General features: G+C 46.7%; 4 protein-coding genes and 1 pseudogene across 4 annotated transcripts; all 5 read left to right on the top strand.

The window, feature by feature from the left end:
* Positions 1-1,732: 1,732 nt before the first annotated feature.
* LOC147098434 (histone H2A type 2-C-like) lies at positions 1,733-2,154 on the top strand (annotated as a pseudogene).
* A 20,881-nt stretch (positions 2,155-23,035) lies between these two features.
* On the top strand, positions 23,036-30,364 carry LOC147098432 (histone H4). The gene is made up of 2 exons (XM_085970113.1): positions 23,036-23,160; positions 29,816-30,364. Exon 2 carries the CDS (start codon positions 29,895-29,897, stop codon positions 30,204-30,206), a length of 312 nt encoding a protein of 103 aa, XP_085826239.1. The 5' UTR covers positions 23,036-23,160; positions 29,816-29,894; the 3' UTR covers positions 30,207-30,364.
* LOC147098433 (histone H2B-like) lies at positions 27,097-29,896 on the top strand. The gene has a single exon (XM_085970112.1). It carries the CDS (start codon positions 28,520-28,522, stop codon positions 28,892-28,894), a length of 375 nt encoding a protein of 124 aa, XP_085826238.1. The 5' UTR covers positions 27,097-28,519; the 3' UTR covers positions 28,895-29,896.
* A 39,064-nt stretch (positions 30,365-69,428) lies between the features above and the next one.
* Positions 69,429-70,444, top strand: LOC147098431 (histone H2B-like). Its single transcript, XM_085970064.1, has one exon. The coding sequence runs from the start codon at positions 69,441-69,443 to the stop codon at positions 69,813-69,815; it is 375 nt and encodes a 124-aa protein (XP_085826190.1). The 5' UTR covers positions 69,429-69,440; the 3' UTR covers positions 69,816-70,444.
* Positions 70,445-70,817: 373 nt separating this feature from the next.
* Positions 70,818-71,224, top strand: LOC147098430 (histone H4). Its single transcript, XM_085970063.1, has one exon. The coding sequence runs from the start codon at positions 70,854-70,856 to the stop codon at positions 71,163-71,165; it is 312 nt and encodes a 103-aa protein (XP_085826189.1). The 5' UTR covers positions 70,818-70,853; the 3' UTR covers positions 71,166-71,224.
* The last annotated feature ends 865 nt before the right edge of the window (positions 71,225-72,089 follow it).

The following is a 72,089-nucleotide window of genomic DNA, read 5'->3' as shown; positions in this document are numbered from 1 at the left end:
AAAGGCTCTTTTAAGAGCCACCCACCACCTCACAGAGAGGAGTGACCTGGGAGCGGAGATAGATTGTGGATTTACATTGTGATCGCTGTAGATCTATGTAACAAATCAAATTTAGCTGTGGAGGTGATTTAAATCAGCATATAAGCTCGATGGGCCTAATGCCCTTTACTCATAGAATCGTAGACATTTACGGCACAGAAGGAGGCGATTCGTCTCTGCCGGCCGTAGACTTGTCGGTGGCGGCACTTCTGCACCTGTCAGTTTCTGGCCTGGGATTTATGTGGGTGTTGATTTTACTCGTTATCTGTCACTTTCTGGGATGTGACAGATATTGCGTATTTCTTAGGGTTTGGTATGTGAGTGTGTACTCTAGCTCTCTGTCTCTACGATGTATAGTATAGAAAGTTACGGCACAGAAGGAGGCCATTCGGCCCATCGTGTCTGTGTCGGCCATAAACAATCTATCCAGCCAAATCCCACTTTACAGCTCTTGGTCCGTAGCCTTGCAGTTTACGGCACTTATGGTCATATCCAAGTACTTTTTAAAATGCGATGAGGGTTTCTGCCTCTCCCACCCTTTCAGGCAAAACAGTTCCAGACCCCCACCACCCTGTGGGTGAAAATAAAATCTCAACTGACGGAATGTGTGAACCTGTTCAGGAACTCCCACTCCAGTGTCCGGGTCACACACTCGGTTTATCAGTAATTCGGATGATAATTAACAGCGTCTCCATGTGGCCCATTTAATGAACGATAAAAGCGATTTGTGAAACAATCAGATTTTTGCTGATTTAAGTGTTATAAGAAAAGTCTGAGCATGCGCTAAAATTCAAGCTACGCCTCCCCCTCCCCCAGACTTTTGAAACGGACGGGAAGGGCCCCTGCGAGCACCGCTCCCCCAGCTCGGCCAGCGGAGGCCGTTTCCTCTGTGCTCGGCTGATAAGAACTACAAACACGGTCCCTGATCGCTCTTTCCCTTTGATCTTAGACCCGTTCACTTGCAGCGTCTTCCGACGAATTAAAAGCTTGTTTTCGAGATGAGACTCGGATTTCAGTCACCTCAATCTCTGCAAACACATTTTCATTTTTTTCAATGCCATTTGTGGTCAATCCTTGTATTAACCCGAGAATTACTGCATTGCAAAAACCCAGAATGGGGTTTCTTAGAGACCAGAACGGTGGACAGTTTAAACCCTCTGTCCCTCTTCCCTTCTTACAGCAGGACTCCCAGATCTGGTTTCACTCCCGCCGCAGTGCCTGTGCAAATGATCGATCGATAATCTGTGAAACCTCACTTTTACAAAGATTGAGCTGGAATGTGTCCCGTTTCAAAGTCAATGGAAATTGATTCCCGCCCGTTGCAGTTTCAAATTGAACGCGGAATTAATCCTGATTGTAACAGCCTGGAATTTGCAAGGGAGAGATGGAATAAGACAAAAGGAAGAAAAAAAATTTTCGGAATTATTTGGCTAATGGTGAATTTATTAACTTAATTCGCTCGTTAGGAAAATATTGGCGGGCTTTTTGAAATTAAAAAATCGTTGGCGGTTGAGAACAGTTATTTCCACTCACTTTTCATTGGCGGGAAAAGCAGACTGTGAATGGTCACCGGAAAGCATCAATGAAATTCACCACAGAGCGAGCAATCAGAAGTTCGCTATCTGCATTCCTCCAGAAGGTATAAGAAGGGCAGATGTGGGAGGAGATTTTCATTCTTTCTCTGACCGTATTGATTGTGGAAATGTCTGGAAGAGGAAAAACCAGCGGTAAAGCTCGGGCCAAAGCCAAGTCTCGCTCATCCCGGGCCGGACTGCAGTTCCCTGTGGGCCGTGTTCACAGGCACCTGCGAAAGGGCAACTACGCTCAGCGTGTGGGTGCCGGAGCCCCGGTGTACATGGCTGCTGTGCTCGAGTATCTGACCGCTGAAATCCTGGAGCTGGCCGGCAACGCTGCCCGCGACAACAAGAAGACCCGCATCATCCCCAGACACCTGCAGCTGGCCATCCGCAACGACGAGGAGTTAAAAACAAGTTGCTGGGAAAGGTGACCATCGCTCAGGGCGGGGTGCTGCCTAATATCCAGGCGGTGCTGCTGCCCAAAAAAACCAGCACTGCCAGCTCCAAGAGCAAGTAAAGCGAAAAAGATTCAATCTAATAACCCAGAGGCTCTTTTCAGAGCCACCCACATTATCTTTGAAAGGGCTGGTTACTGTTCTGTTCTATGGGTCAGAATTATACCAGATCTGATTTAACATGTTAAATCTTAAAATCTGCTTTGAATATCATTTGCCACAGTTTTGCCCATTAAGTTATCTTTCCCCCACTCACCTGACAATCAAACGCTGCGACACAGATACAGAGTGACAGATACAATTGCTGTCCTGTATAAACGAATATTCCCTCACTTGTGAGTGAGTGGTAGTGCATTTCCTATACTCACCTGTCAATCCCACAGTGAGACAGTACCAGAGAGTGACATAAAGTATCTAGTTTAGCCTCACCAGACAATTTAAAAAGTCATATTGTACTAGAGAGTGTCAGATACAGTATCTGTCGTTTTTCAACAGCCAATTTGCCATTGACAATGCAGAGAGTGACAGATGCGTTGTCTATCATATGCACATTTGTCAATCCCGCACGAACACACTGTGCAAGAGAGTGACAGATACAGTATCTGTCCCATATTCAGCAGTGAATCTCACCTTGCCACATAGTACCAGAGTGACAGAGGAAGTGTCTATCCCACACTCAATGATCAACCACAATGTTCACACTAAAATCGGGTGAGTGCGGGCATCTGCTTTTAATGGTTGTTTGGAGTTTTCAGCTTGACCAATAAACTACTTGGCAATGGTTTTAAGCGGAACATAAACACAGTGCTGAGGTATCTGTCGAAATCAAAATGGTTTCTGCTGAATCATTGCTCGCTTTCAGCCAGTAGATGACAAAGACGTCTAATAGTTTGGAGAGTGCGGATTGTGTCCACACATCCAGACCGCCGTGAGTCAGGTGCTGCCCGGGGAGGCTGGGAGGAGACAGAATCAGAGTGACAGGCAGAGCAGAGACAGCGTCCTCTGAGCTTCAACTCCGCCTCCAGCTTTCAGGCTTCAGCATTGAAATATTTGCCTGCTGCTCCCCCTCTCCCCGCACAGTGTTTAAAGCGACAGGAAGGGCCCATGCGAGCTCCCCTCCCCCAGCTCTGCCAGCGGGGGCCGTTTCCCCTGTGCTCGGCTGATGATCGCTGAACACATCAGGGAGCGGAGATATCACGGGCCCGAGTAAGGGAGCAAACAGCAGCCTCCTCACAGCAACACATCGCATTGGGACTGTGTCCACAGATGGGCTTTGAGTCGGGGCAAGTTCATCGGAAGCCGGGGATTGTCTGTAAGAGACAGATTGGAACAGGAACTAGTTCCGGAACATGGAGTGAGTGGGGGAAGGGAGAGGCCATTCTCGGGCTGTGTGTGTGTACAGTGTAAGGTAACATAGAAATTAAATCACCTCGCACTTTCAAATCATTGCTGCTTTCTCCAAATCAGCAGTGAATGTTCCTGATTCAGTTCCAATCTCACCGTGTCTGTTGTTATTGTTCAGTGAACAAGGAAACACAGCCTGACAGTGAGGATGTGCGGAGATTCACAACGTCCATCGATTGCAGGCAGCAGGTGAGAAGTGTGAAAGAACACATTTCAAAAATCGGTTATTTGCTTTTGAGTTCTCCAGAACCGTGTTGCTGGTGATCGAGAGATACATTGTGGCTCCCTCAGATACATCAGCATCCAGGCTCTGAGACACTCTGTTAACTATTCAGGCCCTCAACTCGTTTTCAATATACTGGAAAAAATAGATGTGCAGCCCAGCTACCTATGGAATTATTCCAGGAAGCGATCCGCCATTGTACACCTGCTCCCGTGGGAGTGAGAGATATAAAGCTGGAGTGTGCCAATCGGATGTCCCATTCATGGTCCAGTGCTGGGTTTGGGTTGTGTCTGGATGCTGATAAGATCATAAGATAAGAAATAGGAGCAGGAGTAGGCCAATTGGCCCCTCGAGCCTGCTCCGCCATTCAATAAGATCATGGCTGATCTGATCCTAACAGCCAATCCACTATCACAGAACCATCTCCTGAATCTAACAGAATTAGACACACGAAATAGGAGCAGGATCAGGCTACACGGCCCCTGGGCCCGCTCCGCTACCCACAGGGCCATGACCGATCCGAACCTAGACTCATGTCCAAATTCCTGCCCGCTCCCCGTAACCCTTAATTCCCTTTACTTCTGGGAAACTGTCTATTTCTGTTTTAAATTTATGTAATGATGTAGCTTCTACAGCTTTTTGGGGCAGCATATTCCATGGACCTACCACCCTCTGAGTGAAGTAGTCCCTCCTCATCTCAGTTTTGAAAGAGCAGCCCCTTATTCTAAGACTATGCCCCCTAGTTCTAGTTTCACCCATCATCGGGAACATCTTCCCCGCATCCACCCGATCCAACCCCTTCACAATCTTATATGTTTCAATAAGATCGCCTCTCATTCTTCTGAACTCCAATGAGTAGAGTCCCAATCTACTCAACCTCTCCTCATATGTCCATCCCCTCATCCCCGGGATTAACCGAGTGAACCTTCTTTGTACTGACTCGAGAGCAAGTATGTCCTTTCTTAAATATGGACACCAAAACTGTACGCAGTATTCCAGGTGCGGTCTCACCAATACCTTGTACAACTGAAGCAATACCTCCCTATTTTTATATTCTATCCCCCTAGCAACGAAAGCCAACATTCCATTGGCCTTCTTAATCACTTGCTGCACCTGCATACTAACCTTTTGAGTTTCGTGCACCAGGACCCCCAGATCCCTTTGTACTTCAGTACTTTCCAGTTTCTTGCCATTAAGATAATAACTTGCTCTACGATTTTTCCTGCCGAAGTGCATAACCTCACACTTTCCAGTATTGTATTCCATCTGCCAAATCTCTGCCCACTTACTTAGCCTGTCGATGTCCCCTTGCAGGTTTTTTATGTCCTCCTCACTCACTACTTTCCCTCCCATCTTAGTATCATCTGCGGAAAAAGGAAGACATGTCGGAAGCACTGGTGTGGAAGGTGGCATCGTCGGAGCAGATACGGCAGAGATGGAGAAACTGGGAGAATGGAATGGAGTCCTTACAGGAGGCGGGGTGGGAGGAAGTGTAGCCCAGGTAGCTGTGGGAGTCAGTGGGCTTGTAGTGAATATTGGTCGATAACCTATCCCCAGAGATGGAGACGGAGAAGTCGAGGAAGGGAAGGGAAGAGTCAGAAATGGACCATGTGAAGGTGAGGAAGGGTGGAAATTGGAGGCAAAGTGAATGAATTGTCTAGTTTGGGGCGAGAGCAGAAAACGGCACCGATACAGTCATCAATGTATCGGAAAAAGAGCTAAGGGAGGGGAGCTGAGTCGGACTGGAACAAAGATTGTTTGACATATCCCACGAAAAGGCAGGCATAGCTAGGACCCATGCGGGTACCCATGGCAACACCTTTGATTTGGAGGAAATGTGTGGAGTTAAAGGAGAAGTTGTTCAATGTGAGAACAAGTTCAGCCAGGCGGAGGAGGGTGGTGGTGGATGGGGACTGGAGGGGCCTCTGTTCAAGGAAGAAGTGGAGCGCCATCCGGCCATCCTGGTGGGGAATGGAGGTGTAGAGGGATTGTACGTCCATGGTGAAAAGGAAGCGGTTGGGGCCAGGAAACTGGAAACTGTTAAAGTGGCAGAGGGCGTCCGAAGAGTCGTGAATGTAGGTGGGAAGAGACTGGACAAGGGGAGAAAAGATAGAGTCGAGATAGGAAGAGATAAGTTCCGTGGGGCAAGAACAGGCTGAAATGATGTGTCTACCAGGGCAGTCCTGTTTGTGGATCTTGGGAAGGAGGTAGAAGCGGGCTGTGCGGGGTTGGGGAACTATGAGGTTGGTGGCAGCGGGGGGAAGATCTCCAGAGGAGATGAGGTCAGTGACAGTGGTTTGATGTTCGGCAGTAGGGTCATGGTCCAGGTGGAGGTAGGAGGAGGTGTCGGAGAGTTGGAAGCCGGGGATTGTCTGTAAGAGACAGATTGGAACAGGAACTAGTTCCTTAACATGGAGTGAGTGGGGGAAGGGAGAGGCCATTCTCAGGCTGTGTGTGTACAGTGTAAGGTAACATAGAAAGTAAATCACCTCGCACTTTCAAATCATTGCTGCTTTCTCCAAATCAGCAGTGAATGTTCCTGATTCAGTTCGAATTTCACCGTGTCTGTTGTTATTGAACAGTGGATCGGAGCCTGAGAGTGAGGATGTGAGGAGTTTCACAAAGTGCATCTATTGCAGGCAGCAGGTGAGAAGTGTGAAAGAACACATTTCAAAAATCAGTTATTTTGTTTCGGTGCATTGAGTTCTCCAGAACCCTGTTGCTGGTGATTGGCAGATACATAGTCGCTACATCAGGTACATCAGGATCCGTGCTCTGAGACATTCTGTTAATTACACAGGCCCTCAACTCGGTTTGAATGGAATGATAGAGCCATAATCATAGAGTCATAACAGCACAGAAGGAAGCCATTCGGCCCATTGAGTCTGTGCCATCTCTCTGCAGAGCAATCCAGTCAGTCCCATTCCCCTGCTCTATCCCCGTAGCCCTGCAAGTTTATTTCCCTCAAGTGCCTATCCAGTCTCCCCTTGAAAACATTGAGTGTGTCCGCTTCCACCACTTCCATCGGCAGCGAGTTCCAGGTCCTCAACACTCGCTGCGTAAAAATGTTTTTCCTCACACCACCGCCCCCGCCCCATCTCTTGCCCAAAACCTCAAATCTGTGTCCCCTAGTCCTGGTACCATCAACTAGTGGGAACAGCCTTTCCCCGTCTAGCCGATCCAAACCTGTCATAATCCTGTACACCTCTATCAAATCACCCCTCAACCTCCTTTGCTCTAATGAAAGAAATCCAGCATCTCCAACCTTTGCTTGTAGCTAAGATCCCCAATCCGCAGAACTTTTTGATAAATCTCCTCTGCACCCTCTCAAAGGCCTTCACATCCTTCCTAAAGTGTGGTGACCAGAACTGGATGCAATTCTCCAGTTGTGGCCTAACCAGCGCTTTATAATGATTCAGCATAACTTCTCTACATTTGTACTCAATACCTCTATTTATGAAACCCAAGATCCCATATCCTTTGCTAACCACTATCTCAATATGTCCTGCCACCTTCAGGGACCTATGCCCATTAACTCCCAGGTCCCTCTGTCCCTGCACATTCTATACAATTGTGCCAATACGTGTATATTGCCTCTCCCTGTTTCCTCTGCCAAAATGCATCACCTCACTCTTCTCTGTTTAAATTCCATCTGCCACTTGTCTGTCAATTCTGCCAATCTTTCTATGTCCTGTTGCAGTCGATTGGTATCATCCTCACTCTATTGCACACCCCCACATAAGGTGTGAATTGCAAATTTAGATATTCTACTTTGTATTCCAATTTCCAGGTCATTTATAAATATAATAAAGAATGCAGTGGCCCCAGCACTGACAGTTGGTGAACACTACTGTCTACCATCCTTCTCTCTGAATAACAGCCATTTACCACAACTCGCTGTTTTCTGTCCATAGACTGAAAACAATTGCTTGTACAGACCAGGTACCTGTGGTTATATTCCAGGAAGCCTTGCGGAATTTGATAGGTAATCCAATGGGACTGGGAGATATAAACCTGGACTGTGGCAATAGGGTCGTCCCATTCATGGTCAAATGCTGGGGTTGGTTTGTGTCTGGATGCTGATAACTTACTATAGAACCATTCTACACACCTGCTGCGGAGAATCGGAGTCCCACTGTATTGCAGTGAGATCAGACCACGACACAATTTGTATCGCAGTTTCCTCTCCCCAGATACTTTACTTTGTTGTCATAAACAAACACACTAATTATTAATTTATTTTTATATTCTACCCACAACTGTCCATATTGTATAACTAATCCTGTTCTCATATTATAATTCTCGGAGCAAAATACTTCACTGAGCCAGAATAAATGTGATCTTTCCTCCACATGGAAGAGGAGGATCAGTGCAGGCAGCTCCTTCTCACACACAGTAAGTACATTATCACTCACAGAAAGACAGATTGAGATTGAATCACAATCACTTACTGCAACTGAGATTGACTGACAGATACAGATGAAGACCCACACTTAACTACCAGAGATAGACAGTTACTGAGTAAAATCCACACTCCCATACTAGACACAGACAGATAGACAGAAACTGAAGCTCACATAGCAGATACAGACAGGTGCAGACAGAAACTGACAGGTACAGATAACACCCAATGAGAAGCTGATGGGTACAGGACAAAATTCCACTCACATACCAGAAACTGACAGACACAGGACAAAACCTCACTCACATACCAGAAACTGACTGGTGCAGGACAAAATCCCCCTCACATAACAAAAACTGACAGGTACAGGACAAAATCCCCCTCACATAACAAAAACTGACAGGTACAGTGGAAAATTCACTCACATACCAGAAACTGACAGGTACAGGACAAAATCCCCCTCACATACCAGAAACTGACAGGTACAGTGGAAAATTCACTCACATACCAGAAACTGACAGGTACTGGACAAAAACCCATGCACATACCAGAAACTGACTGGTACAGGAAAAAAACCCCACTCCCATATCAGAAATGGACAGGTACAGTACAAAATCCCACTCACATACAAGATAATGGCAGCTACATTACTAAATCTCACCCACATATCAGAAACTGTCAGATACAGAACAAAACCCCAATCATATATCAGAAACTGATATTTACAGGACAAATCCTCCCTCACATTTCAAAATCTGGCAGGTACAGGACAAAACCACACTCGCATATCAGAAGTTGTCAGGAACAGGTCAAAACCACATTCACAAATGAGAAACTGACAGGAAGAGGTCAAAACCCCACTCACATATCAGAAACTGCCATATACAGGACAAAACATCACTCACATACCGGAAATTGACAGGTACAGGACAATACCCCCTCACAGATCAGAAACTGACAGCTACAGGAAAAAAGAACAATAACATAAAGAAACTGCCATATACAGGACAAAACCCCACTCACGTACCAGAAGCTGACAGGTACAGGACAAAACCCACTCACATACCAGAAGCTGACAGGTACAGGACAAAACTCACTCACATACCAGAAACTGACAGGTACAGGACAAAACCCACTCACATACCAGAAACTGACAGGTACAGGACAAAACCCCACTCACGTACCAGAAGCTGACAGGTACAGGACAAAACCCCACTCACATACCAGAAACTGACAGGTACAGGGCAAAACCCACTCACATACCAGAAACTGACAGGTACAGGACAAAACCCACTCACATACCAGAAACTGACAGGTACAGGAGAAAACCCACTCACATACCAGAAGCTGACAGGTACAGGACAAAACCCCACTCACGTACCAGAAACTGACAGGTACAGGACAAAACCCACTCACATACCAGAAACTGACAGATACAGGACAAAACCCACTCACATACCAGAAACTGACAGGTACAGGACAAAACCCCACTCACGTACCAGAAGCTGACAGGTACAGGACAACAACCACACTCACATATCAGAAACTGAGAGATACAGCACAAAACCCACTCACAAACCTGAAACTGACTGGCACAGTACAAAACCCCACTCTCAAACCAGAAAGACAGGTACAGGACAAAACCTGACTCACATATCAGATGCTGACATTTACAGGACAAAGACCGACTCACATGTCAGAAACTGAGAGGTACAGGAGATAACCCCACTCGCATGACCAAAACTGACAGGTGCAGGATATAACCCCACTCACATACCAGAGACTGATAGGTACAGGATATAACCCAATTCATATACCAGAAACTGACAGGAACAGGAAAAAACCTAATTCACATAACTGAAACTGACAGGCAAATGCATATCCACACTCACATAACAGAAACTGACAGGTACAGGACAAAACCCCACTCACAGATCAGAAAGTGACAGCTATTGTACAAAACACCACTCACATGACAGAAGCTGACAGGTACAGGACAAAAGCCCACTAACATACCAGAAACAGACAGGTACAGGACAAAACCCAAATCACAGATCAGAAACTGACAAGTAAAGGACAAAATCCCACTCACGTATCAGAATCTGACAGCTATAGGAAAAATGAACACTAACATAAAGAAACTGCCAGGTACAGGATAAAGCCCCATTCACTTACAAAGAACTGATAGGTACAGAACAAAACCCCATTCAGGTACCAGAAACTGACAGCTACAGGAAAAAAAAACACAAACATAAAGAAACTGACAGGTACTGGACAAAACCTCACTCACAAACCAGAAACAGACAGGGAGAGGACAAAACCCGACTCATATATCAGATACTGACATTTATTGGACAAAGACCCACTCACATATCAGAAACTGAGAGGTACAGGACAAAAGCCCTCTCAAATACCAGAAACTGACAGGTACAGGATATAACCCCATTCACATACCAGAGACTGATAGGTACATGAGAAATCCCAACTCATATGCCAGAAACTGACAGGTACAGGACAAAACCGCACTCACAGATCAGAAACTGACAGCTATAGTACAAAACCCCACTCACATATCAGAAACTGACAGGTACAGGACAAAACCGCACTCACATAACAGAAACTGACAGGCAAATGCACATCCACACTCACATAACAGAAACTGACAGGTACAGGACAAAACCCCACTGACATATCAGAAACTGGCAGGTCCAGGAAGAAAACCCAATCATATATCAGAAACTGACAGGTGCAGGAAAAAAACACCACGAACATACCAGAGAATGACAGGTACAGGACAAAGCCCCACACACATACCCGCGGGGTGCTGAAGGTTTTCCTGGAGAATGTGATCAGGGATGCGATCACCTACACTGAGCACGCCAAGCGCAAGACGGTCAATGCCATGGATGTGGTGTACGCTCTGAAACGGCAGGGCTGCACTCTCTATGGATTCGGCGGCTGAACAACTCGACCCTTTCCACCAAACACAACACAAAGGCTCTTTTAAGAGCCACCCACCACCTCACAGAGAGAGCAGTGACCTGGGAGCGAGGGTAGACAGTTGATTTACATTGTGATCGGTGTAGATCTATATTTTACTCCAAGTTCTATATTCTGGTGTGTGGATGTTTTAAATCAACATAGGCACGAAGGGCTGAATGATCTTTATTCACAGAATCGTAGACATTTACGGTACAGAAGGATTCAGCACAAAAAATATCTATGCTGCCGAATCCCACTTTCCAGATCTTGGTCCTTAGCTTTTCAGTTTATGACACTTCAAGGGCGTAACATATAGTTTTTAAATATGATGAGGGTTTCTGCCTCTACCTCACTTTCAGGCAGAACGTTCCATACCCCCAACAACCTATGGGTGAAAAAAGTTCTGCTCAACTCTCCTCTGCTTCTTCTACCAATTATTTTAAATCTTTACCCCCTGGTGATTGATCTCTCTGCTAAGGGAAATAGGTCTTTCCTGTCCACTCTATGTAGGCCCTTCATATACACATCAATCAAGTCTCCTCTCGGCCTGCTAATGTGCGGAATCGTTCTGTGATTCTATAAAAGGACGATATCCCGAATGAATAATTCGACTATATTAATGCTGCGACTTCCTCTGAAAAGAGCTGTTGCTTTGTTTTGTGCTTTTACAGTGCGTTGTGAAATTTATTTGCTATTGTACCTTCCGACACCCCGTGCTTGGCCAGCTCCCGGGCAGCACCAGGCTCACGGCGGTCTGGATGTGTGGACACAATCCGCACTCTCCAAACAATTCACAATTCACAATTCAAATCGCTTTATTGGCATGATAAGTTACATCTTATGTTGCCAAAGCATCAAAATACATTTATGGTTTAGCACATAAACGCAGTTCTATTCATACAGTGTATAAACAGGTATATCCCTGAGTGTATAAATATACATTCGCATTGTTTATATATATTCTTTTCTTAGTTTACTGGTTGTCCCTCTGTTCATGGCAAGCTGTAACATAGTGTGCCGCCAGTGTTATACAGCTTCTCTCCTCTCCCAGTAGGAATGGGAGTTTTTGGTTGTCATTCAGATTTCTGAAATCAGGGCATATTTGTGAGAATTTTTGGTAGAAATTCTCCCTGGTGCCCTGATATTTTCCACAAGCTGTGAGGAAGTGCATCTCTGTCTCCACCACTCCCTGACTGCAATGAGAGCATATCCTGTCCTCTCTTGGCAGCCTGGTCTGCCTTTTTCGATCGCTAGGCTATGTTCGCTAAGTCTGTACCTTGTCAAGGTTCTTCTCAGTTTGTTATCCTTTACCATGGTCAGGTAATCAGCTATGTTGTATTGTCTGTTTAGGGCCAAGTAGCAATTGAGTTTGCTTTGGGTTTTTGTTGTTTCTGCCCAATATGTCAGATATTTTTCCTTTTGCTTAGCGACGATTGTGTTGGGTCGAATTCTTTGTGTTACCCTGTCACTGTCCTGGGGCTGGTTATTGTTAGTCGTTACTTCACTGAGTCCCAGGACTAGTTGACTGAGGGTATTCTTCTTTACGGTCAGCTCTTGGCATTTCAGGGCGTCGTAGTGATAGCATTGGGGATTGCTCATTTGTAGGTGATTCCAAAATTTGGTGGCTCTTTTTTGGATAGTGATTATTAATGGATATTGGCCTAGTTCCGCCCTGCATGCATTGTTTACTGTTTTCCTTTGAGTTCGGAGGATACTTTTACAGAATTCTGCATGTAGGATCTCAATTGGGTGTTTGTCCCATTTTGCAAATTCTTGTTGAGTTAGCGGTCCCCATACCTCACTGCCATAGAGTTCAATTGGTTCAATTACTGATTTGAAAATTTTGAGCCAAATGCTAATTGGGATTTCTATTTGGATTGATTTTTTGATGGCATAGAAAGCCCTTCTTGCTTTCTCTTTCAGTTCATTCACAGCCAGTTTGAAGTTTCCCGTAGAACTGATTTTTAAGCCCAAGTATGTGTAGTTAGTGGTTTGTTCAATTTTGGTTGTTCCTACTGTGAAATTTATTTTGGATCCCTGATGTTTGGATCTTTGCTGGAACACAAGGACTTTGGTTTTTTGGGGATTTATTGTCAGGGCCCAAGTCTGGCAGTACGACTCCAGCAGGTCCAGGTTTTGCTGTAGCCCCTCTTTAGTAGGTGACAGCAGAACCAGGTCGTCTGCATAGAGGAGGAATTTAACCTTGGATTCATATAGGGTGAGGCCGGGTGCTGTAGATTGTTCAAGTAGTTTTGCCAATCCATTTATGTAAATATTAAAGAGTGTCGGTGAGATTGGCGAGCCCTGCGTCACCCCCCGCTCCTGTGGGAAGTATTTTGTTTGTTTGTCTCCAATTTTAACTGCACATTTGTTGTTTGTATACATTGATTTAATTACATCATATGTTTTCCCTCCTACCCCACTTTCGATAAGTTTCAGGAATAAACCGTCATGCCAGATGGAGTCGAAAGCCTTCTGGAAATCTACAAAGCATGCGTAGATTTTGCTTTTGTTATGGTGAACGTGTTTGTCAATCAGGGTCTGTAGGGTGAAGATATGATCGGATGTTCTATAGTTTGGCAGGAATCCAATTTGGCTTTTACTCAAGACATTGTGCTCCTCAAGGAAGTTTATAAGTCTTTTGTTTATGATGCTACAGAATACCTTCCCCAGGTTACTGTTTACACAGATGCCTCGATAGTTGTTTGGGTCGATTTTGTCCCCACTTTTGTATATGGGCGTTATGAGTCCTTTGTTCCAGATATCAGGGAAATAACCGACACTCAGAACCAAGTTGAAGAGTTTTAGGATAGCCAGTTTCATTTTGTTGTCTGTGTATTTAATCATCTCGTTTAGTATGCCGTCTGTCCCGCAGGCTTTTCCTGGTCGCAGGTCCTTGAGTTTTTCAAGAAGTTCTTTTTCTGTTATTATGGCGTCTAGCGGGTTTTGGTTATCTTTTATGGCCATTTCTAGCTTTTCCAGTTTTTTGCATATTTGGTGTTGCTCTGGTCTTAGTGTGTTTTTCTGGTATAATTTTTCAAAGTGGTTTACCCATGTGTCCCCATTTTGAATGGCCAAATCGTCGTGTTGTTTTTTGTGTAGTGTTTTCAAGTTTTCCCAGAAACAATTGGAATCAATGGATTCCTCCATGGAGCTGAGTGTATTCTTAATATATTGCTCTTTTTTGGTTCTGAGTGTGTTTCTGTATTGTGTTAGTGTCTGACAATAAGTAGGGCGTAGTTCCTCGTTTTCTGGATGTCTGTGTTTTTGGTTTGCTATTTTTCTAAGTTTTTTCCTCATGTTATGGCAATCTCGGTCAAACCATTTTTCATAGTTTTTTGTTTTGGGTTTGTTCTTGCGAGCTTTCAAGTTTGTATTTGTTGCCAAATTATCAAAAATATTGTTTAGTTTACTAACTGCCCGGTTTACGCCTTCTTTATTGTGAGTGTATATGTTATCCAGAAAGGTGTCTAAGAGAGCTTGAATTGATGCATTGCTAATTGTTTTCTGGTATTTTTCCGTGTCGTTTTTGGCCCATCTGTACGATTTTTTGGTGTTGTACAGTTTACTGGGTTGTGTTTCTATGTTGTTTGTTTCTGTCTTTTTGAGGAACATAGTAATTTGACTGTGATCTGACAGTGTTGTTTGTGGTTTGACTGTGAATGCTCTGAAAGAGGATGGGTCTAAGTCTGTAATCATATAGTCTACTGTGCTGCAGCCAAGAGGTGAGCAATAGGTCGATCTTCCTAGGAGGTCTCCTATGAACCTACCATTGACAATGTACAGACCCAGGTTTCGACAGAGCTGTAGTAGCTGTTTTCCGTTGGTATTTGACTGCTTGTCGCAGTTATGCCTGTATGGAAGGGAAGGGATGTCAAAGTGGTTATTCCCGAAAACGTAATTGTTTCCCTGATTATTGGTGAAGTCTGGTTCTTCGCCCGTTCTTGAATTGAGGTCCCCACAGATCAACACGTTCCCCTGGGCCTGGTATTGGATAATTTCCCCCTCCATGTTGGAGAAGGTGTCCTCTTTAAAGTACGGGGAATCGATTGGAGGGATATAAAGTGCGCAAATGTAAACATCTTGGGTGTTTGAGATAATCTCCCTCTCAAGTTTGAGCCACATATGGTTTTCGCCCTTTTTTATAAATTTGATGTAATTCTTAAGTTCTGTTTTAAACCAGATCAGTATGCCTCCGGAGTCTCTGCCTTGGGTTGCACTTGGTAATTTATTGGAGGGGACCACCAGCTCAGTGTACCCTTGGGGACAGCCAGTGTGTCCTTTTCCTTTATACCAAGTTTCCTGTAAAATGATAATATCTAGGTCTTTAGTTTCATCTATGAACTCTGGGGTCCTACTTTTCACTTCTCGCAGTGAAGAGCGTAGACCTTGGATATTCCAGGTCGAAATATATAAGGATTTCATGTTAAGTTTGATCTTTTACTATGATAGGTTAAAGAGTGGTACGTGTTTGTCGTGTCTAAGTGTGGGGAAAAAAAAGATCACATCAGTTGTCTACAAAAGTTAATACAATTTGGTCAAACTATTGGAGTTTGGTGACATCTCCTGGCCGCCAGCCAGTGGTGCAACAGGAAAACCATTCCTCAGTAACTATTTTAAACTGGAGAGAAATAACCTGAACATCTTGTTTCCGTTCAGTCTAAGATGATTGCAAAGTGTTTTACACGTCCTGACTAAAGCTCCAAAGACCTATGGCGAATGATCTTTAAATACAGCGTCTAACATTTTAAAATTATGTTGTGGTGTGGCTCGCTGACCTCCCTCGCGAGTTCATTGAAGTTCGATTCGAGGCATCGCAACCAGGCTCCTGTTAACACAGTTTAGGTCACCCTATCGCAGTTTATAGCAGATGCATTGCTGGACATCTTCCAAAATTCTATAGGATCTGGAACAGTTCCCATGGATTGGAGGATAGCTAATGTAACCCCACTATTTAAAAAAGGTGGTAGAGATAAAACGGGGAATTACAGACCGGTAAGCCTGACATCGGTAGTGGGGAAATGCTAGAATCCATTATAAAAGATGTAATAGCAGAGCACATGGAAAACAGTGACAGGATCGGACAAAGTCAACATGGATTTACAAAAGGTAAATCGTGCTTGACTAATCTACTGGAATTTCTTGAGGATGTAACTGCTAGAATAGATAAATGAGAACCAGTGGATGTGGTGTATTTGGACTTTCAGAAGGCTTTCGATAAGGTCCCACATAAGAGATTAGCGTGCATAGTTAAAGCACATGGGATTGGGGGTAAGGTACTGTCTTGGATAGAGAACTGGTTGGCAGACAGGAAGCAAAGAGTTGGAATAAACGGGTCCTTTTCCGAGTGGCAGGCAGTGACTAGTGGGGTACTGCAGGGATCGGTACTAGGACCCCAGCTATTCACAATATATATAAATGATCTAGACGAGGGAACTAGATGTAATATCTCCAAGTTTGCAGATGATACAAAGCTGGGTGGGTGCGTGTGCTGTGAGGAGGATGAAGTGAAACTCCAGTATGATTTGGACAGGTTGCATGATTGGGCAGATGCATGGCAAATGCAGTATAATGTGGATAAATGCGAGGTTATCCATTTTGGTATCAAAGACAGGAAGGCAGATTATTATCTGAATGGCAATAGATTGGGAGAAGGGGAAGTGCAACGTGACCTGGGGGTCATTGTGCACCAGTCGCTGAAGGTAAGCATGCAGGTGCAGCAGGCGGTTAAGAAGGCAAATGGTATGTTGGCCTTCATAGCGAGAGGATTCGTGTACAGGAGTGTGATGAAATAACTGTGTTCTGATATTTGTACTTGCACTTGTAATGTCTGGAATGTTCCACTAGGGGGAACCACTAATGCTCCTCCCTGGCCCCGCCCCATAGCGAGAAGATTCGAGTACATGAGCAAGAATGTCTTGCTGCAGTTGTACGGAGCCTTGGTGAGACCACACCTTGAGTATTGTGTGCAGTTTTGGTCGCCTTATCTGAGGAAGGATGTTCTTGCCATGGAGAGAGTGCAGTGGAGATTCACCAGATTGATACCTGGGATGGCAGGAATGACTTATAAAGAGAGATTGGGTCGATTAGGTTTATACTCGCTAGAGTTTAGAAGAATGAGAGGGCATCTCATTGGAACTTATAAAATTCTAACAGGACTAGACAGACTAGATGCAGGAAGGATGTTCCTGATGGTGGGGGAGTCTAGAACCAGGGGTCACAATCTAAGGATAAGGGGTAAGCCATTTAGGACTGAGATGAGGAGGAATTTCTTCACCCAGAGAGTGGTGAACCTGTGGAATTCTCTACCACAGGAGGCAGTTGAGGCCAATTCATTTAATATAATCAAGAAGGAGTTAGATATATTTCTTAAGGTTAAAGGGATCAAGGGATATGGGGAGAAAGCAGGGACAGGGTACTGAATTTGGATGATCAGCTATGATCTCATTAAATGGCGGAACAGGCTCGAGGGGCCGAATGGCCTACCCCCTGCTCCTATCTTCTATGTTTCTTTGTTTCCCTTTGTTCTCAGACCCGTTCATTTACAGCGCCTGCCGACGAATTAAGAGCTTGTTCTACGGGTAAGACTCAGATTCCAGTCACATCGTTCTCTCTCAAGGCATTTTCCGGTTTAAAAATAACTGTTGGGGGTTTATTAACCCGAGACTTCTTGCAGTGTAACAGCCCAGAATGGGAGTTCTAACAGAGACCGGAACAGGGGGCAGACTGAACACTGTCCCTCTTCTCTTTTCAAAGGACTCCCGGTTCTGTTTTCACTCCCGCCTGTGCAAAGGATCCATCGACAATTATTGAAACCTCACTTTTACAAAGATTGAGCTGGAATCTGTCCGCTTACAGAACCAGTGGGGGTTGATTCCCGCCCGTTACATTCTGAAATTGAACAGGCTGATTGTCACAGCCCGGAATGTGCAAGGGAAATATGGAATAAGACAAACGGGAATAAAACGTGCTTGGAAATCTTTGGCTAATGGTGAATTTATTAACATAATCCTCAATTTAAAAATTATTGGCGGGGCTTTTGAGATTTAAAAAATCGTTGGCGGTCTGACTGTTGAGGCAGTTATTTCCGACCTCTTTTCATTGGTGGGAAAAACAGACTGTGATTGGTCACCGGAAAACACCAATGAAATTCACCACAGAGCGACCAATCACTGGTACGCTGTCTGCATTCCTCCAGAAGGTATAAGATGGGCAGATGTGGGAGGAGGTTTTCATTCTTTCTCTGACTGTGTTCATTTTGGAAATGTCTGGAAGAGGAAAAACCAGCGGTAAAGCTAGGGCCAAAGCCAAGTCTCGCTCATCCCGGGCCGGACTGCAGTTTCCTGTGGGCCGTGTTCACAGGCACCTGCGAAAGGGCAACTACGCTCAGCGTGTGGGTGCCGGAGCCCCGGTCTACATGGCTGCTGTGCTCGAGTATCTGACCGCTGAAATTCTGGAGCTGGCCGGCAACGCGGCCCGGGACAACAAGAAGACCCGCATCATCCCCAGACACCTGCAGCTGGCCATCCGCAACGACGAGGAGCTCAACAAGTTGCTGGGAAAGGTGACCATCGCTCAAGGCGGGGTGCTGCCTAATATCCAGGCGGTGCTGCTGCCCAAGAAAACCAGCACTGCCAGCTCCAAGAGCAAGTAAAGCGCACAAGATTCAATCTAATAACCCAAAGGCTCTTTTCAGAGCCACCCACATTATCTTTGAAAGGGTTGGTTACTGTTCTGTTCTATGGGTCACAATTATACCAGACTGATTTAACATGTTAAATCTTAAAATCTACTTTGAAATTCATTTGCCACAGTTTTGCCCATTAAGTTATCTATCCAACACTCACCTGACAATCAAGTGCTTCCACATAGTGACAGATACAATTGCTATCCTGTATGAACGAATACTCCCTCACTCACATGCAGTACCAGTGAGTGAGTGGTAGTGCTTTTCCTATACTCACCTGTCAATCCCACACTGACAGTACCAGAAAGTGACAGATAAAGTATCTAGTGTAGCCTCAGCAGACAATTTAAAAATGTCACACTGTACTAGATAGTGTCAGATACAGTATCGTTTTTCAACAGCCAATCTGCCACTGACAATACAGAGGGTGAGAGAGGCGTTGTCTATCGTAGGCACTTTTGTCAATCCCACACTGACGCACAGTACCAGAGAGTGACAGATACAGTATCTATCCCATATTCAGCAGTGAATCCCACATTGGCACATAGTACCAGATTGACAGAGGAAGTGTCTATCCCACACTCAATGATCAACCACACTGTTCACACTAGAATCGGGTGAGCGCGTCCATCTGCATTTAATGGTTCGATAGCAAAATACTGCGGATGGCAGCTGTCTCCCATTCTGCCAGCGCATTTCACACCTAATCTAGAGCTGTCTTTTGTCTCCACTAGTCCTATCACCATCTCATCTCGTTTTGAATACCTCTTAATGTCTCTTCTCTTTTGTTGTCTCCCAGCCCGGCATCTTAATCTATTTAATTCCCTGTACCTCTTTAGCCTTGATAAAGGGTTTTGACCCGAAACGTTGACTCTAATTTCTCTCGAGGGAATTGGATGTAATATCTCCAAATTTGCAGACGACACAAAGCTGGGTGGGAGGGTATGCTGTGAGGAGGATGTCATGAAACTCCAGTACGATTTGGACAGGTTGGGTGATTGGGCAGAAACATGGCAAATGCACTATTAATGTGAGGTTATCCACTTTGGTGGCAAAATCAGGAAGGCAGATTATTATTTGAATGGCAATAGATTGGGAGAAGGGGAAGTGCAAAGAGACCTGGGTGTTCTTGTGCACCAGTCGCTGAAGGTAAGCATGCAGGTGCAGCAGGCGGTTAAGAAGGCAAATGGTATGTTGGCCTTCGTAGCAAGAGGGTTCGAGTACAAGAACAAGGATGTCTTGCTGCAGTTGTACAGGGCCTTGGTGAGACCGCACCTTGAGTATTGTGTGCAGTTTTGGTCACCTTACCTGAGGAAGGACGTTCTTGCCATGGAGGGAGTGCAGTGAAGATTCACCAGGCTGATACCTGGGATGGCAGGAATGACGTAGGAGGAGAGATTGTGTCAATTGGGCTTATACTCACTGGAGTTTAGAAGATTGAGAGGGGATCTCATCGAAACCTATAAAATTCTGTCAGGTCTGGACAGACTAGATGCAGAAAGGATGTTTCTGATGGCCGGGGAGTCCAGAACCAGGGGTCACAGTCTAAGGATAAGGGGTAAGCCATTTAGGACTGAAATGAGGAGGAATTTCTTCACCCAGAGAATGGTGAACCTGTGGAATTCTCTACCACAGAGGGCAGTGGAGGCCAGTTCATTAAATATATTCAAGAAAGAGTTGGATATATTTCTTGATGCTAAAGGGATCAAGGGATATGGGGAGAAGGCAGGGACAGGGTACTGAATTTGGATGATCAGCCATGATCTCGTTGAATGGCGGAGCAGGCTCGAAGGGCCGAATGGCCTACTCCTGCTCCTATCTTCTATGTTTGCACGGATGCTGCCTGGCCTGCTGAGCTTTTCCAGCATTTAATGGTTGTTTGGAGTTTTCAGCTGGACCAATAAACTACTTGGCAATGGTTTTAAGCGGAACATAAACAGGGTACTGAGGTGTCTGTCGAAATCAAAATGGTTTCTGCTGAATATTTGTCTCTTGTTGCAGCACTCGCTGTCGGCCAGGAGATGGCACCAACCTCTAATAGTTTGGAGAGTGCGGGTTGTGTCCACACATCCAGACCGCCGTGAGTCTGGTGCTGTCCGGGGAGCTGGCCAAGCACGGGGTGGCCAAGAACGCCAGCTCCAAGTAAAACTCCACAATTTACTGACAAAAAAACCCACAACGGCTCGTTTAAGAGCTACCCACAGCCTCTCTGAAGGAGCCGCCTGTTTAATACACTGATTGTCAGTTTATTCATTCCGGCTAACGTCCTATCAATCTGGTGATGACATTATCAGACAAATAGGGAAACTGCCGCATTTTAAAATCTGTCTCTGTCGAATTTATTAATTATAAAAAAAAGTATTTATTTTTTTGAATTTAGCGGATTGTTTCAAGATTAATTTATAAATTCTTCAATTGAGGCCAATAGTTAGTTTTGTTAAGGGAATGAGATTCCAATCAAGCGACCAATCCGAAGTAGCCTCAGGTTACAGCGGGCTCCGAGAGTTAGAACTGGAGACATTACAGTCCATTCAATGACTTTTCTTAAACCCTTGAATTCCACAATCCCCGACAGTATCTGTGCAGGAAGCAAACTTCAGAAGGAGAATAATCTCACAAGTTGGCCTCTTGTCACAGCAGCTCGGTTTAACCTATTGTGAGGTGGAAAGCTCCGGTTCCCCGTCACACAATCTGTCTGATATATAAAAGCTGAATGGAAACAGAACACTGAGCGCATGGATACCCAGGAAGACTAAAAGAGCTTTTCACTGTGAGGGGAGAATACAGGGTCCGGCCCAAAGAGTCACTTGTAACCCCATAATAATCCTTATAATTCTGAAGCTACTCCTCACCCCAATATATCCCCGCTCCCGGTCCTGGGGCGCTGCTCTCTCTGTGAGGCGGTGTGGGGTTCTAAGAAGAGCCTTTGTTTTGTGCCCTGGATGTTGTCACGAAGCACTTTACGGTGGCGCTTGGCTCCGCCTTTTCCCAGTCCTTTGCCTCCTTTACCTGTTCCAGACATGACGATTCCTCACAGGATTATAAACTGAATGATAAACTCTCGCCGTCCTGATGTATTTATGAAGCCAACCCGGAAAAGTAGAGTGTGAGAGAGGCTGTGAGGAGACAGGTTCAGAGTGACAGGCAGAGCAGAGACAGCGTCCTCTGAGCTTCAGCTCCGCCCCCAGCTTTCAGGCTTCAGCATTGAAATATTTGCCTGCTCCTCCCCCTCTCCCCGCACAGTGTTTAAACCGACAGGAAGGGCACATGCGAGCTCCCCTCCCCCAGCTCTGCCAGCGGGGGCCGTTTCCTCTGTGCTCGGCTGATGATCGCTGAACACATCAGGGAGCGGAGATATCACGGGCCCGAGTAAGGGAGCAAACAGCAGCCTCCTCACAGCAGCACATCGCATTGGGACTGTGTCCGCAGATGGGCTTTGAGTCGGGGTAAGTGGAGCGGCCGTCGTTGGCTCTTTGAAGGAGGCAGAGTGCAGCATGAACCAGTTCCGGAACATGGAGTGAGTGGGGGAAGGGAGAGGCCATTCTCGGGCTGTGTGTGTACAGAGTAAGGTAACATAGAAAGCAAATCACCTCGCTCATTCAAATCATTGCTGCTTTCTTTCCTCAAATAAGCAGTGAATATTCCTGATTCAGTTCCAATGTCACCGTGTCTGTTGTTGTAGGACAGTGAACAGTGGAAACACAGCCTGACAGTGAGGATGTGAGCAGTTTCACAAAGTGCATCTATTGCAGGCAGCAGGAGAAAGATCACATTTCAAAAATCGGTTATTACTTTCGATGCTTTGAGTTCTCCAGAACAGTGCTGCTGGTGATCGAGAGATACATTGCAGCTCTCTCAGATACATCAGGATCCGGGCACTGAGAGATTCTGTTAACTGCACAGGCCCTCAACTCGGTTTCAATAGACTGAAAACAATTCTTTGTACAGCCCAGGTACCTATGGTTATATTCCAGGAAGCCATTCTGAATTTTATAGGTAGCCCCATTGGAATGGGAAATGAAACCCTGGACTGTGCAATGGGGTGGTCCAATTCCTGGTCCAGTGCTGGGTTTGGGTTGTGTCTGGATGCTGATAACATACTGTAGAACCGTCCAACACACCTGGTGTGGAGAATCTGAGTGCCGCTGTGCTGCAGTGAGGTCAGACAGTGGCACTGTTTGTATCGCGGTTTCCCCTCGCCAGATAATTTACCTTATTGCAAACAAACACATTAATTATAACTCTATTTTTATATTCTCCTGGAACCTGTCGTTATCTTATAACTAATATTAATCTCGTATTATTATTCTCATAGCAAAATACTTCAATGCGCCCGCATGAATAGGATCTTTCCTCCAAGGAACAGTGCAGGCAGCTCCTTCTCACACAGAGTAAGTACATTATCACTCACAGAGCGCAGAGACACAGAACTGGCCTCAGTCCTATTATCACAGGCAGCAGGAACAGTCCCGCTTTGATCCGAATTTCCAGAGTTATATTATGAATCTCACAGTCGTTACCTGAGGAATGTTGTCCTTATCTGAGGAAGGATGGCCTTATCTGAGGAAGGATGTTCTTGCCATGGAGGGAGTGCAGTGAAGATTCACCAGACTGATACCTGGGTTGGCAGGAATGACGTATGAGGAGAGATTGGGTCGATTAGGCTTATATTCGCTTGAATTTAGATGAATGAGAGGGGATCTCATTGAAACTTATAAAATTCTAACAGGACTAGACAGAATAGATGCAGGAAGGATGTTCCCGATGGCAGGGGCGTCCAGAACCAGGGGTAAGCCATTTAGGACTGAATTGAGGAGGAATTTCTTCACCCAGAGAGTGGTGAACCTGTGGAATTCACTACCACAGAAGACAGTTGAGGCAAATTCATTAAATATATTCAAGAAGGAGTTAGATATATTTCTTAAGGCTAAGGGGATCAAGGGATATGGGGAGAAAGCAGGGACAGGGTACTGAATTTGGATGATCAGCCATGATCACATTGAATGGCGGAGCAGGCTTGAGGGGCTGAATGGCCTAATCCTGCTCCTATCTTCTATGTTTCTATGTCACTTGCAGCAGCAGAATAAGATGTTATTTCAAAGCCCAAACACATTGCAATGATTGGCAGATCCATTTTCACTCCCTTACTCACACACACGAACAGATAGACACTGATATGGAGTCAATGCTCGCTGCTGGCAGTACTTGGACTATCAAACCCAACAACTACCATACAAGACCAGAGAATCGGAGATAATGGACTGAACCAAATCCTGAGACAGCCACTTATGATCACAAACTAGCATTAGCTTACACAGGTGGAGAAGGAATGCAATCCAACATTCACACAGAGCAAGAATAGTACAGTACAATAGACTGTCAATTACATAATAATTCTCAAACTCACATATATTACCAGTCTAACAGATACAGAATCAATCCCACACTCACAAACAGTAGCAAAAACTGACAGCAACATAATAAAGCAGACATTCTCAAAGCAGAGACAGACAGCTACATAGTAAATTACAGAATCACACCAGAAACTGACAGACAAAACAGTACATCAATATACTGGAAACCGAGTTAGAGGATAATCCACACACACATCCTAGAGACGGATATTGCTAGGAGAAATCCCACATTCATATACCAGGTTGACAGCTATAGATAAATTCAATGCACATTTAAAAGAGACTGACAGATACAGAGTGAAACTCACACTCACATCCCAGAGAGTGACAGGTACAGGGGGAAACTCACACTCACATACCAGAGACTGTCAGATACAGAGTGAAACTCACACTCACATACCAGAGACTTTCAGATTCAGAGTGAACCCTTTCTTCCAGGGTGGAAATTGACAGGTAGAAAGGAAAACCCACACTCATGTATCAGAAACTGACTGGTACTGAATAAAACCAGTACTAGCATACCAGATATCGATGGGTATAGATTTGAACCCACATTCACAAACCAGAGACTGATTGATGCAGTAAAACTCACAATCACAAATCAGAAACAGCCAGTTATAGCAGAAAACCCAGAATAACATTTCAGACACTGATAGATAGAGAATAAAAAATGCATTCAAATATCATAGACAGACAGACAGACTAAAACCCACATTCACAAACCAAAGACTGACAGAAACAGAGTAAAATACATTCTCACAGAACGGAAATTGAAAGATGCAGAATAAAACCCACACTCACATGTCAGAGACTGACTTGTAGAGTAAAATCTAAAATTCACAAAGTAGAAACTGACAGGCACAGGGTAAAACCCACATTTATGTACCAGGGACTGACAGGTATAGGTTGTTTCAAACACTGACACAAAGTATCGGAGGATGACAGAATCAGAATGAATCCCACACACACATGCAGAACCAGAAAGTGATAGAGACACAATGAATCCCTCACTGACACCGATTATTAAAGACTGATTGCTACAGAATGAATCTCACTCTCACACAAAATCCAGAGGCTAACAGAGAATGCGCCTCACTGTTACATACAGTACCAGACACTGAAAAATACAGAATCAATCACACAATGACAAGAGTTTCAGAGACAGATATACAGAATTATTCTCACTCTCACACAAAGTACTAGAGACTGAAAGACACAGAATTAATCTAAATCCAAGACAGACCACAAGGGACTAACATATATAGCATAAATCCCACTCATACATACAGTATCAGAGAATGACACATACATAGAGTCATAGAAATTTACAGCACGGAAGGAGGCCATTTTGGCCCATTGTGTCCGCGCTGGCCAACAAAGAGCTATCAACCTAATCCCACTTCCCAGCTCTTGGTCCGTAGCCCTGCAGGTTAAAGCATCCCAATTGCACATCCAAGTACTTTTTAAATGTGGTTAGGTTTCCTGCCTCTACCACCCTTTCAGGCAGTGAGTTCCAGACCACAATAACCCTCTGGGTGAAGAAATTGCCCCTCAAATCCCATCTAAACCTTCCCCTAAGTACTTGAAATCTGTGCCCCTGGTTTTTGACCCCACTGCTAAGGGAAATAGGTCCTTTCTATCCACTTTATCTATGCACCTCATAATTTTACACACCTCAATAAGGACTCCCTTCAACGTCCTCTGTTCCAAGGAAAACAGACCAAGCCTATCCAGCCTATCCACATAGCTAAGATTCTCTACTCCTAGCAAGATCCTTGTACATCTGCTCTGTACCCTCTCTAGTGCAATCACATCTTTCCTGTAATGTGGTGATCGGAATTGCACGCAGTACTCTAGCTGAGGCCTAACTAGTGTTTTATACAGTTGAAGCATAACCCCCCTGCTCTTGTGTTCTATGCCACGGCTAATAAAGGCAACCATTTCTTATGCCTTCTTAACCACCTTATATACTTGGCCTGCTACCTTCAGGGACCAGTAGACATGCATTCCAAGGTCCCTTTGTTTCTCTACACTGCTCAGTGCCCTACCATTTAATGTGTATTCCCTTTCCTTTTTACCCCTCCCTAAATGCATTACCTCACACTTCTCCGGATTGAATTCCATTTGCCACTGTTCTGCCCACCTGACCAATTTATTGATGTCTTCCTGCAGTCTACAGCTTCCTTCTTCTGTATCAACCACACAGCCGATTTTAGTATCAACTGCAAACTTCTTAATCATACCCCCTATATTCAAGACAAGATTGTTGATATATATCACAAAAAGCAAGGGACCTATTGCTGAGCCCTGCAGTATGACTCCCACACAGTACCAGAGACTGACAGATACAGAATTAATTTAACTCTCACACACAGTATCAGGGACTGACATATACAGAATGAATCCCACACTTTCATACAACACCAGAGACTGACAGATACTGAATTAATCTAACTCTCACATAGAGAATCATAGACTGACAAAGAGAAAATGAATCACACACTAACTCAGAGAATCAGAGACAGACAGGCACATAATGAATCCCACACTCATATACAGTACCAGAAAATGATAGGGACAAAATGAATCCCAATCTGATACAGAGTATTAAAGACTGACTGATACAGAATGAATCTCACTCTCAAACATAATACCAGAGACTGACAGACACAGAATGTACCTCACTGTCACATAGAGTATTTGACACGGAGTAATACAGAATCAATCCACACTGACACAGATTATCAGAGACTGACAGGTACAGATAAATCTCACGCTCACATACTGTATCAGAGATGGTCAGATACACAGAAATAATCTCACACTCACTTACATTACCAGATAGTGAGAGACAGAATTAAACTGACACTCACATGCAGTATCAGAGATGACAGATAAGCAGAATGAATCTCACACTCTGAAACAGTATCAAATAGTGACAGAGACAACATTAATCTAACTCACACATACAGTATCAGAGACTGAAAGGTAAAGAATAAATCCTAAACTCACATGCCATAGCAGGAACTAACAGATATAGAATAAATCTCAGTCTCACATACAGTATTAGAGATTGTCAGAGAAAGAGAATTAATCACACACTGACACAGCGTATCAGACGGTGACAGACCCAGGATTAATACACACTCGTACACCGTACCAGCAAATGATAGAGACAAAGTTAACCCCACATTAAATACTGATTGGTGCAGAATGAATCTCACTCTCACATACACTACCAGAGATTGACAGATATATAACTACTCTAACATGGACATATAGAACAGAGACTGACAGACAGAGACTGAATCTCACAGTAAAACAGTGCATCAGAGGGCCTGGCAGATACAGAATGAGTACACAATCACAGGCAGTACAATTAATTTGCAGAGAGGTTCATTCCCACACTCACATACAGTACCAGATACTAGCAGAGATGGAAAGAATCTCAAACTAACATCAAGTACCAGAGACTGATTTGTGCAGTACGAATTCCACTTTCATAAACCGAGTGTTTAGCATATTCATGCAGAATCCTTTGCTGAAATATAGTGCGAGAGGCGGACTGATTCAGAACTAATCAGACTAACAGTTACAGAATGAATCTCAGACTCGCACACCGTCCCACTGACTGACAGATACAGAATGAAACACAGACTCTCATTGTCAATGACTAACAGATGCAGAATGAAACACAGACTCACACATCCCAGTGACAGACAGATACAGAATTAATATCAGACACACGTACACTACCAGAGAATGAAAGATTCCGAATGAATCCCAACACTGACACATGGTACCAGAGTCTGACGGATACAGATGGAATCCCACACTGACACATGTAACAGAGACTGAGATTGAGAATTATTCCAACACTTACATAAATAACCAGAGGCTGATACGGAACTATTCACACACACACACACAGTACTCGGGACTGGCATTACTGAACTAAAGTGGCGCAGACCACCCCGCAAGGCTTGAATATAGAGCACAGGTTGGACATTTAAATTGCAGACCCGTGCAGCAGAAGTGCTTGGGGCATCTTTAATGGTCTGGGAAATGGAGAATGGGAAAATGATGATTCCTCTGCGCCTGCAATGACTTTTCTGACTGCAGGGGGCGTGCTTGTGACAGAGATTCAATCTGATTGGATGTATAAAGCAGCCAATCAGGGAAATGCAGAACAATGGAAAATGACATCACTCTTCAGCAGCCAATCACAACCATTGCCTTCACCCATCCCTCATTAGCATAGGGCTATGGGGGCAGCCTATTTAAGCCGGGCCCGGAGCAGAATTGTGTTATTTTGTGTTTGAAATCGAGTTTGAGAATGGTTGATGAAAAGAAAACAATGGCCAAGAAGGGCGCCAAGAAAACCGTCACTAAGCCGGCAGTGAAGGGCGGCAAAAAGCGCAGAAAGTCGAGGAAGGAGAGTTACTCCATCTACATCTACAAAGTGATGAAGCAGGTTCACCCCGACACCGGCATCTCCTCCAAGGCCATGGGCATCATGAACTCGTTTGTGAACGATATTTTCGAGCGCATCGCGGGTGAGGCTTCCCGCCTGGCCCATTACAACAAGCGGCACACCATCAGTTCCCGGGAGATCCAGACCGCCGTGCGCCTGCTGCTGCCCGGGGAGCTGGCCAAGCACGCCGTGTCGGAAGGGACAAAGGCGGTGACCAAATACACCAGCTCCAAGTAAAACTCCACGCTGTCCTGAAAGAACAAACCCAAAACACAACGGCTCTTTTAAGAGCCACCCACAATCTCTCTGAAAGTTACACAAACGCATCTGCATTTAGACACAATTTACTGTAGTTTCCTGAACAAGTGTGTTTGAGAACGTTTGAATTTCCAGCTTTAGATTTAATTTTGTATTCTCATAAGCAGTTTCACTGACCGGATCGACCTTAGCGTCTTTGTTGAATTCCCTGTCCAATAAACTACAAACACGATCCGTGGTCGTTATTTCGCTTTGCACTCCGACTCTGACTCTTCCAGAGCCTGCCGAAGAATTAAAAGCTTGTTTTTGGAATGAGACTCGAATTTGAGAAGGGCCGAATGGCCGTCAATGTGCTGTAATGATTCTGTAATAGATTTGAAGTGCAGAGTGCCTCCTTGGAAAGCGAGTGGTCAGGGTCTGGCATAAACTGACTGAGAGGGAGGTGGACGCAGACTCAATCGTAGCGTTCAACAGCGAATTGGATAAGTACCGGTGGGGAAAAAAATGCAGGGCTACGGAGAAAGGGCGGGGGTGTGGGATTAGCTGAAGTGTTCTTGCAGAGAGCCGGCACGGGTTCGATGGGCCGAATTGCCTCCTACTGTGATGTAACGATTCTATGATTCTGTAATCGATTTGAAGTGCAGCGTGCCCACTTAATTGATTTTTAATTATATATTCCGTTTATTGCTTTTCTAGAAATCCTTGATTATCAGGATTTCTCTGAAAGTGTATTTAGTTTTTGTGAAGATTTTACAGGGGATTGTAACGTCAACGTGGAGAGGTTGCTGGAAGCTCAGAGCCCTTTCTCGCTCTCACTCTGAATCTGTCTTCCTTCCCGCTCTCCTCGCTCTCTTTCACCCCCCCCTTACTTCCGCCTCACGTACAGTCTGCCTTTCTCAGCCAGGTCCGCTCACGCTGCATAAATAAAGTTGTAAGACAAGAAATTTTCATTCAGCGACGATTTCAGTGAAGAATCAACATGACTGGACGAGGTAAAGGAGGCAAAGGACTTGGCAAAGGCGGAGCCAAGCGCCACCGTAAAGTGCTCCGTGACAACATCCAGGGCATCACCAAACCAGCCATCCGCCGCCTGGCTCGCCGTGGCGGTGTCAAACGGATCTCGGGCCTGATATACGAGGAGACCCGCGGGGTGCTGAAGGTTTTCCTGGAGAATGTGATCAGGGATGCGGTCACCTACACTGAGCACGCCAAGCGCAAGACGGTCACTGCCATGGATGTGGTGTACGCTCTGAAACGGCAGGGCCGCACTCTCTATGGATTCGGCGGCTGAACATCTCGACTCTTTCCACCAAACAGAACACAAAGGCTCTTTTAAGAGCCACCCACCACCTCACTGAGAGAGCAGTGATCTGGGAGCGGAGATAGATTGTGGATTTACATTGTGATCGCTGTGGATCTATATTTTATTATAAATCAAATTTAGCTGTGGAGGTGATTTAAATCAGCGTATAAGCTCGATGGGTCTAATGCCTTTTACTCAGAATCGTAGACATTTACGGCACAGAAGGAGGCGATTCGTCTCTGCCGGCCGTAGCCTTGTCGGTGGCGGCACTTCTGTACCTGTCAGTATCTGGTCTGGGATTTATGTGGGTGTTGATTTTACTCGATATCAGTCACTTTCTGGGATGTGACAGATATTGCGTATTTCTTAGGGTTTGGTATGTGAGTGTGTCTATTCTAACTGTCTCTACGATGTATAGTATAGAAAGTTACGTCACAGAAGGAGGCCATTCGGCCCATCGTGTCTGTGTCGGCCATAAACAATCTATCCAGCCAAATCCCACTTTACAGCTCTTGGTCCGTAGCCTTGCAGTTTACGGCACTTATGGTCATATCCAAGTACTTTTTTAAAATGCGATGAGGGTTTCTGCCTCTCCCACCCTTTCAGGCAAAACAGTTCCAGACCCCCACCACCCTGTGGGTGAAAATAAAATCTCATCTGACGGAATGTGTGAACCTGTTCAGGAACTCCCACTCCAGTGTCCGGGTCACACACTCGGTTTATCAGTAATTCGGATGATAATTAACAGCGTCTCCATGTGGCCCATTTAATGAACGATAAAAGCGATTTGTACAACAATCAGATTTTTGCTGATTTAAGTGTTATAAGAAAGAAGTCTGAGCATGCGCTAAAATTCAAGCTACGCCTCCCCCTCCCCCACACTTTTGAAACGGACGGGAAGGGCCCCTGCGAGCACCGCTCCCCCAGCTCGGCCAGCGGAGGCCCTTTCCTATGTGCTCGGCTGATAAGAACTACAAACACGGTCCCTGATCGCTCTTTCCCTTTGATCTTAGACCCGTTCACTTGCAGCGCCTTCCGACGAATTAAAGGCTTGTTTTCGAGATGAGACTCGGATTTCAGTCACCTCAATCTCTGCAAACACATTTTCATTTTTTTCAATGCCATTTGTGGTCAATCCTTGTATTAACCCGAGAATTGCTGCTTGCAAAAACCCAGAATGGGGTTTCTTAGAGACCAGAACGGGGGACAGTTTAAACCCTCTTCCCTTCTTACAGCAGGACTCCCAGATCTGGTTTCACTCCCGCCGCAGTGCCTGTGCAAATGATCGATCGATAATCTGTGAAACCTCGCTTTTACAAAGATTGAGCTGGAATGTGTCCCGTTTCAAAGTCAATGGAAATTGATTCCCGCCCGTTGCAGTTTCAAATTGAACGCGGAATTAATCCTGATTGTAACAGCCTGGAATTTGCAAAGGAGAGATGGAATAAGAAAAAAGGAAGAAAAAAAAATTTCGGAATTATTTGGCTAATGGTGAATTTATTAACTTAATTCGCTCGTTAGGAAAATATTGGCGGGCTTTTTGAAATTAAAAAATCGTTGGCGGTCTGACTGTTGAGAACAGTTATTTCCACTCACTTTTCTTTGCGGGAAAAGCAGACTGTGATTGGTCACCGGAAAGCACCAATGAAATTCACCACAGAGGGACCAATCACAAGTTCGCTATCTGCATTCCTCCAGAACGTATAAGAAGGGCAGATATGGAAGGAGATTTTCATTCTTTCTCTGACCGTATTGATTGATTGTGGAAATGTCTGGAAGAGGAAAAACCAGCGGTAAAGTTCGGGCCAAGGCTAAGTCCCGCTCATCCCGGGCCGGACTGCAGTTCCCTGTGGGCCGTGTTCACAGGCACCTGCGAAAGGGCAACTACGCTCAGCGTGTGGGTGCCGGATCCCCGGTGTACATGGCTGCTGTGCTCGAGTATCTGACCGCTGAAATTCTGGAGCTGGCCGGCAACGCGGCCCGGGACAACAAGAAGACCCGCATCATCCCCAGACACCTGCAGCTGGCCATCCGCAACGACGAGGAGCTCAACAAGCTGCTGGGAAAGGTGACCATCGCTCAGGGCGGGGTGCTGCCTAATATCCAGGCGGTGCTGCTGCCCAAGAAAACCAGCACCGCCAGCTCCAAGAGCAAGTGAAGCGCACAAGATTCAATCTAATAACCCAAAGGCTCTTTTCAGAGCCACCCACATTATCTTTGAAAGGGCTGGTTACTGTTCTGTTCTATGGGTCACAATTACCTCAGATCTAAATTAACATGTTAAATCTTTAATTCTGCTTTGAAATTCACAGATTCGCCCATTAAGTTATCTATCCCCCACTCACCTGACAATCAAACGTTGCCACACATACAGAGTAACATACAATTGGTATCCTGCATGAACGAATATTCCCTCACTTGTGAGTGAGTGGAAGTGCATTTCCTATACTCACCTGTCAATCCCACAATGAGACAGTACCAGAGAGTGACAGATAAAGTATCTAGTTTAGCCTCACCAGACAATTTAAAAAGTCACATTGTACTAGACAGTGTCAGATACAGTATCTGTCGTTTATCAACAGCCAATTTGCCATTGACAATGCAGAGTGACAGATGCGTTGTCTATCATATGCACATTTGTCAATCCCGCACGAACACACTGCAAGAGAGTGACAGATACAGTATCTGTCCCATATTCAGCAGTGAATCTCACCTTGCCACATAGTACCAGAGTGACAGAGGAAGTGTCTATCCCACACTCAATGATGAACCACAATGTTCACACTAAAATCGGGTGAGTGGGGCCATCTGCTTTTAATGGTTGTTTGGAGTTTTCAGCTTGACCAATAAACTACTTGGCAATGGTTTTAAGCGGAACATAAACACAGTGCTGAGGTATCTGTTGAAATCAAAATGGTTTCTGCTGAATCATTGTCACTTGTTACAGCACTCGCTTTCAGCCAGTAGATGACAAAGACGTCTAATAGTTTGGAGAGTGCGGATTGTGTCCACACACCCAGACCGCCGTGAGTCTGGTGCTGCCCGGGGAGCTGGCCAAGCACGGGGTGGCCAAGAACGCCAGCTCCAAGTAAAACTCCACAATTTACTGACAGAAATATGGAAATCACAACGGGTCCTTTAAGAGCCACCCGCAGCCTCTCTGAAGGAGCCGCCTGTTTAATGCACTGATTTCGTCAGTTTATTCATTCCGACTAAAATCCTGTAAATCTGGTGAGGAAATTATCAGAAAATTAGTGAAACTGCCCCAATTTAATGCCTGTCTCGGTTGAATTTAATAATTATAAATAAAATCTTTCTTTTTTGAATTTGGTTGAATGTTTCAAACTTAATTTTAAAACTGATCAATTGAGGCCAAAAGTTTATTCTGTTAAGGTAGTGAGATTCCAATCAAGCGACCAATCCGAAGTAGCCTCAGGTTACAGCGGGCTCCGAGAGTTGGAACTGGAGACATTACAGTCCATCCAAGTACTTTACTTAAACCCTTGAATTTCACAGTCCCCGACAGTATCTGTGCAGGAAGCAAACTTCAGAAGGAGAATAATCTCACAAGTTGGCCTCTTGTCATAGAAGCTCGGTTTAACCTATTGTGAGGTGGAAAGCTCCGGTTCCCCGTCACACAATCTGTCTGATATATAAAAGCTGAATGGAAACAGAACACTGAGCGCATGGACACCCAGGAAGACTAAAAGAGCTTTTCACTGTGAGGGGAGAATACAGGGTCCGGCCCAAAGAGTCACTTGTAACCCCATAATCCTTATAATTCTTAAGCTATTCCCCATCCCAATATATCCCCGCTCCCGGTCCTGGGGCGCTGCTCTCTCTGTGAGGCGGTGTGGGGTTCTAAGAAGAGCCTTTGTTTTGTGCCCTGGATGTTGTCACTAAGCACTTTACGGTGGCGCTTGGCTCCGCCTTTTCCCAGTCCTTTGCCCCCTTTACCTCTTCCAGTTATGACGATTCCTCACAGGAATATAAACTGAATGATAAACTCTCGCCGTCCTGATGTATTTATGAAGCCAGCCCGGATCTGGTCGAGAAAGGCAGAGTGTGAGAGAGGCTGGGAGGAGACAGAATCAGAGTGACAGGCAGAGCAGAGACAGCGTCCTCTGAGCTTTAACTCCGCCTCCAGCTTTCAGGCTTCAGCATTGAAATATTTGCCTGCTCCTCCCCCTCTCCCCGCACAGTGTTTAAAGCGACAGGAAGGGCCCATGCGAGCTCCCCTCCCCCAGCTCTGCCAGCGGGGGCCGTTTCCTCTGTGCTCGGCTGATGATCGCTGAACACATCAGGGAGCGGAGATATCACGGGCCCGAGTAAGGGAGCAAACAGCAGCCTCCTCACAGCAGCACATCGCATTGGGACTGTGTCCACAGATGGGCTTTGAGTCGGGGCAAGTTCATCGGAAGCCGGGGATTGTCTGTAAGAGACAGATTGGAACAGGAACCAGTTCCGGAACATGAAGTGAGTGGGGGAAGGGAGATGCCATTCTCGGGCTGTGTGTGTGTACAGTGTAAGGTAACATAGAAAGTAAATCACCTCGCACTTTCAAATCATTGCTGCTTTCTCCAAATCAGCAGTGAATGTTCCTGATTCAGTTCGAATTTCACCGTGTCTGTTGTTATTGAACAGTGGATCGGAGCCTGGGAGTGAGGATGTGAGGAATTTCACAAAGTGCATCTATTGCAGGCACCAGGTGAGAAGTGTGAAATAACACATTTCAAAAATCGGTTATTTTGTTTCGGTGCGTTGAGTTCTCCAGAACCGCGTTGCTGGTGATTGGGAGATACATAGTCGCTCCTTCAGGTACATCAGGGTCCGTGCTCTGAGACATTCTGTTAATTACACACGCCCTCAACTCGGTTTCAATGGAATGATAGAGCCATAATCATAGATTCATAACGGCACAGAAGGAAGCCATTCGGCCCATCGAGTCTGTGCCATCTCTCTGCAGAGCAATCCAGTCAGTCCCATTCCCCCGCTCTATCCCCGTAGCCCTGCAAGTTTATTTCCCTCAAGTGCCTATCCAGTCTCCCCTTGAAAACATTGAGTGTCTCCGCTTCCACCACTTCCGTCAGCAGCGAGTTCCAGGTCCTCAACACTCGCTGCGTAAAAATGTTTTTCCTCACACCCCCGCCCCCGCCCCATCTCTTGCCCAAAACCTCAAATCTGTGTCCCCTAGTCCTGGTACCATCAACTAGTGGGAACAGCCTTTCCCCGTCTAGCCGATCCAAACCTGTTATAATCTTGTACACCTCTATCAAATCACCCCTCAACCTCCTTTGCTCTAATGAAAAAAATCCAGCATCTCCAACCTTTGCTTGTAGCTAAGATCCCCAATCCGCAGAACTTTTTGATAACTCTCCTCTGCACCCTCTCAAGGGCCTTCACATCCTTCCTAAAGTGTGGTGACCAGAACTGGATGCAATTCTGCAGTTGTGGCCTAACCAGAGGTTTATAATGATTCAGCATAACTTCTCTACATTTGTACTCAATACCTCTATTTATGAAACCCAAGATCCCATATCCTTTGCTAACCACTATCTCAATATGTCCTGCCACCTTCAGGGACCTATGCCCATTAACTCCCAGGTCCCTCTGTCCCTGCACATTCTTTACAATTGTGCCAATACTTGTATATTGCCTCTCCCTGTTTCCTCTGCCAAAATGCATCACCTCACACTTCTCTGTTTAAATTCCATCTGCCACTTGTCTGTCCATTCTGCCAATCTTTCTATGTCCTGTTGCAGTCGATTGGTATCATCCTCACTCTATGGCACACCCCCACATGAGGTGTGAATTGCAAATTTAGAAATTCTACTTTGTATTCCAATTTCCAGGTCATTTATAAATATAATAAAGAATGCAGTGGCCCCAGCACTGACAGTTGGTGAACACTACTGTCTACCATCCTTTTCTCTGAATAACAGCCATTTACCACAACTCACTGTTTTCTGTCCATAGACTGAAAACAATTGCTTGTACAGACCAGGTACCTGTGGTTATATTCCAGGAAGCCTTGCGGAATTTGATAGGTAATCCAATGGGACTGGGAGATATAAACCTGGACTGTGGCAATAGGGTCGTCCCATTCATGGTCAAATGCTGGGGTTGGTTTGTGTCTGGATGCTGATAACTTACTATAGAACCATTCTGCACACCTGCTGTGGAGAATCGGAGTCCCACTGTATTGCAGTGAGATCAGACCACGACACAATTTGTATCGCAGTTTCCTCTCCCCAGATACTTTATTTTGTTATCATAAACAAACACATTAATTATTAATTTATTTTTATATTCTACCCACAACTGTCCATATTGTATAACTAATTCTGTTCTCATATTATAATTCTCAGAGCAAAATACTTCACTGAGCCAGAATAAATGTGATCTTTCCTCCACAGGGAACAGGAGGATCAGTGCAGGCAGCTCCTTCTCACACACAGTAAGTACATTATCACTCACAGAAAGACAGATTGAGATTGAATCACAATCTTTTACTGTAACTGAGATTGACTGACAGATACAGATGAAGACCTACACTCAAATACCAGAGATAGACAGTTACTGAGTAAAATCCACACTCCCATACTAGACACAGACAGATAGACAGAAACTGAAGCTCACATAGCAGATACAGACAGGTAGAGAATGAAATCCATAGTCACTCACCAGAAACTGACGGGTACAGATTACATCCAATGAGAAGCTGATGGGTACAGGACAAAATTCCACTCACATACCAGAAACAGACAGACACAGGACAAACCTCACTCACATACCAGAAACTGACAGGTACAGGACAAAATCCCCCTCACATAACAAAAACTGACAGGTACTGGACAAAATCCCCCTCACATAACAAAAACTGACAGGTACAGTGGAAAATTCACTCACATACCAGAAACTGACAGGTACAGGACAAAATCCCCCTCACATACCAGAAACTGACAGGTACAGTGGAAAATTCACTCACATACCAGAAACTGACAGGTACTGGACAAAAACCCATGCACATACCAGAAACTGACTGGTGCAGGAAAAAAAACCCACTCCCATATCAGAAATGGACAGGTACAGTACAAAATCCCACTCACATACAAGATAATGGCAGCTACATTACTAAATCTCACCCACATATCAGAAACTGTCAGATACAGAACAAAACCCCAATCATATATCAGAAACTGATATTTACAGGACAAATCCTCCCTCACATTTCAAAATCTGGCAGGTACAGGACAAAACCACACTCGCATATTAGAAGTTGTCAGGAACAGGTCAAAACCACATTCACAAATGAGAAACTGACAGGAAGAGGTCAAAACCCCACTCACATATCAGAAACTGCCATATACAGGACAAAACATCACTCACATACTGGAAATTGACAGGTACAGGACAATACCCCTCTCACAGATCAGAAACTGACAGCTACAGGAAAAAAGAACAATAACATAAAGAAACTGCCATATACAGGACAAAACCCCACTCACGTACCAGAAGCTGACAGGTACAGGACAAAACCCACTCACATACCAGAAACTGACAGGTACAGGACAAAACCCACTCACATACCAGAAGCTGACAGGTACAGGACAAAACCCAACTCACGTACCAGAAACTGACAGGTACAGGACAAAACCCACTCACATACCAGAAACTGACAGGTACAGGACAAAACCCCACTCACGTACCAGAAGCTGACAGGTACAGTACAAAACCCCACTCACGTACCAGAAGCTGACAGGTACAGGACAACAACCACACTCACATATCAGAAACTGAGAGATACAGCACAAAACCCACTCACAAACCTGAAACTGACTGGCACAGTACAAAACCCCACTCTCAAACCAGAAAGACAGGTACAGGACAAAACCTGACTCACATGTCAGAATCTGAGAGGTACAGGATATAACCCCACTTGCATGACCAAAACTGACAGGTGCAGGATATAACCCCACTCACATACCAGAAACTGATAGTACAGGATATAACCCCACTCACCTACCAGAGACTGATAGGTACATGAGAAACCCAATTCATATACCAGAAACTGACAGGAACAGGAAAAAACCTAATTCACATAACTGAAACTGACAGGCAAATGCATATCCACACTCACATAACAGAAACTGACAGCTATAGTACAAAACCCCACTCACATGACAGCAGCTGACAGGTACAGGACAAAAGCCCACTAACATACCAGAAACAAACAGGTACAGGACAAAACCCATATCACAGATCAGAAACTGACAAGTAAAGGACAAAATCCCACTCACGTATCAGAATCTGACAGCTATAGGAAAAATGAACATTAACATAAAGAAACTGCCAGGTACAGGATAAAACCCCATTCACTTACAAGGAACTGATACGTACAGAACAAAACCCCATTCAGGTACCAGAAACTGACAGCTACAGGGAAAAAAAACACAAACATAAAGAAACTGATAGGTACTGGACAAAACCCCACTCACATACGAGAAACTGACAGGTACAGGACAAAACTCCACTCACAAACCAGAAACAGACAGGGAGAGGACAAAACCCGACTCACATATCAGATACTGACATTTGCTGGACAAAGACCCACTCACATATCAGAAACTGAGAGGTACAGGACAAAAGCCCTCTCAAATACCAGAAACTGACAGGTACAGGATATAACCCCATTCACATACCAGAGACTGATAGGTACATGAGAAATCCCAACTCATATGCCAGAAACTGACAGGTACAGGACAAAACCACACTCACAGATCAGAAACTGACAGCTATAGTACAAAACCTCACTCACATATCAGAAACTGACAGGTACAGGAGAAAACCTCACTCACATAACAGAAACTGACAGGCAAATGCACATCCACACTCACATAACAGAAACTGACAGGTACAGGACAAAACCCCACTGACATACCAGAAACTGACAGGCCCAGGAAAAAAACCCAATCATATATCAGAAACTGACAGGTGCAGGAAAAAAACACCACGAACATACCAGAGAATGACAGGTAGAGGACAAAACCCCACTCACATACCCGCGGGGTGCTGAAGGTTTTCCTGGAGAATATGATCAGGGATGCGGTGACCAACACTGAGCACGCCAAGCGCAAGACGGTCAATGCCATGGATGTGGTGTATGCTCTGAAATGGCAGGGCTGCACTCTCTATGGATTCGGCGGCTGAACAACTCGACCCTTTCCACCAAACACAACACAAAGGCTCTTTTAAGAGCCACCCACCACCTCACAGAGAGAGCAGTGACCTGGGAGCGAGGGTAGACAGTTGATTTACATTGTGATCGGTGTAGATCTATATTTTACTCCAAGTTCTATATTCTGGTGTGTGGATGTTTTAAATCAACATAGGCACGATGGGCTGAATGATCTTTATTCACAGAATCGTAGACATTTACGGCACAGAAGGATTCAGCACAAAAAATATCTATGCTGCCCAATCCCACTTTCCAGATCTTGGTCCTTAGCTTTTCAGTTCATGACACTTCAAGGGCGTAACATATAGTTTTTAAATATGATGAGGGTTTCTGCCTCGACCTCACTTTCAGGCAGAATGTTCCAGACCCTCAACAACCTATGGGTGAAAAAAGTTCTGCTCAACTCTCCTCTACTTCTTCTACCAATTCTTTAAAATCTTTACCCCCTGGTGATTGATCTCTCTGCTAAGGGAAATAGGTCTTTCCTGTCCACTCTATGTAGGCCCTTCATATGCACATCAATCAAGTCTCCTCTCGGCCTGCTAATGTGCGGAATCGTTCTGTGATTCTATAAAAGGACGATATCCCGAATGAATAATTCGACTATATTAATGCTGCGACTTCCTCTGAAAAGAGCCGTTGCTTTGTTTTGTGCTTTTACAGTGCGTTGTGAAATTTATTTGCTATTGTCCCTTCCGACACCCCGTGCTTGGCCAGCTCCCGGGCAGCACCAGGCTCACGGCGGTCTGGATGTGTGGACACAATCCGCACTCTCCAAACTATTGGAGTTTGGTGCCATCTCCTGGCCGCCAGCCAGTGGTGCAACAGGAAAACCATTCCTCAGTAACTATTTTAAACTGGAGAGAAATAACCTGAACATCTTGTTTCCGTTCAGTCTAAGATGATTGCAAAGTGTTTTACACGTCCTGACTAAAGCTCCAAAGACCTATGGCGAATGATCTGTAAATACAGCGTCTAACATTTTAAAATTAGGGCGATGATTGTATCGTGGTGTGGCTCGCTGACCTCCCTCGCGAGTTCATTGAAGTTCGATTCGAGGCATCGCAACCAGGCTCCTGTTAACACAGTTTAGGTCACCCTATCGCAGTTTATAGCAGATGCATTGCTGGACATCTTCCAAAATTCTATAGGATCTGGAACAGTTCCCATGGATTGGAGGATAGCAAATGTAACCCCACTATTTAAAAAAGGTGGTAGAGAGAAAACGGGGAATTACAGACTGGTAAGCCTGACATCGGTAGTGGGGAAATGCTGGAATCCATTATAAAAGATGTAATAGCAGAGCACATGGAAAACAGTGACAGGATCGGACAAAGTCAACATGGATTTACAAAAGGTAAATCATGCTTGACTAATCTACTGGAATTTCTTGAGGATGTAACTGCTAGAATAGATAAATGAGAACCAGTGGATGTGGTGTATTTGGACTTTCAGAAGGCTTTCGATAAGGTCCCACATAAGAGATTAGCGTGCATAGTTAAAGCACATGGGATTGGGGGTAAGGTACTGTCTTGGATAGAGAACTGGTTGGCAGACAGGAAGCAAAGAGTTGGAATAAACGGGTCCTTTTCCGAGTGGCAGGCAGTGACTAGTGGGGTACTGCAGGGATCGGTACTAGGACCCCAGCTATTCACAATATATATAAATGATCTAGACGAGGGAACAAGATGTAATATCTCCAAGTTTGCAGATGATACAAAGCTGGGTGGGTGCGTGTGCTGTGAGGAGGATGCAGTGAAACTCCAGTATGATTTGGACAGGTTGAGTGATTGGGCAGATGCATGGCAAATGCAGTATAATGTGGATAAATGCGAGGTTATCCATTTTGGTATCAAAAACAGGAAGGCAGATTATTATCTGAATGGCAATAGATTGGGAGAAGGGGAAGTGCAACGCGACCTGTGGGTCATTGTGCACCAGTCGCTGAAGGTAAGCATGCAGGTGCAGCAGGCGGTTAAGAAGACAAATGGTATGTTGGCCTTCATAGCGAGAGGATTCGAGTGCATGAGCAAGGATGTCTTGCTGCAGTTGTACAGGGCCTTGGCGAGACCACACCTTGAGTATTGTGTGCAGTTTTGGTCACCTTATCTGAGGAAGGCCGTTCTTGCCATGGAGAGAGTGCAGCGGAGATTCACCAGATTGATACCTGGGATGGCAGGAATGACTTATAAAGAGAGATTGGGTCGATTAGGTTTATACTCGCTAGAGTTTAGAAGAATGAGGGGATCTCATTGGAACTTATAAAATTCTAACAGGACTCGACAGACTAGATGCAGGAAGGATGTTCCTGATGGTGGGGGAGTCCAGAACCAGGGATCACAATCTAAGGATAAGGGGTAAGCCATTTAGGACTGAGATGAGGAGGAATTTCTTCACCCAGAGAGTGGTGAACCTGTGGAATTCTCTACCGCAGAAGGCAGTGGAGGCCAATTCATTAAATATAATCAAGAAGGAGTTAGATATATTTCTTAAGGTTAAAGGGATCAAGGGATATGGGGAGAAAGCAGGGACAGGGTACTGAATTTGGATGATCAGCAATGATCTCATTAAATGGCGGAACAGGCTCGAGGGGCCGAATGGCCTACCCCTGCTCCTATCTTCTATGTTTCTATGTTTCCCTTTGTTCTCAGACCCGTTCATTTACAGCGCCTGCCGACGAATTAAGAGCTTGTTCTACGGGTAAGACTCAGATTCCAGTCACATCGTTCTCTCTCAAGGCATTTTCAGGTTTTAAAAATAAATGTTGGGGGTTTATTAACCCGAGACTTCTTGCAGTGTAACAGCCCAGAATGGGAGTTCTAACAGAGACCGGAACGGGGGCAGTTTGAACACTGTCCCTCTTCTCTTTTCACAGGACTCCCGGTTCTGTTTTCACTCCCGCCTGTGCAAAGGATCCATCGATAATTATTGAAACCTCACTTTTACAAAGATTGAGCTGGAATGTGTCCGCTTACAGAATCAATGGGGGTTGATTCCCGCCCGTTACATTCTGAAATTGAACAGGCTGATTGTCACAGCCCGGACTGTGCAAGGGAAATATGGAATAAGACAAACGGGAATAAAACGTGCTTGGAAATCTTTGGCTAATGGTGAATTTATTAACATAATCCTCAATTTAAAAATTATTGGCGGGGATTTTGAGATTTAAAAAATCGTTGGCGGTCTGACTGTTGAGGCAGTTATTTCCGACCTCTTTTCATTGGTGGGAAAAGCAGACTGTGATTGGTCACAGGAAAACACCAATAAAATTCACCACAGTGCGACCAATCACAAGTACGCTGTCTGCATTCCTTCAGAAGGCATAAGAAAGGCAGATGTGGGAGGAGACTTTCATTCTTTCTCGAACCGTGTTGATTGTGGAAATGTCTGGAAGAGGAAAAACCAGCGGTAAAGCTCGGGCCAAAGCCAAGTCTCGCTCATCCCGGGCCGGACTGCAGTTCCCTGTGGGCCGTGTTCACAGGCACCTGCGAAAGGGCAACTATGCTCAGCGTGTGGGTGCCGGAGCCCCGGTCTACATGGCTGCTGTGCTCGAGTATCTGACCGCTGAAATTCTGGAGCTGGCCGGCAACGCGGCCCGGGACAACAAGAAGACCCGCATCATCCCCAGACACCTGCAGCTGGCCATCCGCAACGACGAGGAGCTCAACAAGTTGCTGGGAAAGGTGACCATCGCTCAGGGCGGGGTGCTGCCTAATATCCAGGCGGTGCTGCTGCCCAAAAAAACCAGCACTGCCAGCTCCAAGAGCAAGTAAAGCGAACAAGATTCAATCTAATAACCCAAAGGCTCTTTTCAGAGCCACCCACATTATCTTTGAAAGGGCTGGTTACTGTTCTGTTCTATGGGTCAGAATTATACCAGATCTGATTTAACATGTTAAATCTTAAAATCTGCTTTGAAAATCATTTGCCACAGTTTTGCCCATTAAGTTATCTATTCACCACTCACCTGACAATCAAAAGCTGCCACATAGTAACAGAGTGACAGATACAATTGCTATCCTGTATAAACGAATACTCCCTCACTCACATGCAGTACCAGTGAGTGAGTGGTACTGCTTGTCCTATACTCACCTGTCAATCCCACACTGACACAGTACCAGAGAGTGACAGATACAGTATATTCAGCAGTGAATCTCACTTTGCCACATAGTACCAGAGTGATGGAGGAAGTGTCTATCCCACACTCAATGATCAACCACACTGTTCACACTAGAATCGGGTGAGCGCGTCCATCTGCATTTAATGGTTGTTTGGAGTTTTCAGCTGGACCAATAAACTACTTGGCAATGGTTTTAAGCGGAACATAAACAGTGTACTGAAGTATCTGTCGAAATCAAAATGGTTTCTGCTGAATCATTGTCTCTTGTTGCAGCACTCGCTGTCGGCCAGTAGATGGCACCAACCTCTAATAGTTTGGAGAGTGCGGATTGTGTCCACACATCCAGACCGCCGGGAGTCTGGTGCTGTCCGAGGAGCTGGCCAAGCACGGGGTGGCCAAGAACGCCAGCTCCAAGTAAAACTCCACAATTTACTGACAAAAAAACCCAAAACTGCTCGTTTAAGAGCCGCCTGTTTAATGCACTGATTGTCAGTTTATTCATTCCGGCTAACGTCCTATCAATCTGGTGATGACATTATCAGACAAATAGGGAAACTGCCGCATTTTAAAATCTGTCTCTGTCGCATTTTTTAATTATAAAAAAAGTATTTTTTTTTTTAATTTAGCGGATTGTTTCAAGATTAATTTATAAATTCTTCAATTGAGGCCAATAGTTTATTCTGTTAAGGTAATGAGATTTCAATCAAGCGACCAATCCGAAGTAGCCTCAGGTTGCAGCGGGCTCCGACAGTTGGAACTGGAGACATTACAGTCCATCCAAGTACTTTACTTAAACCCTTGAATTTCACAATCCCCGACAGTATCTGTGGAGGAAGCAAACTTCAGAAGGAGAATAATCTCACAAATTGGCCTCTTGTCATAGAAACTCGGTTTTACCTATTGTGAGGTGGAAAGCTCCGGTTCCCCGTCACACCATCTGTCTGATATATAAAAGCTGAATGGAAACAGAACACTGAGCGCATGGACACCCAGGACGACTAAAAGAGCTTCTCACTGTGAGGGGAGAATACAGGGTCTGGCCCAAAGAGTCACTTGTAACCCCATAATAATCCTTATAATTCTGAAGCTACTCCTCACCCCAATATATCCCCGCTCCCGGTCCTGGGGCGCTGCTCTCTCGGTGAGGCGGTGAGTGGCTCTTAGTGGAGACTTTGTTTTGTGCCCTGGAAGTTGTCACCAAGAACTTTACGGTGACGCTTGGCTCCGCCTTTTCCCAGTCCTTTGCCTCCTTTACCTCTTCCAGACATGACGATTCCTCACAGGAACATAAACTGAATGATAAACTCTCGCCGTCCTGATGTATTTATGAAGCCAACCCGGAAAAGCAGAGTGTGAGAGAGGCTGGGAGGAGACAGAATCAGAGTGACAGGCAGAGCAGAGACAGCGTCCTCTGAGCTTCAGCTCCGCCTCCAGCTTTCAGGCTTCAGCATTGAAATATTTGCCTGCTCCTCCCCCTCTCCCCGCACAGTGTTTAAACCGACAGGAAGGTGTAAAGTCTGTGGGTTGTTTAGTTAATTAATACACAGACTCCAAGAGTAACTTAAAACAGGACTTTACTATTCGAAGGTCCTCTTTTTATTTGAACCAAAATTTAAAACTTAAACCAGATCAACTGTAAATAAACAAAAGTTCAACTAAACCTTAATAAATCAAATTAAAATTTGGTGTTCCAAATTGACGATGCACTCCAGCCCCCGCGGCGCCCAACGGTCACGGAAATACTCAAGCGTACCAGCGGACACCGCGTGCTCCATCTCCAGGGCCACCCGGGCGCGAACATGGCCGCGGAAGAGAGGCAGGCAATCCGGCTGGACGACCCCCTCGATCGCCCGCTGCCTGGACCAATTGATTGCTCTTTTAGCCAGGCCCAGGAGCAGGCCCACAAGGAGGTCCTCCAGCCTATCCGCTCCCCTCCGCACCGGGTGACCGTAGATCAAGAGCGTGGGACTGAAGTGCAACCAAAAATCGAGGAGCAGCCCCTTTAAGTAGTGAAAGAGGGGCTGCAACCTCTCACACTCCATATAAACGTGGAAAACGGACTCCTCCAGGCCGCAAAAAACACAGGCGGCCTGGGAGTCCGTGAACCTACTTAAAACCTTATTGCACGGGACCGCTCCGTGCAACACCCTCCAGGCCAAGTCCCCGATGGAACAAGGGAGGACTCCTGCATAGAGAGCCCTCCATTGGGGACCTCCGCCACCGCCAGTCGGCAAGACGCCACGCCAAGGCGTGTCTGGACGGCAGACGAAGATGGCAAAGTGGAGAGTGTGCAGGAGCAGCCCGTACAGGAAACCCCTCCGCGCGGAATGAAAAGGCACGGAGGGTATTTCCTCGAGACGGCTCAAGTTGTGAGGCGCCGGATCCCGAGGGGAGTTTCGGGGCCTGGCGCCAATAAGGAATTTCATCCGGACGGGGGTAAGCTCGGACGGGATCGCCCCACGTGCTTGAGCCGCCTCGATACACCTAGTGGAATCGGGGCCCAGTGCCCCTTTCACCGACTCGATGGCTTCGGTCGCGAGCCGGACGTTGGCCCAGGACAGGCGCCACGCCAGCTCCTCCGGCGCCATCCAACCCGCTCCTCCGACATCGAGCAGGTCCCCGACTCTGGTCACACCGCCAGCCACAGCCCCACCCTCCGCCAGCCGCCCGAACCCACATTCACGGAGGTGCGGATTCCTGAGCAGCGGCTCCCGAAGGAGAGCCGCCGCTCCTGACGGGGGAGAGCTCCGCCTGGAAGCGACATAGTTCCAAACCCATAGTAGTTCCTGGTAGAAGACAGGCAGCTCCTGCAGGCCGGCACGCTTGCAGCCCACTTTCACAAACAGGAGCTGCGTGTCGTAATTGAGGCCGTGCAGCTGGCGGAAGAAAAACGTCGCCAGCGCACACCATCTCGGAGGATTCTCTACGTACAGGTATCTCTGCAGCGTCTGAAGACGGAAAGTCGCCGCCTGGGTGCGAAGGCACACCAGCGCCTGACCGCCCTCCCTAAGCGGGAGACACAGAACCGCAGCAGAGACCCAGTGCTTCCTTTTGTCCCAGAAGAAGTCGATGAGCTTCTTCTGTATCTTGGCGACAAACGCAGGGGGAGGGATCAAAGTGACCAACCGGTACCACAACATGGCAGTCACCAGCTGGTTTATGACCAGCGCTCGACCCCTGTAGGACAACACTCGGAGCAGTCCTGTCCAGCGTCCTAGGCGAGCGGTGACTTTGGCGTCCAGCTCCTGCCAGTTTGCCGGCCAGGCGTCCTCAGCAGGGCTAAGGTAGACTCCCAAATAGAGGAGGTGCGTGGTGCTCCAGGCGAAAGGCCTGAACTCCTCCGGCAGGGAGTCCACCCGCCACTGACCCACCAGGAGTCCGGAACATTTCTCCCAGTTGATCTTGGCGGAGGATGCGTCCGAGTAAATCTGCTGGCATTCCCGCATCCTCCGCAAGTCAGCGGGATCCGTGACCGTGAGGAGCACGTCATCGGCGTAAGCCGAGAGGACCACCTCCATGCCCAGCCCTTGCAGAGCCAGTCCCGTCAACCTCTTGGGCAAGAGGCGCAGGAATGGCTCCACGCAAATGGCGTATAACTGACCGGACATGGGGCATCCCTGACGCACCCCCCTCCCGAAGCGAAGGGGCGCCGTCAAGGACCCGTTAACTTTAATCAGACACTCTGCGGCGGCGTACAGAAGTCGGATCCGGGCGACGAAATGCGTCCCGAACCCGAATGCGCGCAGAGTCCCGAAAAGATACTCGTGATCCACCCTGTCGAACGCCTTCTCCTGATCCAGGGAGAGGAAGGCGACCGACAGACCAGCCCTCTGGGAGTGGTGGACCAGGTCCCGGACCAGATGGATGTTGTCGTGGATGGTCCGGCCCGGGACCGTGTAGGACTGGTCGGGGTGGATCATGTGGGCCAGCACGGTGCTAAGGCGAGCAGACATAGCCCTGGCAAAGATTTTATAGTCCGTGCTAAGGAGGGAGACCGGATGCCAGTTCTTGAGGAGGCGGAGATCGCCCCTCTTAGGCAGCAGGACAATGACCGCCCTGCGCCAAGAGAGGGGCATCTCCCCGGTCGCCAAACTTTTCCCCAGGACCCGCGCGTAGTCGCCCCCCAAGACGTCCCAGAACGCCCTGTGGAACTCCACGGTCAGCCCGTCCAGCCCCGGGGACTTTCCCCTAGAGAGCTGGCGGAGGGTGCCGGTCAGCTCCGCCAGGCTTAGCGGAGCGTCCAATTTTTCGGCGCCCTCCGGACTGACCTTCGGCAGGTCCTCCCACAAAACTCTGCGCGCATCCTCGCTGGACGGATCCGGAGAGAACAGAGCCCCGTAGTAGGCGCGGGTCTCCGCGCTGATTCCCTCCGGATCCGAGACCAGAGATCCGTCGTCGGCCAGCAGCCCCAAGAGCTGCTTACGGGCCCCTCATCTTTTTTCCAGCGAGTAGAAGAAGGGGGAGCCGCGGTCCAGGTCCCGCAGGAGCTGGATCTGCGACCTCACGTATGCGCCTCGGGACCCGATGAGCTGCAGGTCCTTCAGCGCGCCCTTCTTCTCTTCGTACACCTTCCACAGGGCCGAGTCCCCGACGACTTGACCGAGACGGGACTCCAGGTCGAGCACCTCCTTCTCCAACCGCCCGACCCAGGCCTCCCGCCTCTTGGTCGACCCCTTCGCATACTCCTGACAGAAGAGACGCACGTGAGCCTTGCCCACGTCCCACCACAGCCTCAAGGAGGGGAAGCCCCCCTGCTTCCTTCTCCAGTCGGCCCAGAACCGACGAAACGAATCCCGGAACCGCGCGTCCTCCAGCAGCAGGTTGTTAAAGTGCCAGTACGCGGACCCTCCCCGAGCGCGCAGCGGGACGAGCTCCGCCCACACCAGGTGGTGGTCCGTGCACGGCCCCGGCCGCATGGAAGCCGCCGGAACGCAGGATACGTACGCCCGGGAAATGTAGAGGCGGTCGATTCTGGACCCTCCTCCTCCAGACCTCACGTAAGTGAAGGCGCTGGAGTCGGGATGAAGATTTCGCCAGACGTCCACCAAGTCGAAGGACCCAACCAGGTCCCTCAACTTCTCCATCGCCGGCGGGCATCGCGGGGGACCCGTACGGTCCCTCACCTCGAGGGTACAGTTAAAATCCCCCCCGAGGATGACGCACTCGCCCACGTCGATGGAGCCCAGAAGAGCGGACACTTCTTCAAAGAAGCGCACTTGCTGCGCACCGGCCTGAGGGGCATACACGTTCACTAGATGGAGCGGCACGCCCCCCAGGTGAACAGTGACCTGGAGCAAGCGGCCCGGCACGTGCTCCTTGACCCCCAAGATCTCCGGCTGAAAATGCGGGGCCAGCAAGATAGCCACCCCGCTGGAATTATTGGAGAGGTGACTCATGCTGACCCCTCCTTGCCACTCCAGGAGCCACGTGGCTTCGTCTCCCGGAACGGTATGGTTTCTTGCAGGAAGCACACCGCATACTTCCCGTCCCGAAGGACCGAGAAGTTATTGAATCTGCGGCGCGCCTCCCCGCTGCCGTTGATGTTGAGGCTGGCTATGGTTATCTTCATGTCAGAAGCATAGTGCAACCTCTACCTACAACTAACGGGGGGAGGAAGCGCGGCCGCTAGTCAGCCGCCACCTCCTCAGCAGCCCAGTGAGAAATGTTCTGAGCCGACGCAGCTCAAGTTGGTTCACACCCTCGTCCGCGTCCATGGTCTTAACGGCGGCGCGGACGGAATCAATGAGCAGCGCCAGCTCCGACCACCTGTCGAGGGCCAGCCGGACCTTCCCGCGCCGACCCAGGCACGTGGCCATAAAATCCCGGAGTTCCCTTGCGGGAATGAGGGGAGACTTGGCAAGGGGCACGAGGTCGTCCACCGCCTCGTCGGCGCCGGAGTCCGACTCGTCCTCCGTGCCCATCACCGAGTCCCCATCCTCCTCCAGGGGGTCGTCACCAGTGGCCGACCCGCCCACCGCGCAGTGCGCAGCGGACGGCTCGGCCGCAACAGCCGGCCCCGCCTCCGCCCGGATCCCACCCCCAGGATCGGTGGCGGAGGAATTCTCCCTGGGCTCCTCCGGGGGCGCCGGGCCAGAAGACGGCGGCGGCGGTTCGGAGCCCCCCTCCGCCCCAGACGCCAGATCGAACGGAGAAATCGGGGAGAACACAAATCCGAACTCCCCCAGGACGTCCGGCGCCCGAGACACAGCCAGAGGGCCTTCCTCTTCCGCGCCACCGGCCTCTGACCCGGCAGATGGGACGTCTTTGGCTAAATCCTCGACCAGGTCGAGCAGCCCCTGGGAAATGACCGGGCCGCTTTGGGCGAGCTCACTTTCTTCGAACTCGCCCGACCCAGACCCCAGGCCGCCCGACCCGTCGAGGGGTAACGGCATCGATAAATAGTCTATTTCAGCCGCGGGTTGATCCGCGACCCCCCCCCACGGGCAGGGTCTCGTCCCCATCCCCGGGAGGCACGTGCTGCACAGACACATCTGCCTCAGCCTCCCGAGGGACAGGCGACCCCTGCCGATCGCCGGTGATGGTGGCAGCGGTGGGGGGGGGCGCAGCACCCGCGGCGGGCGACGACTCCCCCTGTTCGGAGGGACCCTCCTCCTCCTCCCGGTCCTCCTCCTCATCCAGGGTGTCGCGCCTTCTTTTTAGCGCGGAGGGAGCGAGGGAGACCTCCATGTCTGCAAAGGCCTCCTCCTCAACTCCCTCCGGCGGAGCAGGTTTGTCGGGTTCCTCGGGCCCGAGCTCAGCCGCAGGTAATGGCAATACCGCTGCGGCGGTTGCGGCCACAGGCTCGGGCACGAGGCCCCTCCCGCTCGCATCTGCCCCGGTCAACTCCGCGAGGAGCGCGGGTGTAAGGGGCTCAAGGGGCAAGGGCTCGCCATCCACGGGGGGACCCGCCCTAAGGTGTTTTTTCTTTCCCCGCGCCTTTTTTCCGGCCGGACACGCTCCCTCCCCCCCGCCGGAGGCCTTGGTGGCATCGGCCCCCGACGTCAACCGCGCATCAGACGTACTTGACGCGCGGGCAGACCCGGGGGGAGGAGCAGCGGCGGCGCCAGCCTCGGCCGCACGAGATGATCCGGCGGCCTTGGAGGCAGGGCAGTTCCTCCTGATATGCCCCACCTCCTTGCAGGCGTGGCACCGCACACCGTCCGACGTCCAAAAGACGCGATAGGCGGTCCCCTCGTGGAGGACGACGAACGCTCTGTCAGTGTCCTCCTCCCGCGCCAGCTGGATAAACAGCTGGCGCCGGAAGGAGAAGACGTGGCGAAGGCTGGCCTCCCGGAAGCCGAGCGGGATAGGCGTGATCCCCTACCTCACCTCCCCAAGCTGACGCAAATGGGGAAGGAGGAGCTCACCGGGAACATAGGGCGGGACGTTAGAGATGACAATCCTCTGCGCGGTGGCCTCGAGAGGATCCACCGGCAGGAAGGTCCCGCCCACGGTGAGCCCCTTGGTGACGGCCAGGGACACCGCCCGCTCCGACCCCAGGAAGAACACAGCCTTCCCGTACATTTTCGAGGCCGCGACGATGGCTGAGGGGCCGACAACCCCAGCCATGGCTTTGACGCAGGCCTCGATGGTCATAGTGGGGTGAGTGTCGCTCTTCACCCCAAGCTTTTTCGTTATCAGTTTAAATGGTGACGGGGCAGCAGAAGCAGTGGGAGCAGCTGTGGCTGTGGCTGCCGCCCCCGCATAAGTCTTGGCTTGCTCCGCCACCGGCGATGATGTAGTCGCCATTCTGGGGTGCTTTAAGGGCTACACTCACTCCAAGTCACAGGCCTGAAGGTGTTAATGGCCTCAGGTAATATATATATTTTTTTGTCCTCTATTGAGCAGAGGGAGCTGATTAAAATGAGGACACACCTCTCCCCTTACTGAATGAAATTGGGGGAGGGGCCCTCTCCCCTCTGCTCAATAGGCAATTAATAAAAGGTGATGAGAGTGAGGTGCCTTAGAAAGACAGGCAGAGAGAGATAGAGAGAGAGAGAGAGAGGGGGGTAGGAAGGAGGGAGACCACAAGGGCAGTGTTGCCACTCAGGATGGTGGGTGGGTGTTGGCAGGGGGGCACTCTCTGATGTAGTTTAAAAGTCTTTGGTGATGGTCTTCTGGCAGGGGGAGAAGATGTCTTCACCTGTAAAAGCTGGAGAAGCCCAGGCTTAGTCCTGCAACAGGTCTTAATGATGTAATTAATGAAATTAGAGACTTCACCTGGTCAGCTCCAGCTCTCCCAGGCAGGCAATTGTAGGGGTGCTAATTAGTGGTGTGTGTGGCCTAGCTTTTAACAAGAGTCACACACACACACACTACACCCCTTGATGGTCCGGCCTTGCTTCTTCTTTTCTCCCCCCACCTAAAATACAAAGTCTTGGGAGAGTGCCCCAAATAACACCCACCTGTAGATGTTTCAAACGAGATGAATCTTCCCTCCTTCCAAACAGTTGGTGGTTTTTTTTCCGATGTTTCTCTCCCCTCTCTCCTGAAGTGGAGGCCAATTTGGGGAGGCAGTGATAGAAAAGGCCTCTCCCCGGTTGATGTTGATGTAGGCCTCCTTTCTCCTTCTCCTCCTCTGCCCAATCTCTCCAGGCACCTCAGTTGTTTGAAGATGTTGGAGGAGGTGGAGGTGGTGATCTATCTTTCAGCTACTCCTCTTCCTGGTAAGGAGACCACCACTCTCTTGTTTTGGCAGCTCCTTCTCCTCTTGCTGCTTGAGACAGCCAGAAAAGCACACAGGTCTTTACTATTCGAAGGTCAGGGCGAATCTGCCCAATAACTCCTGGCACAACACTTATATACTGGTGTGGTCACCATCGGTATTACCGTATACAGAAGCCAAACAAAGTAGTGCCACACCTAAAATAGTTCTCTTAAAGGTGAACGGTTACATACAATAGTTCTCTTAAAGGTAGACGGGTACATACACTACAATCCTCCCTTTTTAGCTTACAACATACTTATTCCCCATTAAACATAACATATAATCAACTTCATGTAAAACAATTCACAGATATAGTCTCTGCGGGAAACAGTTCACAGATTCAGCCTCTGCGGGAACAGTTCACAGATTCAGTCTCTGATCTTGACTCGGTCCGAACAACATCTCTGTGGTGTAGCCGGTTCACATTTCTAGCGTGACTCATCCAATAGTCTTTCCCTTGGCTTAACAGCTTGAACTTCCGTCCTGCTGAACCAGCAGTGCTGACTTTTACAAACAGCTGGACTGCCTTGGTAATTTTTCCTACTTTCCAACTGATTTGGCCCCCTTCATGGGGCCCATGTGCATGATCTGATAGAAGTGATAATGATTTAGATGGTTATCGTCTTCTGCTTCGTCTTTTTCTTTTCTGCTTCTTGGAGACTCTCGGGGCTCCCTTATCCGCTGCCAGCTGTAAGCGCCACCATCTCCCTATGTTCCTTAGACTTTAAGTGCTTCATCCTGATTTCTGCACTTTGGGAGTTTTCATCACAAGCTGGGCAGACCAAGTCATCGTAATATTCTGTGTCACTCAACAGGTCATGGTAATATTCGGTTTCGTCCTGAGCTAGTCTAGCGAGAGGGCCTGCTACTTCTTCTGTACCCAACTGGACGTTAGCCGACTGTTGTTCCCTCCCTAGACATCTTTCCTGAAGAGACTTCTTCATGCGTTCATATTCATCCCGCTCTTCCTGGGTTTCCTGCAAATCCTTCACTAATGACCTCGTTTGTGATTTCAACACTTCCCCTTCCCTCGGGGATTGATTGATCAGGCTATTCAATCCTTCTACTGGAGCAGCTGTTTCAACATTCTGCTGTTCACATTGACGTGATTCAGCGTACTTTTGGCATCCCTGTAAAATCTGTGTTGCAACCTCAGCTATTTCCATAACTTTTGAGAGCTCCGAACTCCTTCCCTTTGAAGATTGAAGCTCGTGTTCAGATTGTTCCCATTGTAGAGTCTTGTCCTTCAGCATATGAAGGAGTTGGCTGACCGTTAACTCTTCCATGGGAACACTGTGGGTCAGAGTCTTCTCCATTTCATCCACCTTTTCCTCCAATGCTTTCACCTTCTTTTCCTCTTGTACTTTGGCTTCCAGCGCTCGGAGAAGTTGCGCCTTGATGCTCTCTAGCTCATGTTCAGAGGCCATCCTTACAGTCTCTGTGTTTCTTACAGTTCCCTTTTCTTCCACTGAACGGATTCCCAGTTGAATCTGTTCTTCAAGTTGTTGAATCTCGGTCATTGCCGCCCCATATTTGTCTTGGGTTTCCTTTAATATTTTTATGAGTTCTTGTACATCTTGTCTTTCATGTTCTGCCATGTCTTTCACCTCTAATTTCTCATCTATGGATGGAACTTCTACCGATGAGTCTGTCTTGGCCTTGAGCTCATCAAGAATTTCCTGCAGCCTTTGGACTTCTTGCTCATGTTCAACCTTCAGTTGCTCATATGCTTCCACTGAAACTAGCTTTTCGGAGGTTGCCGAGTTAACCCCTTCCAGAATTGTAGCCTGGGCCTGTTCATACTGTTCTTTCAACTTCTCACACTCTGCTTGTAAGGAGTCGTAGAGAAGAACTAGAATAAAATCCTGGCTTCCTGAAGATTCCTCTTCATTTGCTTCTTCCTGCAAATATTCTAACTCCTGAACAGCATAAGGGAGATGTGATCGGTAATTGGTCACGATGGCTCTATGGTCGCTCTCTGCTTGAGCTAGCTGCTTCTGTTGTCTTTCCAGATTCTCCCATTCGGTGTCATAGAACTTTTTCATTGTTTTCATCTCTTGTACGAGACGGTAACTCAATTGTTCTAATTGTTGTCGTAATTTGAAATAAGTTTGAGTCCGAGCTCGATGTTCTTCCGTCATGGATATGTCCGTAACTTGAACAGGCTCAGAATTTTCTGTCAAACTAGGTTGTCGTTGTTTGGTGGAGTTCTGTTCTGAAACTTTGTTCTTCTCTGGAGCATAAGCCTTTATGCATGCCTTCGTTTTTCCAACCTTCGTCGGCAAGTCCATTTCAGCCTTGTCTTTCATATTTGGGTTGGTCTTATCGTCATCCGTTTCAGAATCTGAGCTGATTGTCTGCACCGAGTCCTCACTCGTTATGGCTTTTAGATAGTGCCATTCCATGTCTATTTTCTTGATCCACTCCCGTCCTAGAAGTGGTGGTCCTCCCTCATGTAGTACGTATAAGTTCATTCTTGGGTGTTCTTTACCCCTATCTCTCACTTTGACTCTTATCTTTCCCATGGGGTATACTTTATGCCCCGTGTATGTCTGCAATATGAACTTGGTATCTCTTAAGGGTATATGTGAGAATAGCCGGTGGTAATCCCTTCGATTTATGACTGATAGAGCTGATCCAGTGTCGAACTCCATTTTCACTTGGATTCCAGCTATTTTTAGCATGACCCAGATAGTTTGTAGGTCAGCTTCCTTACTCACATTGTGAATTCGCAGACTACCCAGCTCCTGGCCGTTTGGGTCTGAGTCTGAATTCTGTTCGTCTGAACTCTTCTCAGCCACCTTGTGTACCTTGTTGTACTTTTTCTGTGATGGCTTCCTTTGGTTGTTGGTCCTTTGGTTGTTGGTCTTCTTCCCTGACCGGCGTACCTTAGCTATGTGACCCAGTTTGCCACATTTCCTACATACCTGGTTCTTAAACCAGCATTGGTTCTGGTCGTGTGTTGTCTTCCCACAACGATAGCATTTTGTTGTTGTCGAGGTAATTTGATCCACACTTAGTGCTGCTGTCTTAAGCTGCATTTCCGCAGTTCCCTTCGCTGCGGCTTCGTGCGATGCTGCAATAAGGACAGCCCTGTCAAGTGTAAGGTCGTTCTCTTCGAGTAGTCGCTTTTGCGTTCCTTCCTTTGCCAACCCACACATGAACTTGTCTCGCAATGCCTCTGTCAGATTCCCTCCAAACTGGCAGTATTTCGCTAGTCTACGCAGTTCGACCAAGTATTCTGCGTTGCTTTCGTCTTTCCGTTGCGTTCTCGCATAGAATTTGAATTGTTCCATCAACATCAACGGTGTGGGGTTCAAGTGATCCTTCAGAACAGCCACAATATCATCGAAAGTCTGATCCGCCGGTTTAGCTGGTGATAGTAGATGCTTCAAGAGCCCGTATGTCTTCGCGCCCATCGAGTTTAGCAAGGTTATAGCTTTGTCATCTTCTTCTATTTTATTGGCCTCACAATAGATCTCGATGCGTTCCACGTACGTGGCCCAGTCTTCTACCTCGGCATTAAAATCGTTGATGTTACCACGCTTAGGCATCTTCCTCTCTTTCTGATAACACCCCGAATTATTTCTTTAACTTATTTTTTTTTTCTAAGATGGCGGTTTTCCCGCGCAAATGGCGGTTTCCCGCGCTTATCTTCACTCCCCGCCCACTTAAATGGCGGTTTCCCGCTTCTGTCTTCTTCCCCGCCTAATGGCGGCTTCCCGCGTTTCTTCCCTAGCGGGAGGGGTACACTTTCCCCCACAGGCGACGGCCGCTGGCTTTCAGATTCACAGCCTGCGCGTCGGCTTCAGTGCTTTCCCTTTTCTCGGCAAGGCAACCGGCGCTGGGTACACCCCGTTGACGGCGAACAGGTTCAGCCGCTGGGCTGGCTCTCGCTCAGTTCCCCTTGCTCGGGCTCGGTCTCTCTCCCGCTCTCTCGGCTCTACCGGCGCTGGGTACACCCCGTTGACGGAGAACAGTTTCAGCCGCTGGACTGGCTCTCGCGCAGTCTCCCTTGGTCGGCTCTGCCTCTCCCGCTCGCTCGGCTCTACCGGCGCTGGGTACACCCCGTTGACGGCGAACAGTTTCAGCCGCTGGACTGGCTCTCGCGCAGTCTCCCTTGGTCGGCTCTGCCTCTCCCGCTCGCTCGGCTCCCAAACGCCTCTCCCAGCCGTCTCGCAGTCCAGTGCTTCCCTCCCCGGCTGCGGCTGAGTCTTTATATCTTCCCGTGCCTACGCTCCCGGTCACAGCGCTTCGTGGCTTCGGTCGCTGCCCGGCCTTTTTCGCCGGTCGCGGTCTAGCTGTCTCACGACGCCGTTGCGTCCCCAGCCTGTCTGTACCGCGGCTTCCTTGCTCCACGCTGCCCCAGTCTCAGCGCCTCTGGGCCCGACTTCTGTCCGGCTCCTTTCCCCCTCGGCCATGGTCGAGTGCACCGCCCTTATCCTCCGGTTATTCTTTTACTTTTCCCTTACTCACAGTCACCGTGGCCGCCTTGCTTCTCGTGCTGATCGGCTCACTCCTCACCGTGGCAGAAGGGACAGTCAGTGCCTGTTGCTGATGGAAGTCTTTGTCTCTGAATTCTACCTCCTTTCCAGCTCTGCAGACTCAAGTTTTCTCCCAGCAGAATGACGAGGGCGGTTGCCTCTTCTCGACGCTCGTTAACTGCTTCGGAATTATTGTTGCTGCAGGGTACGATCAGACTCGTCGCCACTGTAAAGTCTGTGGGTTGTTTAGTTAATTAATACACAGACTCCAAGAGTAACTTAAAACAGGACTTTACTATTCGAAGGTCAGGGCGAATCTGCCCAATAACTCCTGGCACAACACTTATATACTGGTGTGGTCACCGTCGGTATTACCGTATACAGAAGCCAAACAAAGTAGTGCCACACCTAAAATAGTTCTCTTAAAGGTGAACGGTTACATACAATAGTTCTCTTAAAGGTAGACGGGTACATACACTACAGAAGGGCCCATGCGAGCTCCCCTCCCCCAGCTCTGCCAGCGGGGGCCGTTTCCTCTGTGCTCGGCTGATGATCGCTGAACACATCAGGGAGCGGAGATATCATGGGCCCGAGTAAGGGAGCAAACAGCAGCCTCCTCACAGCAGCACATCGCACTGGGACTGTGTCCGCAGATGGGCTTTGAGTCGGGGTAAGTGGAGCGGCCGTCGTTGGCTCTTTGAAGGAGGCAGAGTGCAGCATGAACCAGTTCCGGAACATGGAGTGAGTGAGGGAAGGGAGAGGCCATTCTCGGGCTGTGTGTGTACAGTGTAAGGTAACAGAAAGCAAACCACCTCGCTCATTCAAATCATTGCTGCTTTCTTTCCTCAAATCAGCAGTGAATATTCCTGATTCAGTTCCAATCTCACCGTGTCTGTTGTTCTAGGACAGTGAACAGTGGAAACACAGCCTGACAGTGAGGATGTGAGCAGTTTCACAAAGTGCATCTATTGCAGGCAGCAGGAGAAAGATCGCATTTCAAAAATCGGTTATTTACTTTCGATGCTTTGAGTTCTCCAGAACAGTGCTGCTGGTGATCGAGAGATACATTGCAGCTCTCTCAGATACATCAGGATCCGGGCACTGAGATATTCTGTTAACTGAACAGGCCCTCAACTCGGTTTCAATAGACTGAAAACAATTCTTTGTACAGCCCAGGTACCTGTGGTTATATTCCAGGAAGCCATTCTGAATTTTATAGGTAGCCCCATTGGAATGGGAAATGAAACCCTGGACTGTGCAATGGGGTGGTCCAATTCCTGGTCCAGTGCTGGGTTTGGGTTGTGTCTGGATGCTCATAACATACTGTAGAGCCGTCCTACACACCTGGTGTGGAGAATCTGAGTGCCGCTGTGCTGCAGTGAGGTCAGACAATGGCACTGTTTGTATCGTGGTTTCCCCTCGCCAGATAATTTACCTTATTGCAAACAAACACATTAATTATAACCCTATTTTTATATTCTCCTGGAACCTGTCGTTATCTTATAACTAATATTAATCTCGTACTCTTATTCTCATAGCAAAATACTTCAATGCATGAATAGGATCTATCCTCCACCCGGAATGCAAGGAACAGTGCAGGCAGCTCCTTCTCACATAGAGTAAGTACATTATCACTCACAGAGCACAGAGACACAGAACTGGCCTCAGTCCTATTATCACAGGCAGCAGGAATAGTCCCACTTTGATCCGAATTTCCAGAGTTACATTATGAATCTCACAGTCGTTATCTGAGGAATGTTGTCCTTATCTGAGGAAGGATGTTCTTGCCATGGAGGGAGTGCAGTGAAGATTCACCAGACTGATACCTGGGTTGGCAGGAATGATGTATGAGGAGAGATTGGGTCGATTAGTCTTATATTCACTAGAATTTAGATGAATGAGAGGGGATCCCATTGAAACTTATAAAATTCTAACAGGACTAGACAGAATAGATGCAGGAAGGATGTTCCCGATGGCAGGGGAGTCCAGAACCAGGGGTCACAGTCTAAGGATAAGGGGTAAGCCATTTAGGACTGAGATGAGGAGGAATTTCTTCACCCAGAGAGTGGTGAACCTGTGGAATTCACTAACACAGAAGACAGGTGAGGCCAATTCATTAAATATATTCAAGAAGGAGTTAGATATATTTCTTAATGCTAAGGGGATCAAGGGATATGGGGAGAAAGCAGGGACAGGGTACTGAATTTGGATGATCAGCCATGATCGCATTGAATGGCGGAGCAGGCTCGAGGGGCTGAATGGCCTAATCCTGCTCCTATCTTGTATGTTTCTATGTCACTTGCAGCAGCAGAATAAGATGTTATTTCAAAGCCCAAACACATTGCAATGATAGGCAGATCCATTTTCACGACATTACTCACACACACGAACAGATAGACACTGATATGGAGTCAATGCTCGCTGCTGGCAGTACACGGATTATCAAACCCAACAACTACCATACAAGACCAGAGAATCAGAGATAATGGACTGAACCAAATCCTGAGACAGTCACTTATGATCACAAACTAGCATCAGCTTACACAGGTGGAGAATGAATGCAATCCAACATTCACACAGAGCAAGAATAGTACAGTACAATAGACTGTCAATTACATAATAATTCTCAAACTCACATATATTACCAGTCTAACAGATACAGAATCAATCCCACACTCACAAACAGTAGCAAAAACTGACAGCCAAAGAATAAAGCAGACATTCTCAAAGCAGAGACTGACAGGTACATAGTAAATTACAGAATCACACCAGAAACTGACAGACAAAACAGTACATCTATATGCTGGAAACTGAGTTAGAGGATTATCCACACACACATCCCAGAGACGGATATTGCTAGGCGAAATCCCACATTCATATACCAGGTTGACAGCTACAGGCAAAATCAATACACAATTAAAGAGACTGACAGGTACAGAGTGAAACACACACTCGCATCACAGAGAGAGACAGGTACAGGGGGAAACTTGCACTCACATCCCAGAGACGGTCACCCACAACCACAAGCAAAGACTGGCAGAAACTCCACACTTCCATAACAGAAACAGGCAGTAACTGATTAAAACCCTTACTCATATAACAGAAACTGACAGGTACAGCATAAAACCCCAATGGCATACCAGAGACTGTCAGATACAGAGTGAAACTCACACTCACATACCAGAGACTGTAAGATACAGAGTGAAACCCACACTCACACACCAGAGGCTGTCAGATACAGAGTGAAAGTCACACTCACATACCAGAGACTGTCAGATACAGAGTGAAACCCACACTCACATACCAGAGACTGTAAGATACAGAGTGAAACTCACACTCACATACCAGAGACTGTCAGATACAGAGTGAAACTCACACTCACATCCCAGAGACGGTCACCCACAACCACAAGCAAAGACTGGCAGAAACTCCACACTTCCATAACAGAAACAGGCAGTAACTGATTAAAACCCTTACTCATATAACAGAAACTGACAGGTACAGCATAAAACCCCAATGGCATACCAGAGACTGTCAGATACAGAGTGAAACTCACACTCACACACCAGAGGCTGTCAGATACAGAGTGAAAGTCACACTCACATACCAGAGACTGTCAGATACAGAGTGAAACCCACACTCACATACCAGAGACTGTAAGATACAGAGTGAAACTCACACTCACATACCAGAGACTGTCAGATACAGAGTGAAACTCACACTCACATACCAGAGACTGTCAGATACAGAGTGAAACTCACACTCGCACACCAGAAACTGTAAGATACAGAGTGAAACTCACACTCAGATACCAGAGACTGTCAGATACAGAGTGAAATCCACACTCACATACCAGAGACTGTCAGATACAGAGTGAAACACAAACTCACATACCAGAGACTGTCAGATACAGAGTGAAACTCAAACTCACATACCAGAGACTGTCAGATACAGAGTGAAACTCACACTCACATACCAGAGACTTTCAGATACAGAGTGAAAGTCACACTCACATACCAGAGACTCTCAGATACAGAATGAAACTCACACTCACATAGCAGAGACTGTCACATACAGAGTGAAACCCACACTCACATACCAGAGACTGTCAGATACAGAGTGAAACCCACACTCACATACCAGAGACTGTCAGATACAGAGTGAAACTCACACTCACATACCAGAGACTGTCAGATACAGAGTGAAACTCACACTCACATACCAGGAACTGTAAGATACAGAGTGAAACTCACACTCAGATACCAGAGACTGTCAGAAACAGAGTGAAACCCACACTCACATACCAGAGACTGTCAGATACAGAGTGAAACACACACTCATATACCAGAGACTGTCAGATACAGAGAAAAACTCACACTCACATACCAGAGACTGTCAGATACAGAGTGAAAGTCACACTCACATACCAGAGACTGTCAGATACAGAATGAAACTCACACTCACAGACCAGAGACTGTAAGATACAGAGTGAAACTCACACTCACATACCAGAGACTGTCAGATACAGAGTGAAACTCACACTCACATACCAAAGACTGTCAAATACAGAGTGATAATCACACTCACAAACCAGAGACTAAGATACAGAGTGAAACTCACACTCGCATACCAGAGACTGTCAGATACAGAATGAAACTCACACTCACATACCAGAGACTGTCAGATACAGAGTGAAACTCACACTCCCATAGCAGTGACTGTCAGATACAGAGTGGAACTCACACTCACATACCAGAGACTGTCAGATACAGAGTGAAACTCACAGTCACATACCAGAGAATGTCAGATACAGATTGAAACTCACACTCACATACCAGAGACTGTCAGATACAGAATGAAACTCACACTCACATACAAGAGACTGTCTGATACAGAGTGGAACACACATTCATACCTGAGACTGTCAGATACAGAGTGATACTCACACTCACATACCAGAGACTGTCAGATACAGAGTGAAACTCACACCCACATACCAGAGACTGTCAGATACAGAGTGAAACTCACACTCCCATACCAGAGACTGTCAGATTCAGAGTGAAACTTACACTCACATGCCAGAGACTGTCAGATGCAGAGTGAAACTCACACTCACATACCAGAGACTGTCAGGTACAGAGTGAAACTTACACTCACATACCAGAGACTGTCAGATACAGAGTGAAACTCACATACCAGAGACTGTCAGATACAGAGAGAAACTCACACTCACATACCAGAGACTGTAAGATACAGAGTAAAACTCACACTCACATACCAGAGACTGTCAGAAACAGAGTGAAACTCACACTCACATACCAGAGACTGTCAGATACAGAGTGAAACCCACACTCACATACCAGAGACTGTCAGATACTGAGTGAAACTCACACTCACATACCAAAGACTGTCAGATACAGAGTGAAACTCACACTCACATACCAGAGACTGTCAGATACAGAGTGAAACTCACACTCCCATACCAGAGACTGTCAGATACAGAGGGAAACTCACACTCACATACCAGAGACTGTCAGATAGAGTGAAACTCACACTCGCATACCAGAGACTGTCAGATACAGAGTGAAACTCACACTCACATACCAGAGACTGTCAGATACAGAGTGAAACTCACATACCAGAGACTGTCAGATAGAGTGAAACTCACACTCACATACCAGAGACTGTCAGATAGAGTGAAACTCACACTCACATACCAGAGACTGTCAGATACAGAGTGATACTCACACTCACATGCCAGAGACTGTCAGATACAGAGTGAAACTCACACTCCCATACCAGAGACTGTCAGATACAGAGTGGAACTCATACTCACATACCAGAGACTGTCAGATACAGAGTGAAACTCACACTCACATACCAGAGACTGTCAGATACAGATTGAAACTCACACTCACATACCAGAGACTATCAGATACAGAGTGAAACTCACACCCACATACCAGAGACTGTCAGATACAGAGTGAAACTCACACTCCCATACCAGAGACTGTCAGATTCAGAGTGAAACTTACACTCACATACCAGAGACTGTCAGATACAGAGTGAAACTCTCACTCCCATACCAGAGACTGTCAGATACAGAGTGAAACTCACACTCACATACCAGAGACTGTCAGATAGAGTGAAACTCACACTCACATACCAGAGACTGTCAGATACAGAGTGAAACTCACACTCACATACCAGAGACTGTCAGATACAGAGTGAAACTCACACTCACATACCAGAGACTGTAAGATACAGAGTGAAACTCACACTCACATACCAGAGACTGTCAGATACAGAGTGAAACTCACACTCACATACCAGAGACTGTCAGATACAGAGTGATACTCACACTCACATACCAGAGACTGTCACATACAGAGTGATACTCACACTCACATACCAGAGACTAAGATACAGAGTGAAACTCAAACTCGCGTACCAGAGACTGTCAGATACAGAATGAAACTCACACTCACATACCAGAGACTGTCAGATACAGAGTGAAACTCACACTCACATACCAGAGACTGTCAGATACAGAGTGAAACTCACACTCATACCAGAGACTGTCAGATACAGAGCGATACTCACACTCACATACCAGAGACTGTCAGATACAGAGTGAAACTCACACTCACATACCAGAGACTGTCAGATACAGAGTGAAATTCACACTCATACTTGAGACTGTCAGATAAAGAGTGAAACCCACACTCACATACCAGAGACTGTCAGATAGAGTGCGAAACTCACACTCACATACCAGAGACTGTCAGATACAGTGCAACACTCACACTCACATACCAGAGACTGTCAGATGCAGTGCGAAACTCACACTCACATACCAGAGACTGTCAGATACAGAGTGAAACTTACACTCACATACCAGAGACTGTCAGATACAGTGCGAAACTCACACTCACATACCAGAGACTGTCAGATACAGAGTGAAACTCACACTCACATACCAGTGACTGTCGGATACAGAGTGAAACTCACATTCACATACCAGAGACTGTCAGATACAGAGTGAAACTCACACTCACATACCAGAGACTGTCAGATACAGAATAAAATCCACACTCGCATCCAAGAGACTGTCAGCTATAAGAAAATAAGAATTGTAGCAGGAATAGATTATAAAACCCCTCAAGCCTGCTCTGACATTCAATAAGATCATGGCTGAACTTCGACCACAACTCCAATATCCCACCCTATCCCTATATCCCTTGATTCCCTTAGTGCCCAAAAATCTATGATCTCAGTCTTGAATACACTCATCGACTGAGCATCAACAGCCCCATGCAGTAGAGAATTCCAAAGATTCACGATACTCTGAGTGGATACATTTATCATTAACAAGTCCTAATTTTCCGACGCCTTATCATGAGACTATGAGCCCTAATTCTAGACTCTCCTGCCAGGGGAAACAGCCTCGCAGCATCTACCCCTGTCAAGCCCGCTAAGAATTTGAAATGTTTCGATGAAATCACCTCTCATTCTTCTAAACTCCAGAGAATATCAGCCCATTATACTCAATCTCTCCTCATAGGACAGCCCTCTCATCCCAGGAATCAATCTCTTGAACATTTGATGCACCACCTGTAAAGCATATATATCGTGCCTTCGATAAGGAGTCCAAAATGTGCAAAGTACTCCAGTAATGAGATAACCAAAGGCCTATATAATTGCAGCAACACATACTTACGCTTTACTGCAACCCCTTTGCAATAAATGCTAACGCACATTACCTTCCTAATTGATTATTTTGCCTGCATGACAACATTCTGTGATTCGTGTAAAAGGACACTCAAATCCCTCTGAATATTGACAGAAGTAAACCCACATTCACATACCAGAGACGGTCAGGGAAAGAGTAAAATCCTCAATCATATAAAAGAAACTGACAGATATATAATACCACACAATCACACATACCAGAAAACACAGGTACAAAATAAAGCCCAGATTTACATACCATACTCTGACTGGTACAAAGAAAAACCCACACTCACATCCCAGAGACAGACAGATACAGAATAAAGTGCTCACTCATACACCAAAGACTGAGATACTAAGTAAGTCCCACATTCACATACCAGAGACGAATAGATACAGAGTAAAACTCACACTCACATCCCAGAAACTAACAGGTACTGATTGAAATCCACACATACAACAAAAACTAAAAAGTACATAATAGAACCCACTGGCACATACAAGAAACCAAAATGTACAGAATAAATCTGATCCTCATGAACCAGACACTGACAGGTACAATGAAAATCACACACTCAGATACCAGAAACTGACAGAGACAGAATAATCTCACACTCACTCACCTGTGACCGACTGATACAGAAGAAACCCACACTCACATACCAGAAGCTGACAGATACATAAAAAAACACACCTTTGCATAGCAGAAAAAGAAGATAGTGAAAAAGACACTCACATAGCAGAGACTGACAGATAAAGATGAAAACCCACACTCACAAACCAGAAACTTTCAGATTCAGAGTGAACCCTTTCTTCCAGTGTGGAAATTGACAGGTAGAAAGGAAAACCCACATTCATGTATCAGAAACTGACTGGTACTGAATAATACCAGTACTAGCATACCAGATATCGATGGGTTCAGATTAGAACCCACATTCACAAACCAGAGACTGACAGAAACAGAGTAAAATCCATTCTCACAGAACGGAAATTGAAAGATGCAGAATAAAACCCACACTCACATATCAGAGACAGACTGGTAGAGTAAAACCTAAAATTCACACAGCAGAAACTGACAGGCACAGTGTAAAACCCACACTCACGTACCAGGGACTGACAGGTATAGGTTGATTCAAACACTGACACAAAGTATCGGAGGATGACAGAATCAGAATGAATCCCACACACACATGCAGAACCAGAAAGTGATAGAGACACAATGAATCCCTCACTGACACCGATTATTAAAGACTGATTGCTGCAGAATGAATCTCACTCTCACACAAAATCCAGAGACTAACAGAGAATGCGCCTCACTGTCACATACAGTACTAGACACTGACAAATACAGAATCAATCACACAATGACAAGAGTTTCAGAGACAGATATGCAGAATTATTCTCACTCTCACACACAGTACTAGAGACTGAAAGACACAGAATTAATCTAATTCCAAGACAGACCACAAGAGACTAACATATATAGCATAAATCCCACTCATACATACAGTATCAGAGAATGACACATACATAGAATCATAGAAATTTACAGCACGGAAGGAGGCCATTTTGGCCCATTGTGTCCGCGCTGGCCAACAAAGAGCTATCAACCTAATCCCACTTCCCAGCTCTTGGTCCGTAGCCCTGCAGGTTAGAGTATCCCAATTGCACATCCAAGTACTTTTTAAATGTGGTTAGGGTTCCTGCCTCTACCACCCTTTCAGGCAGTGAGTTCCAGACCACAATAACCCTCTGGGTGAAGAAATTTCCCCTCAAATCCTGTCTAAACCTTCCCCTAAATACTTGAAATCTGTGCGCCTGGTTTTTGACCCCACTGCTAAGGGAAATAGGTCCTTTCTATCCACTTTATCTGTGCACCTCATAATTTTACACACCTCAATAAGGACTCCCCTCAACGTCCTCTGTTCCAAGGAAAACAGACCAAGCTTATCCAGTCTATCCACATAGCTAAGATTCTCTACTCCTGGCAAGATCCTTGTAAATCTGCTCTGTACCCTCTGTAGTGCAATCACATCTTTCCTGTAATGTGGTGACCAGAATTGCACGCAGTACTCTAGCTGAGGCCTAACTAGTGTTTTATACAGTTGAAGCATAACCCCCCTGCTCTTGTGTTCTATGCCACGGCTAATAAAGGCAACCATTTCTTATGCCTTCTTAACCACCTTATATACTTGGCCTGCTACCTTCAGGGATCTGCAGACATGCATTCCAAGGTCCCTTTGTTTCTCTACACTGCTCAGTGTCCTACCATTTAATGTGTATTCCCTTTCCTTTTTACCCCTCCCCAAATGCATTACCTCACACTTCTCCGGATTGAATTCCATTTGCCACGGTTCTGCCCACCTGACCAATTTATTGATGTCTTCCTGCAGTCTACAGCTTCCTTCTTCAGTATCAACCACAGCCGATTTTAGTATCAACTGCATACTTCTTAATCATACCCCCTATATTCAAGACAAGATCGTTGATATATACCACAAAAAGCAAGGGACCTAGTGCTGAGCCCAGCAGTATGACTCCCACACTCACACACAGTACCAGAGACTGACAGATACAGAATTTATTTAACTCTCGCACACAGTATCAGGGACTGACATATACAGAATGAATCCCACACTTTCATACAACACCAGAGACTGACAGATACTGAATTAATCTAACTCTCACATACAGAATCATAGACTGACAAAGAGAAAATGAATCACACACTAACTCAGAGAATCAGAGACAGACAGGCACATAATGAATCCCACACTCATATACAGTACCAGAAAATGATAGGGACAAAATGAATCCCAATCTGATACAGAGTATTAAAGACTGAATGATACAGAATGAATCTCACTCTCAAACATAATACCAGAGACTGACAGACACAGAATGTACCTCACTGTCAGATAGAGTATTTGACACTGACTAATTCAGAATCAATCCACACTGACACAGATTATCAGAGACTGACAGGTACAGATAAATCTCATGCTCACATACTGTATCAGAGATGGTCAGATACACAGAATTAATCTCACACTCACTTACATTACAAGATAGTGAGAGACAGAATTAAACTGACACATGCAGTATCAGAGATGACAGATACACAGAATGAATCTCACACTCTGAAACAGTATCAAATAGTGACAGAGACAACATTAATCTAACTCACACATACAGTATCAGAGACTGAAAGGTACAGAATAAATCCTAAACTCACATGCCATAGCAGGAACTAACAGATATAGAATAAATCTCAGTCTCACATACATTATTAGAGATTGTCAGAGAAAGAGAATTAATCTCACACTGACACAGCGTATCAGATGGTGACAGACCCAGGATTAATACACACTCGTACACAGTACCAGCAAATGAAAGAGACAAAGTTAACCCCAAATTAAATAATGATTGGTGCAGAATGAATCGCACTCTCACATGCAGTACCAGAGATTGACAGATATATAACTACACTAACATTGACATATAGAACAGAGACTGACAGACAGAGATGGAGTCTCACAGTAACACAGAGCATCAGAGGGCCTGGCAGATACAGAATGAGTACACAATCACAGGCAGTACAATTAATTTGCAGAGAGGTTCATTCCCACACTCACATACAGTACCAGATACTAGCAGAGATGGAAAGAATCTCAAACTAACATCAAGTACCAGAGACTGATAGATGCAGTACAAATCCTACTTTCATAAACCGAGTGAGTAGCATATTCATGCAGAAACCTTTGCTGAAATACAGTACGAGAGACAGACTGATTCAGAGCTAATTCAAAACTAATGTACAGCACCAGAGACTGACAGATACAGAATAACTCCGACACTCACAATCAGCACCAGAGACTGACAGATGCAGAATGAATTTCATACTCGCACACCGTCCCAGTGATATATAATTACTCTAACATGCACATACAGAACAGAGACTGATAGACAGAGAATGAATCTTATAGTAACACAGAGAATCAGAGGGCTTGGCAGATACAGAATGAGTACACAGTCACATGCAGTATAGTTGACTTACAGATAGATTCAGTCCCACACTCACATACAGTACCAGATACTAGCAGAGATGGAAAGAATCTCAAACTAACATCAAGTACCAGAGACTGATTGGTGCAGTACGAATTCTACTTTCATAAACCGAGTGTATAGCATATTCATGCAGAATCCTTTGCTGAAATATAGTGCGAGAGGCGGACTGATTCAGAACTAATCTGACACTAACATACAGTACCAGAGACTAACAGTTACAGAATGAATCTCAGACTCGCACATCCCAGTGACAGACAGATACTGAATTAATATCACACACACGTACACTACCAGAGAATGAAAGATTCAGAATGAATCCCAACACTGACACATGGTACCAGAGTCTGACGGATACAGATGGAATCCCACCCTGACACATGTAACAGAGACTGAGATTGAGAATGATTCCAACAGGTACATAAATAACCAGAGACTGAGACAGAACTATTCACGCACACACACACACAGTACTAGGGACTGGCATTACTGAACTAAAGTGGCGCAGACCACCCCGCAAGGCTTGAATATAGAGCACAGGTTGGACATTTAAATTGCAGACCCGTGCAGCAGAAGTGCTTGGGGCCTCTTTAATGATCTGGGAAATGGAGAATGGGAAGATGATGATTCCTCTGCGCTTGCAATGACCTTTCTGACTGCAGGGGGCGTGCTTGTGACAGAGATTCAATCTGATTGGATACATAAAGCAGCCAATCAGAGAGATGCAGAACAATGGAAAACAAACATCACTCTTCAGCAGCCAATCACAACCACGTCCTTCACCCATCCCTCATTAGCATAGGGCGATGGGGGCAGCCTATTTAAGCCGGGCCCGGAGTGGGATTGTGTTATTTTGTGTCTGAAATCGAGTTTGAGAATGGTTGATGAAAAGAAAACAATGGCTAAGAAGGCCGCCAAGAAAACCGTCACTAAACCGGCAGCGAAGGGTGGCAAGAAGCGCAGAAGGTCGAGGAAGGAGAGTTACTCCATCTACATCTACAAAGTGATGAAGCAGGTTCACTCCGACACCGGTATCTCCTCCAAGGCCATGGGCATCATGAACTCGTTTGTGAACGATATTTTCGAGCGCATCGCGGGTGAGGCTTCCCGCCTGGCCCATTACAACAAGCGGCACACCATCAGTTCCCGGGAGATCCAGACCGCGGTGCGCCTGCTGCTGCCCGGGGAGCTGGCCAAGCACGCCGTGTCGGAAGGGACAAAGGCGGTGACCAAATACACCAGCTCCAAGTAAAATTGCACGCTGTCCTGAAAGAACAAACCCAAAACACAACGGCTCTTTTAAGAGCCACCCACAATCTCTCTGAAAGAGCTACACAAACGCATCTCCATTTAGACACAATTTACTGTAATTACTTCCTGATCAAGTGTGTTTGACAACGTTTGAATTTTCAGCTTTAGATTGAATATTGTATTCTCATAAACCGTTTCACTGACCGGATCGACCTTAGCGTCTCTGTTGAATTCCCTGTCCAACAAACTACAAACACGATCCGTGGTCGCTATTTCCCTTTGCACTCAGACTGTATAACTTTCCAGAACGTGCCGAAGAATTAAAAGCTTGCTTTTGGAATGAGACACGGATTTGAGGAAGGCCGAATGGCCGTCAATGTGCTGTAATGATTTTGTAATAGATCTGAAGTGCAGAGTGCCTCCTTTAATGAATTTTAATTATATTGTCCGCCTATTGCTTTTATGGAAAGCGAGTGGTCAGGGTCTGGCATGAACTGACTGAGAGGGAGGTGGAGGCAGACTCAATCGTAGCGTTCAACAGCGAATTGGATAAGTACCGGTAGGGAAAAAAATGCAGGGGTGCGGGGGAGTGGGATTAGCTGAAGTGTTCTTGCAGAGAGCCGGCACGGGCTCGATGGGCCGAATTGCCTCCTACTGTGATGTAACGATTCTATGATTCAGTAATCGATTTGAAGTGCAGCGTGCCCACTTAATTGATTTTTAATTATATATTCCGTTTATTGCTTTTGTAGAAACCCTTGATTATCAGGATTTCTCTGAAAGTGTATTTAGTTTTTGTGAAGATTTTACAGGGGATTGTAACGTCAACGTGGAGAGGTTGCTGGAAGCTCAGAGTCCTTTCTCTCTCTCACTCTGAATCTGTCTTCTTCCTTCCCGCTCTCTCCTCTCTCTCTTTCACCCCGCCCTTCCGCCTCACGTACAGTCTGCCTTTCTCAGCCAGGTCCGCTCAGGCTGCATAAATAAAGTTGTACGGTAATAATTTTCATTAAGTGAAGATTTCAGTGAGTGAAGAATCATCATGACTGGGCGAGGTAAAGGAGGCAAAGGACTAGGCAAAGGCGGAGCCAAGCGCCACCGTAAAGTGCTCCGTGACAACATCCAGGGCATCACCAAACCAGCTATCCGCCGCCTGGCTCGTCGTGGCGGTGTCAAGCGGATCTCGGGTCTGATCTACGAGGAGACCCGCGGGGTGCTGAAGGTTTTCCTGGAGAATGTGATCAGGGATGCTGTCACCTACACTGAGCACGCCAAGCGCAAGACGGTCACGGCAATGGATGTGGTTTACGCTCTGAAACGGCAGGGCCGCACTCTCTATGGATTCGGCGGCTGAACATCTCGACTCTTTCCACCAAACACAACACAAAGGCTCTTTTAAGAGCCACCCACCACCTCACAGAGAGGAGTGACCAGTGAGCGGAGATAGATTGTGGATTTACATTGTGATCGCTGTAGATCTATGTAACAAATCAAATTTAGCTGTGGAGGTGATTTAAATCAGCATATAAGCTCGATGGGCCTAATGCCCTTTACTCATAGAATCGTAGACATTTTCGGCACAGAAGGAGGCGATTCGTCTCTGCCGGCCGTAGACTTGTCGGTGGCGGCACTTCTGCACCTGTCAGTTTCTGGCCTGGGATTTATGTGGGTGTTGATTTTACTCGTTATCTGTCACTTTCTGGGATGTGACAGATATTGCGTATTTCTTAGGGTTTGGTATGTGAGTGTGTCTACTCTAGCTCTCTGTCTCTACGATGTATAGTATAGAAAGTTACGGCACAGAAGGAGGCCATTCGGCCCATCGTGTCTGTCGGCCATAAACAATATCCAGCCAAATCCCACTTTACAGCTCTTGGTCCGTAGCCTTGCAGTTTACGGCACTTATGGTCATATCCAAGTACTTTTTAAAATGCGATGAGGGTTTCTGCCTCTCCCACCCTTTCAGGCAAAACAGTTCCAGACCCCCACCACCCTGTGGGTGAAAATAAAATCTCAACTGACGGAATGTGTGAACCTGTTCAGGAACTCCCACTCCAGTGTCCGGGTCACACACTCGGTTTATCAGTAATTCGGATGATAATTAACAGCGTCTCCATGTGGCCCATTTAATGAACGATAAAAGCGATTTGTGAAACAATCAGATTTTTGCTGATTTAAGTGTTATAAGAAAAGTCTGAGCATGCGCTAAAATTCAAGCTACGCCTCCCCCTCCCCCAGACTTTTGAAACGGACGGGAAGGGCCCCTGCGAGCACCGCT

This window comes from Somniosus microcephalus, chromosome 29, assembly GCF_052327205.1.
Source record: "Somniosus microcephalus isolate GS21.2 chromosome 29, FLI_Smic_1.0, whole genome shotgun sequence".
NCBI classification, from domain to species: Eukaryota; Metazoa; Chordata; class Chondrichthyes; order Squaliformes; family Somniosidae; genus Somniosus; species Somniosus microcephalus.
The sequence above is the reverse complement of the archived record's forward strand: the minus strand, read 5'-3'. Positions and strand labels throughout refer to the sequence as shown.

Coding starts and splice junctions, on each gene's coding strand:
- LOC147098430 (XM_085970063.1), top strand. CDS start 70,854: ATGACTGGGCGAGGTAAAGGAGGCAAAGGACTAGGCAAAGGCGGAGCC.
- LOC147098432 (XM_085970113.1), top strand. CDS start 29,895: ATGACTGGACGAGGTAAAGGAGGCAAAGGACTTGGCAAAGGCGGAGCC.
- LOC147098431 (XM_085970064.1), top strand. CDS start 69,441: ATGGTTGATGAAAAGAAAACAATGGCTAAGAAGGCCGCCAAGAAAACC.
- LOC147098433 (XM_085970112.1), top strand. CDS start 28,520: ATGGTTGATGAAAAGAAAACAATGGCCAAGAAGGGCGCCAAGAAAACC.